Below are 72089 nucleotides of genomic sequence, written 5' to 3' on the forward strand. Positions count from 1 at the left end.
GAACTTTGCTGCTGTAATTACATACATATACATGCTACATTAATGCGAAGGATATTCATTTTTTTCAATTGTGCTTCTTTTCGGTAATTGTAAAAGATAGTGGGGATATGTGGTACTTGCAAAGTACTTTTAGAATGCACTGTTCATATTTATGAAGGAAGGAGGAGTGGTGGGGGAAAATATTTAATACAATTGGTGGATGTTTAAAAATGGTAGCTTTTCGGAGCAATTTCATAAAAGTTAAGAAATGCATATCTGTATTTGTAGAACCTCTGTAACGTTTTGAAAAGAGATAAAAATGTGTTGGAAAAGATTTGCATTGTACTTTTAAATGGGAGTTGGAGTGTGGAAGTTTAATATGTTAGGAGTATCATCTGTAGGTGTTTATGTAGTCCTTGATTTTCTGTTTGCCTTCTGTGACTTGCAATTGGAGTACAAGTCACAGAATGTAGAGAAAAAAGTATGACTGCATAAGCAGCTGCAGATTGGAATGGGTTATGTTAGGAAGTATATATGTACTGTCATTAAACTGGCACACACTGAGGGCCAATTACAAATTGTGTACAAATCTATTTTAACTGCTTTTTCTTTCTTTTATGAAAAAGTGACACAGTGATTGTGTAAATACAGGTACACATTTTTTAACTTTCTTCAAAAGGCTTCCAAATATAATATTTGAAATGCACAGCATGTTATATGTGTATTTGATATACATGTAACAGTCTTGAATCTTGAACTTAAGTTGTGTTTTTTTCTTTGTATTCTGGGACTTGTAGTTTGAGTTTATAATGGGAGAAGTTAATTGGAAGTGACAGAATGCAAAGGAAAAAATAACGACTTACTAAGAATGTATAGATTGGAATGGTGATTTTGGGATGTATTCTTGTGCTGCCAACATATTAAACTTGCAAAAATTAAGTGCCACTTAATAATGATCTAAAGAAATGTTTTTCTGTGTTTCCTTTATTTTATGAAACAGCAACACAGTGCTGCTACACATGCACATATGCATTTTCTAACTTTCTTCACAATGCTTGTAAATAGAAACATTTTGAAGTGCAGAGCATTGTAGTTGTTTGCTTTTTAATGTGAGCAGGTGATGAATGCTGCAATGCATGGCATTTGCTAAAGTAACGTCCCCTTGAATGCATTATGGACGAGGCATAGCAAGAGACAATGGTCCATTACTTACCTATAGCAGTCCCAGTTTGAGGCTCTGGAGAAGGCTCAGTGGTTCCTGGCGGGTTGTGATGCCTAAGGCAGCATCAAACCGAGGCTGCTAAAGTGAGTAGAAAACCTGAAATTCACGCATGTGTGACCGTGCGGTGATGTCACATGTAAACAAATGAAGTCACCATGCGCCACCACTCGGCAAGGCTCTGGACAGTAAATGTCCCATCGGTAACAGAGGGGGCCCTCTCTTGTGATGGTAACCATACGTGTATAACTTAAACAATGTCCAAGGGGCACCCAAGCTCACAATCTGTATAACCATTCATTGTAATTACATTGCATAAAATAAGGAAAATAACGCCTCTAGTCTAAATATACATCATTACATGTTTAGCCAACCAATACATTATTTGAGCACAGTTGTTGAGTAGTTTACCTACTCTAAGCATGTGTATACTGTATATACACTATGTAGCCGTACCCCATAAGTCATTCAAAGAGTCTTAGGTAGGCTGAGATTAAGGGGGAAATTCCACAATTGTTGAATGGTTATGCACTATGAACATGCATAAACTATATATAAACAGTAGATAGAAATGTCCCATGCAGCATTCCAAGGGTACTAGATCTTCTCAGTACACAGAAATGCACATGTCACCTTAGTGAATAATGTGAACTGTGCATTTCTTCAAAATACACCAGCATTTCCTTTAGTTTTTTAGTATTATTTTTTTTAAAGCAGCTACTCTGTGTGAAAAACGACTTTAAAATCTGCTACCTTGAACATTTCGAAAGATGCATATAAAACACATGTGGCCTTACATGAAATGCATGTATTGTGTATCAAAACAAATTCTGTCTTAATAATTAACATAATCGCCTAACTCGGCATAAGAAACGATTGCACCTTTCCGTCCTGGGTTTAGCTCTGGCTTTATTTTTACATTATATATATTATCCATTTTCCATTCTCGTGTGTTTAAAATGTGCACAGACAATAGTAATAATCTGTGAAAAGTGAAAACGGCTATTGATTTGCTATTGGCTATTTCTGAAAATATCTGGCTCTTACTACACACAGGAGTGAAGGGTTAGAAGTGTCTTAATGAGTGTGTGTTAAAATGCTAAAGGAAATGGTTTGGAAACTGTTCCACTAAACCGTATTGTACCAGGCACCTATTGGCATGCTAAAAGGAAAAGAAAGGGGCTGCGAAAAGAAGCAAATGTGTGAGTTTTATCGTGCAAAGCTTTTTGCTGATCCTACATTACAGTATATTTTCGAAGAAATTGGTATAAATTCATCTTTACCAAACATATAATTTCCATGATTTCTGAAATGCATACTATAGATCTTCATATGGGGACTTTATGTGCGTTAACACATCTTGCACAAAATACTCTATCAGTGATATTGTAATTGCAAATGTGTCTGTTTGTATTGAAATACTTAGCGTTCTGCTTGTCTGTTTTGGCCACACCTTTCTGCAGAACTGGTCAGTTCCAGTCAGATGTGCGCCTCTTAGGGCTGTTTAAGGTCCAGCAATTTCCCAATGGCTGGTCAATGTTTGCATGAAGCAAGGGTGTGGCCTCCATAATTGAGGCACATGCCTTATCATTACACTTGACTGATGCTGGTGTAAAATATGATCTGAATTGGGGTGGAAGTCAAGGAGGTCATCTTCTTTGGCACCATGATTACTTGTAACCTCCCATTTGACTTGCCATCATCCTTTGGCCACTCACCTGCGGAACAAACAAGTTACAAACCTCTGCGCTATCTGTGTCTCACACGGCTCCTTCTCGATACAGGCCAAAATGGCAGTGAAGAAAGCAAATCTCCAACTACCAATGTTAAATGCCATTCATCCCCTCTTCTGCTTACAATGTGATGTGACTCTCATCAGGGTCTTGATCCTCCCTTGCATAGAGTATGGCACTAGCATCTGGAGCACCAAAATGCTTAGTCAAAAATCTGCAGCTCATTCAACATCAAGCAGCCCCATTTGATAACAAACACAAAGAGGAGAGAACACATCTCCACCACACACAAGGGTGTGCATTGGCTCCTCTCTGAATGATTAGATAATCATGAAATTACTGTGTATCAGACTCAGGGTGTCATGGGACATTGGACTCAAACATCTGCCTACTATTACCATATCTTATATCTCTTTGGGAAACATCTACTTAACATCAACAATGCTCTTCCTTAATGCTGAACTCAGAAGAAGAGGGTTAAACGGAGACACCTTTCCTCTGTGGTCCAGAAACAGTGACATGTGCTCCCAGAATTCCAAAAGGGATATCTGCAGTGCAGATGAATAGGCAACTTTTTTTTTTCTTTCATTGATATGGCTAATACAATCAACCTTTCAAAAGGTAAAACAATACACTTAAAACTAAAACACATATAAAAATACAACCATGTAAAAATACAGATACATTATAAAATCAACAATTCTTACAAACATAATTTAACACTGGTCAGATGTAACATATCGAAAAAACAGAAGACCAATAACATGCTTTTTGTCTTATCTAGGTGATTGTTTTGCATTCCACATGTATAACAACATTTCTATTTATTTACACACACATAATACATCTTCTAAATTATGGATTGGAATCAATTTTTATAATTGTTTATCTGTAATGCTTCCAAAAATCTTATTGTGGCAAGTCTGACAGAGGTATTTGGGGTACTAAAAATGTACAACCACAGTGTCTCTTGGCACTGAACATTCAACAAACAAGTGTCTCAATGTTTTTATTTGGTCAACTTTTTTACAGAAGCGGCAGACATATTCAGATTTAGTGACCATCCTCCTTCTAGTTAAAACTTTGTGTCTTGGCCACAAGTTAAGTCTAAATCATAAATACTAATTTCTGTGCGCTGCCGAAGTGCCTTTTGTTAGATAACTAGCCATTACAAAATATTTTTTGTTTTCAAAGAGATTGTTTGTAAAGTCACTATAGTTTCGGCAAGTTTGTTGTGTTTTAATTTAATCCATTTCATACAGTTTTAATTTTGCACGTGTAGGATTACTCTGCAAAAGATCTAAGGTGATATTAGCACCTGATAGGATATTTAACGTTGTGTTCATTCACAGGTTTGCAAGAATGTGTTTTGACTTATTCAAGTATATAGGAGGTATTGGAGGAGGTATTTTCTTAACAAGGCACATAGCTTCCATGCATACATGCAATATAACAAAATCAATCCCATTTCAAAATGGATCAAGGGTGTTGGTACACAATGAGGTAAATTTAAAACTCAACGCCAAATCCTGCCCTCAATCTTTAACCAGAATACTTCTAGGAATTAATTTTTTGTTTCAGATCCATATAACAAAACCGGTGCTACTTTTTGATTGTACAACGTGAGAGCTGGTAAGCACAAGAATTTACCGTATTTTGCCAGTTTAATTTTATTTTGAGAAATCACTGTTTTTAATGTTGTGCCAATGATTTTGAAGTAGAGTATACTGGTAAACTACTTGAGGTGTTTTTTCTTGGAGCGCCAATTTATTAAAAATGTGTATGCCTCAGAGGGTAACCACAACACATGATCTTTGTTTTAGCATGATTGGTTTGTAAAGCATTGTGTTCAGTGTACAAGGTTGAGGCATCCAGTAGTCTGTGTAGACATTTGGGAGTTTTGGATATAAGCACTAGGTCATTGACAAGTGATCGAGAGATTGTTGACCTAGTTTTGGGGCATCAGCTACAATATTTGTTAGTTTCTTTTAGGTCAAGTAGAGAAAAGTTAAACAGAGTAGATGACAAAATACACCCCTGTTTTAATCCTCTGTGGGTTGTGATCAGAACAGATAACAACCCATCTAAGGCGAGTCTCACATGAATTGAGGCATTGGAATGCAAAAGGTTGATCCATGTCATAATGGCTGATGGACACTGTGCTTTATGTAGCTTTTTTAGTAGCATCTGTTGTGATATAGAGTCGAAAGCAGCTCGAAAGTCCACAAAAGCTAAATACAATGATTGTTTCTGTTCTTGACATTAGGATTTAAGGGCAGTTATTGTTATTACATTGATAGCCGTTCTCATCCCCACAACAAATCCTGTTTGATTAGGGTCTCGATTTTGAGTGTTGGTTAGCCATTCATTAAGATCTCTAGTATAAAACGTGCAAAGATATTCCCTGGAGCAACCAATAGGGCTATCAGCCTACAATTAGTAGGTGCCTGCCTGGTACCATTTCTAAAGATTTTAATAATGATTGAATGTTGCCAAGACACAGGTATGGTATTGGTCTGAATTATTCATGTGAAGATGCTTGATAAAATCATGGCCCACAGTTGCGAGTGTTCAATAAACATTTGGTTACCGAATCCGTCTGGTCCCAGAGGATGAGAATTGCTGGATTTGTGTATATAATATTCAATATCTTCTTCGGATTTTTGAATCTGCATAGGCAACACGTGTATGCTTACCTGGGATGACTTGGCTTGGTAGTGCCATTATTCATAGTACCCTTTTTCATCACACAAAATTGCCTATTCATCCGCACATATGATCACTAATTGAGGCCCAAATCATCCCTGATGCACGGCCAATACAGAAGCATGAGACACAATCTATCCTTTCACTGTTAGGAGTCTATGTAATTCAACAAGGCTGGGACATGCATTCAACTCTCCATTATGCACAAAAGTGTAACGGGCTGAATTTAGGGACATATGTGCTCAAGCACGTGTCATTGCTATATTGTGTTGGTGGGTATGAGGTCTACACATTCACCTTGTAAGAGAGGAGTTGTATGTTTGTGACCCCCCCAATAATCACATGTTTTAAATTTTGTGCACACCATTATTAATTTTAACAGTTCTTTGTGCAAAATAAACATTGGTTTCCAGTATGCCTTTTTTCCAGGAGCTCAAGGGCAACAAAAAACAGGATTCTACAGCAGCAAATAAATAAATAAATCGAGAACATGACTTAAATGACTTGTGTAGTGAAATCTGTGAGTAGGGTATTAGAGGAATCTGGTCGGGATATCAGTTCAAACATTTACTTGGTTTGATCCCTCCTGAGCGGACAGTGTTCATATGAAATCTGGTGAACTCTGTTGATGTTGTCCATTTGTTGATCAAATTAGTGCATCGGTCCGTTAAAAAGGATGGCACTATTCTCTTGATTCTGCGCTATTCTTCCCATTAACTGATTAGTCATATTAATTCATTGGGTTTGAGGCATAGTGGCATGGAATTGAATGGAAGTTGTAAGATGGTGGAGGGTTGCTTCGACTTGCTCCTGTGCAGTCAATTCACCAATGTCTCAATTGTATTGATGCCTATATCCTAGCTACATAATCTTCAGTGTCGCTGAGCAGAAGCATGACCAGATGCTGCTTTTCAGGCCCACTCCCACATTAGCCAACAAGGATACTTCGCAGTTGCGTTGCAGCCCAGATAGATACAAGTATCTGCGCTGGAAGGTGATTCAATTATGCCATGAATGAGTGCTGTGATATGCACTTTCAGGTGTCCTCCGAGAACAGGGTGAAACGTTTATTTTTGTACAAGTGAGTAGGTGTGCAAGCATCTCATAACACAAGCCAAAACAAGTTAAAGATTAAACCCAGCATTTGAGCACTTCAAGGCTTACCCATCCGTACCTGCAGCCATTAGTAAAATGGTGATTGAAGAATGAATGGTGACTTTATTAAAGTGCTCACCGAACCTCTTTGCTATCACGCTGTCCTGATAATAACACTGTGTTTTTTGTGTAATTTGAAGACATGGTGAGCACCAATTTGACATGTCAGTACCTCTTTATAAATATCCATCTGTCCAACATTGTATATGCCCATTATGTGTAACCTAGCTGCATTTATGTGATCTCTGGGGTTTCAGATTATGTAAACAACATTCTGTATGTAGCTACTCTTCATAAAACGGTGTCTCTGCATGGCCATCAAATGGGAAAATGCGTATATCCTGGAAGTCTAGCACTTTCAAGAGGCACCCAGAATTTTTGGAAGATTGTGTGTGTTTTGTTCCATCTTAAGGAATAACATAACTCGAATGTGATTACGATGATACAGCATTAAACAACAGAACAGGCATGTCTTGCAGTTCGTTATCTGGTTACTGTGCACACGATGTGTGCCTCATAAAAGATGGGAGCGTTGTTCGTTTTTTTTTTCCTGCAACAGGACTAAAGCCCAATGTTTATTCTGTGGCACTTTCTGTTTTAGAAATGGAACTCCACAAATAATGTCATATCCCTTCTGTGTATAATCAAACAAACATCCATGTATGGATGAGCTGTGTATTGACATAATTGGGAGGCTGTGATTCGGGGCATGCTGGGATCCAGAGGGGAAACTTGCTGACACAGCAGAAGTCCCAGGTTTGCCAGTCTGGAAATAATGTACCAGTAATAATGTTCACTGGCATGTTTCAGCATTGGCAAACTACAAGTTTGCCGGTGGGGGACCTAATGTACCTCCAGCCAAGAGTTGGTAATACCTGCAATACCCCCATTGAGTCCCATGGCACTTCATGAAATGGGGATTAACCACCGTTGCTGGCACTTGGAATCGGCTGGTAATTTTGGCAGACCAAGTGCCAGTAACGGTAATTATGTTGGGTGGTAATCTATCAGGTTTCCCTGCGAGATACAACCAAACTTGTAATGAGGGCCATTGCGTCAATATACCATGAGGCGCCTCAGGCACACCTACTCACGGCTGTCGGCTTCGAGTTTTAGTGATACCGAGCAACCAAATGCCTGAAGGATTACTGTTAGCACAAAGGATCTGATGAAGGCTGCATATCTTAGAGGATGCGTATTGGTTTGTGTCCACCTAATGCTCGACCTGCCTTGAGTACTGTCTATTACTACTAATGTTCTTATGCCAGCATCACTGTTATTGGGCATAATCTGTGACCTGTATACTACCCATATGCCCATTCTTCCCGTGATAAAGGCCATATTTGGAGCCATTTCCAGTCCTGCATTCAAGACTGAGGGAGAGACAGTATCTATGTGGAACGGGGTACAACAGAGACTGGTGCTGCCCTAACTAACAGGCTAGACCTTCTTAATGGAGATGTAGAGCACTCCATATTATGCTTTACTCTTCCGTTGGAAGCATATTATCAGCTCAATTAGACTTGTACTTCTGTCCACAATGGTTTCATTGCTTTATCTAGTTCTCGTAATAAATGTTGTCTTTGTGAGTCACCTGCCAGCACTCGCATTCCCAAATTGGGAGAATGCTGTACTCCCTTAAAAAGTCAAATCAAACCATCTCATCCATATGATCCATGGTGCACACATATGGTATTAGCAATAGATATGAAAATTTTTAATTTAGGCACATGCCTTATCATTACACTTGACTGATGCTGGTGTAAAATATGATCTGAATTGGGGTGGAAGTCAAGGAGGTCATCTTCTTTGGCACCATGATTACTTGTAACCTCCCATTTGACTTGCCATCATCCTTTGGCCACTCACCTGCGGAACAAACAAGTTACAAACCTCTGCGCTATCTGTGTCTCACACGGCTCCTTCTCGATACAGGCCAAAATGGCAGTGAAGAAAGCAAATCTCCAACTACCAATGTTAAATGCCATTCATCCCCTCTTCTGCTTACAATGTGATGTGACTCTCATCAGGGTCTTGATCCTCCCTTGCATAGAGTATGGCACTAGCATCTGGAGCACCAAAATGCTTAGTCAAAAATCTGCAGCTCATTCAACATCAAGCAGCCTCATTTGATAACAAACACAAAGAGGAGAGAACACATCTCCACCACACACAAGGGTGTGCATTGGCTCCTCTCTGAATGATTAGATAATCATGAAATTACTGTGTATCAGACTCAGGGTGTCATGGGACATTGGACTCAAACATCTGCCTACTATTACCATATCTTATATCTCTTTGGGAAACATCTACTTAACATCAACAATGCTCTTCCTTAATGCTGAACTCAGAAGAAGAGGGTTAAACGGAGACACCTTTCCTCTGTGGTCCAGAAACAGTGACATGTGCTCCCAGAATTCCAAAAGGGATATCTGCAGTGCAGATGAATAGGCAACTTTTTTTTTTCTTTCATTGATATGGCTAATACAATCAACCTTTCAAAAGGTAAAACAATACACTTACAACTAAAACACATATAAAAATACAACCATGTAAAAATACAGATACATGATAAAATCAACAATTCTTACAAACATAATTTAACACTGGTCAGATGTAACATATCGAAAAAACAGAAGACCAATAACATGCTTTTTGTCTTATCTAGGTGATTGTTTTGCATTCCACATGTATAACAACATTTCTATTTATTTACACACACATAATACATCTTCTAAATTATGGATTGGAATCAATTTTTATAATTGTTTATCTGTAATGCTTCCAAAAATCTTATTGTGGCAAGTCTGACAGAGGTATTTGGGGTACTAAAAATGTACAACCACAGTGTCTCTTGGCACTGAACATTCAACAAACAAGTGTCTCAATGTTTTTATTTGGTCAACTTTTTTACAGAAGCGGCAGACATATTCAGATTTAGTGACCATCCTCCTTCTAGTTAAAACTTTGTGTCTTGGCCACAAGTTAAGTCTAAATCATAAATACTAATTTCTGTGCGCTGCCGAAGTGCCTTTTGTTAGATAACTAGCCATTACAAAATATTTTTTGTTTTCAAAGAGATTGTTTGTAAAGTCACTATAGTTTCGGCAAGTTTGTTGTGTTTTAATTTAATCCATTTCATACAGTTTTAATTTTGCACGTGTAGGATTACTCTGCAAAAGATCTAAGGTGATATTAGCACCTGATAGGATATTTAACGTTGTGTTCATTCACAGGTTTGCAAGAATGTGTTTTGACTTATTCAAGTATATAGGAGGTATTGGAGGAGGTATTTTCTTAACAAGGCACATAGCTTCCATGCATACATGCAATATAACAAAATCAATCCCATTTCAAAATGGATCAAGGGTGTTGGTACACAATGAGGTAAATTTAAAACTCAACGCCAAATCCTGCCCTCAATCTTTAACCAGAATACTTCTAGGAATTAATTTTTTGTTTCAGATCCATATAACAAAACCGGTGCTACTTTTTGATTGTACAACGTGAGAGCTGGTAAGCACAAGAATTTACCGTATTTTGCCAGTTTAATTTTATTTTGAGAAATCACTGTTTTTAATGTTGTGCCAATGATTTTGAAGTAGAGTATACTGGTAAACTACTTGAGGTGTTTTTTCTTGGAGCGCCAATTTATTAAAAATGTGTATGCCTCAGAGGGTAACCACAACACATGATCTTTGTTTTAGCATGATTGGTTTGTAAAGCATTGTGTTCAGTGTACAAGGTTGAGGCATCCAGTAGTCTGTGTAGACATTTGGGAGTTTTGGATATAAGCACTAGGTCATTGACAAGTGATCGAGAGATTGTTGACCTAGTTTTGGGGCATCAGCTACAATATTTGTTAGTTTCTTTTAGGTCAAGTAGAGAAAAGTTAAACAGAGTAGATGACAAAATACACCCCTGTTTTAATCCTCTGTGGGTTGTGATCAGAACAGATAACAACCCATCTAAGGCGAGTCTCACATGAATTGAGGCATTGGAATGCAAAAGGTTGATCCATGTCATAATGGCTGATGGACACTGTGCTTTATGTAGCTTTTTTAGTAGCATCTGTTGTGATATAGAGTCGAAAGCAGCTCGAAAGTCCACAAAAGCTAAATACAATGATTGTTTCTGTTCTTGACATTAGGATTTAAGGGCAGTTATTGTTATTACATTGATAGCCGTTCTCATCCCCACAACAAATCCTGTTTGATTAGGGTCTCGATTTTGAGTGTTGGTTAGCCATTCATTAAGATCTCTAGTATAAAACGTGCAAAGATATTCCCTGGAGCAACCAATAGGGCTATCAGCCTACAATTAGTAGGTGCCTGCCTGGTACCATTTCTAAAGATTTTAATAATGATTGAATGTTGCCAAGACACAGGTATGGTATTGGTCTGAATTATTCATGTGAAGATGCTTGATAAAATCATGGCCCACAGTTGCGAGTGTTCAATAAACATTTGGTTACCGAATCCGTCTGGTCCCAGAGGATGAGAATTGCTGGATTTGTGTATATAATATTCAATATCTTCTTCGGATTTTTGAATCTGCATAGGCAACACGTGTATGTTTACCTGGGATGACTTGGCTTGGTAGTGCCATTATTCATAGTACCCTTTTTCATCACACAAAATTGCCTATTCATCCGCACATATGATCACTAATTGAGGCCCAAATCATCCCTGATGCACGGCCAATACAGAAGCATGAGACACAATCTATCCTTTCACTGTTAGGAGTCTATGTAATTCAACAAGGCTGGGACATGCATTCAACTCTCCATTATGCACAAAAGTGTAACGTGCTGAATTTAGGGACATATGTGCTCAAGCACGTGTCATTGCTATATTGTGTTGGTGGGTATGAGGTCTACACATTCACCTTGTAAGAGAGGAGTTGTATGTTTGTGACCCCCCAATAATCACATGTTTTAAATTTTGTGCACACCATTATTAATTTTAACAGTTCTTTGTGCAAAATAAACATTGGTTTCCAGTATGCCTTTTTTCCAGGAGCTCAAGGGCAACAAAAAACAGGATTCTACAGCAGCAAATAAATAAATAAATCGAGAACATGACTTAAATGACTTGTGTAGTGAAATCTGTGAGTAGGGTATTAGAGGAATCTGGTCGGGATATCAGTTCAAACATTTACTTGGTTTGATCCCTCCTGAGCGGACAGTGTTCATATGAAATCTGGTGAACTCTGTTGATGTTGTCCATTTGTTGATCAAATTAGTGCATCGGTCCGTTAAAAAGGATGGCACTATTCTCTTGATTCTGCGCTATTCTTCCCATTAACTGATTAGTCATATTAATTCATTGGGTTTGAGGCATAGTGGCATGGAATTGAATGGAAGTTGTAAGATGGTGGAGGGTTGCTTCGACTTGCTCCTGTGCAGTCAATTCACCAATGTCTCAATTGTATTGATGCCTATATCCTAGCTACATAATCTTCAGTGTCGCTGAGCAGAAGCATGACCAGATGCTGCTTTTCAGGCCCACTCCCACATTAGCCAACAAGGATACTTCGCAGTTGCGTTGCAGCCCAGATAGATACAAGTATCTGCGCTGGAAGGTGATTCAATTATGCCATGAATGAGTGCTGTGATATGCACTTTCAGGTGTCCTCCGAGAACAGGGTGAAACGTTTATTTTTGTACAAGTGAGTAGGTGTGCAAGCATCTCATAACACAAGCCAAAACAAGTTAAAGATTAAACCCAGCATTTGAGCACTTCAAGGCTTACCCATCCGTACCTGCAGCCATTAGTAAAATGGTGATTGAAGAATGAATGGTGACTTTATTAAAGTGCTCACCGAACCTCTTTGCTATCACGCTGTCCTGATAATAACACTGTGTTTTTTGTGTAATTTGAAGACATGGTGAGCACCAATTTGACATGTCAGTACCTCTTTATAAATATCCATCTGTCCAACATTGTATATGCCCATTATGTGTAACCTAGCTGCATTTATGTGATCTCTGGGGTTTCAGATTATGTAAACAACATTCTGTATGTAGCTACTCTTCATAAAACGGTGTCTCTGCATGGCCAGCAAATGGGAAAATGCGTATATCCTGGAAGTCTAGCACTTTCAAGAGGCACCCAGAATTTTTGGAAGATTGTGTGTGTTTTGTTCCATCTTAAGGAATAACATAACTCGAATGTGATTACGATGATACAGCATTAAACAACAGAACAGGCATGTCTTGCAGTTCGTTATCTGGTTACTGTGCACACGATGTGTGCCTCATAAAAGATGGGAGCGTTGTTCGTTTTTTTTTTCCTGCAACAGGACTAAAGCCCAATGTTTATTCTGTGGCACTTTCTGTTTTAGAAATGGAACTCCACAAATAATGTCATAGCCCTTCTGTGTATAATCAAACAAACATCCATGTATGGATGAGCTGTGTATTGACATAATTGGGAGGCTGTGATTCGGGGCATGCTGGGATCCAGAGGGGAAACTTGCTGACACAGCAGAAGTCCCAGGTTTGCCAGTCTGGAAATAATGTACCAGTAATAATGTTCACTGGCATGTTTCAGCATTGGCAAACTACAAGTTTGCCGGTGGGGGACCTAATGTACCTCCAGCCAAGAGTTGGTAATACCTGCAATACCCCCATTGAGTCCCATGGCACTTCATGAAATGGGGATTAACCACCGTTGCTGGCACTTGGAATCTGCTGGTAATTTTGGCAGACCAAGTGCCAGTAACGGTAATTATGTTTGGTGGTAATCTATCAGGTTTCCCTGCGAGATACAACCAAACTTGTAATGAGGGCCATTGCGTCAATATACCATGAGGCGCCTCAGGCACACCTACTCACGGCTGTCGGCTTCGAGTTTTAGTGATACCGAGCAACCAAATGCCTGAAGGATTACTGTTAGCACAAAGGATCTGATGAAGGCTGCATATCTTAGAGGATGCGTATTGGTTTGTGTCCACCTAATGCTCGACCTGCCTTGAGTACTGTCTATTACTACTAATGTTCTTATGCCAGCATCACTGTTATTGGGCATAATCTGTGACCTGTATACTACCCATATGCCCATTCTTCCCGTGATAAAGGCCATATTTGGAGCCATTTCCAGTCCTGCATTCAAGACTGAGGGAGAGACAGTATCTATGTGGAACGGGGTACAACAGAGACTGGTGCTGCCCTAACTAACAGGCTAGACCTTCTTAATGGAGATGTAGAGCACTCCATATTATGCTTTACTCTTCCGTTGGAAGCATATTATCAGCTCAATTAGACTTGTACTTCTGTCCACAATGGTTTCATTGCTTTATCTAGTTCTCGTAATAAATGTTGTCTTTGTGAGTCACCTGCCAGCACTTGCATTCCCAAATTGGGAGAATGCTGTACTCCCTTAAACAGTCAAATCAAACCATGTCATCCACATGATCCATGGTGCACACATATGGTATTAGCAATAGATATGAAAAAGGCCTTTGTGGTGAGATCATGTGTCAATTAAGTGAGCTTTACTACGAGAATTCATGGCTAATATCCACAGATGTTATAATATCGTATTTTTTCAAAATTATAGAGAATACATTTTGGTTAACTTGATGTTGTTCATTCCAGTACTTAAATCAAAAGGGGCATTATTAAGAAGCACTATTGAGCATTTTACCCAAGGTTGTGTGGATAAAATACAAACATGTTAACAAATTACACAGACATAGAGAAAATAAGCTATCTGTATACTTCTTCAGTTGTCACATTTAAGTGTGTTCAGGGAATTATTATAAAAGTAGCAGTAGTTCTTAGAATATGGTAACTAATCACTTTCTCTGTGAGGGAAACTGAGAATAAGGCAGTGAGCTCTAAAGGTCAATTATCTAACAACTGTCGTATGTGCAGTTTGCAAAGATGCAATTTGGATGTCCAGTATTAGACATGCGTGGTGCATGCCTCCTGCTTTTCTAGGTATAGTTCATTATGTTTTGAGACAGGCAGGTGTGTCTTAAGTGTATTTAATTGATTTTGGTTTAGGAATACCAGTTTTGTTTTTGTTTACTGTTTCAGTTTGTGTAAGGACACATTAATTGATGAATAATTTCAATAGGGATTTGTTGTATAGAAAGGCAGCTGCTTTCTCCTCTGTACCCTCCCACCAAGAGAACATATTAGGCCAACACTATTACTACACTGTGTCCCTATCCTCCGACGGGCTACCTTTAAAGTCATGTGCATCACTCACTGTGCCCTCCACAATACTGGACCAGAATTACTCCAGGACAACCTAACATGCTACCAACCCACCAGCAAACTCAAATCTGGATCAGCTCTTCTTCTTGCTATCCCAATTACAAATCTGCAAGAATGGGAGGAACCACGTTCTCTGTCCAAGCCCCTCCATCTGGAACTTCTTTCCACTCCACATCCACCACAAGTGCAACTATCTATCCTTCAGAAAGGCACTCAAAAACTGCCTATTCCCTATGGCAACCTGAATCTTCTTCCCTACCCTTATTTCTATCATCACAGCATCATTTGCATCCCTCAGCCGAACTCAGATCAGATTATTTCATACTGCAAGGTAAAACAAGACACAGAAAGAGTTTGGTTGCATCTCACCCAATTGGCAGCAACAAATTGACAAAATACTAACAAGGCATGTGGTCACCTGCAGTTGCCGGCCTTTGTCGCAGCGGCCAACCCCTGCAAACTCAAACCAAACATTACTCAGTTGCACCAATACACAGCACACAACTACTGTCAGACTGCGAATATAACTGATAACTAATTTCAGACCAGCAGGACACACAACAAAACCCTGGCACATAACATAGCTTGAGCCATATCAGAAGTAAGGCATGGATGCCACATGAAGAAACTCCTTCGCCCCTAACTCTGTATGCACAACCATCCAGGATTGTTTGGTTTTCAGGGGAGCCAGCCCATCTGATTCCCTTACTCAGCTTTGTGCACACTGGTATCCTGCATATAGCCCCTGACAGTTTGAGAGTAGCCGGTATTATAGGCATGTAAATTATCAGTATAGCCTGCTCAATGGCATGAAATCCCTTTTGAGGGACCCAGACCCGGTACATCCCCATCCTTAATGGCATGAAATCAGTACTGGGTTTTCCTGTCTATTAACCTCTGCCTTGACTCCACACCCAGAAGATCCATGTTGTCAGCCTGTCAACAATTGATAGACTTATGGGGATTTCTGATAATTGCACTCTGAAAATACTTCAAATTGTAATCATAAATCAGAGGATGACAGCCTGTCTATTGCACCTCGAATATGCATTAGGCTTGCATGTTCCATTGCACCTAGATATACCATAGCCTTTTACAGATGACCTTAGCATTGAACTACTTCAAAGACTCTGTCCAAGCCTCAAGGTACGCATACACACATCTCATCAGTGAACTCGGCCGTAGCAATGGCTACCCCCCCCATGCAGTAGAATAAAGTGATGACCTATGACATAGATACATTTGTAGCTGGACACTTAACACTCTTTCAGGCTTAAACACAGTGCACAACACCTCGTTCATCAGAATGCAGTGACAACCTATGACACATTTGATGAAGTTGGACACTTAATGAATCTCTCTAGCTAGAACAGAAATTCACCCATCCATATGCCTGACTTCACGGGTAGCTTTACGCTTCCTGACCAGCTGTCCTAACCCTGTATCTTGGTCAAATGCACACACATTCTAGCCTTCACACTACTCCCCACTCCTTGAACTTCCCCGAGGGCATTTCCACCCAAACATGTTGAGGCCATATTAATGGGATAAAGTAACACTTTAAATGACTACTACTAGTACTGGCAACAACCAGAAACAGCTCTAAGTCTTATCAGACAAGTTGTTGCAAAAAGTGTAACCTTCTTTACCCATCACACATCATTAGTGTATATTGCTCCGGCATGTTTGTTTCACTTTTAACACTATCGAGTTCTAATAATGTATCTTTGCAAACTATGTTGGTTGTACTTCATACAGAAAAGTAGAAGACCTGTTTTAAAAAAGAAATGTAGAGCACAATGTCAGTTCTCTGTGAAACTTGAAGGTGCTCTATTCATTGGCATTTTGTTCCCATTAAGGGATAGGAGGTTAAGCTGTTTTATTTTTGTTCAACCAGACATTTTTATAAACTCCTTTAATGCTACTATTACGATGCTCTTTGGCATTTGAAGGAGTGTCTATACTTTGCTGAAACACCTCTGACTCAAGTAAAATGAAGGACGTGTATTATAAAGTATCATATTTTCCATACATGGTACTCAAGGTGCCATTGACTGAGCTCTTGCCCGAGTGTTAGAGAATCAGAAATGTCATTACTCTATCAATGTTCAAATGACATGGCATCTGATCTGACCATAACCACTTCCATTTCAACTATTGTTGATTTGCTCTGGACTCATGTATGATCTGGAGTGACAGTGTCCCATATGCAATGATCAAGAAATGTAAAATGTGCTTATTCAAGCAACATTACTAATGACAATGCCTACATTATCCATAAGGTAACACTAGTATCTCAAGTTTAACAACAGCAATGATGGTAATGCATACATCCGTCTTACAGTAACATGAGTCATCTCATACGGATGTCCATATGTTTTTAATGCACCCAACAGCTTTTGCTGTACGCTATTAACGCCAGGTAAAAGAGGGCACAGGATGGCTTCTCTGATGTGGATGATGATGTCAAAGGTAGCTAGAATCATTCTTTCACTGTTCTGCTGCAAAGTCACAACTAACCTTGATAATTAGGCTATATCTGTTGCACATATGTTACTAGATATGTGTTCAGGAAGGACGTAAGTTCATAGGTTATGATACGCTTAATCCACATTCCGTTTTAGCTTGTCGCTTCTAGGTCACACCCTCAAACAAAATCTGAAAAAAATGTGCTACTGTTTGCAAATTCGTATGAGGATTAAAATAGAGTTATTGTGTGTCATAAATTCTAAATTGGCAGAAATGGCATTTTTTTAAACTGATTCTATAAAATTGTTCTTTATCTTTTTAAAAAAACACATAAGTCTCTACCATACCACTCCTACTTCCTCTCTCTTTTTTCCACTTTTTTATGCTATAATTCCTTTTAGATTTTTGTTTTTTTCCCCACCTTTTTATTGACATTTTTCTGACCCCTTTCTTTTCGTATTGGCATCAGGGAATTTGTCAGAAAAACACATTATTACTTGGGTTCAACACATTTTCTTTCTTAAAAGTGGAGTGTGAAGTTTAACAATGGGCTTACTGTATAGTCGTGTTAAGTTTCAGGAAATACGAGGAAGATCATGTATGCTCTTGCTAAGCCTTGTAACATTGGGGTAATATGCTCTGTAATGAACAACGCTGCCAAATGCCTCCAATCAGATAAAGTTCATACCCATTTAAATGAGGGTGTATTCCCTAGGTAGAATGTTCAAGATATAGTGGTAGACCACGTTTGACAAAGAACATGCACAGTTTTAATTGTATTGTTTTAATTAATCAAAATGAGTAGATAGATGCTAATGTTTGTATTGCCTTTATCCACAGAACATATTTTAGTTTTGAAGATTTGTTTTATGGAGAAACATCGCCTGAAATCACACCCTCGCTCCCCTTAACCCCGCACCCAATGCGATATGGGGAACAGGCTGTTTTTAATCTGAATATTGTTTTATTAAAATAACAAATAAAATAAAATGGTAATACATAAATAAAGGTGGTCCCCTACATTTGAATGCTGGGCAAGTCACTTGCAATATTCCCAAAAAATAAATGCACCTTGTCTGCAAAAAAGAAACACAACCTGCCTGCTATTATCTAACTTCTATTTACATTGAAAACGCACACTTTAATCCATGTCTGTAAACACAGGTCTGAATACATATCTATCTATCTATCTATCTATCTATCTATCTATCTATCTATCTATCTATCTATCTATCTATCTATCTATCTATCTATCTATCTTTATAAAGGTGGGTTTGTGGCTGGGTTTGTGGCGAAGCATTGTTACTTAAACAATTGTTTCACCAATCTCCACCAAATGTTGCATCGTTACCTGTTAGGACCCCCTGGACATTACTGGCTACATGACATTTGGGCACCCAATGGTGCTGATTTACTAAGCTAAACAAATTCACTAACAGGGTTTACACTTTCTTTAATGGGAGGCCAGCACTTATTCAGATGATCTTCCTCTGTGTAACTTAACTGATATGGGGGTTTCAAGTGTGTGTGGCCCAACTTTTGGGGGTGTGCCAAGTGTGTGTGTGGATGTGCATGGCAGACACATACCCAATGTGCAAGTTTGCTTGAATTCTATACACTTTTTAACAACAGTAAAAAAAATATCTCCTGTGCCATAAATTACACCTGGAAAATCATGGTGTTTATTTGTTGTTTGGAGTGAGAAAGTTAAGAGCTATGGGGAGAAGTGAGTGGGATTGATAGAGAAAGTATAGAAGTGTATGGTACAATGTTTGTTTGAGAAAAAAGAATTGAGAATGTTAGTACTATAATTTGACCTTCACATTCACTTGCAATAGTGTAACTTCTACCTAAGTTGTACAGGCTATTTTGTAGTGTAAGCATATTTCGTTAGTGAATCAGGTGTATTGGACACTGGATTTTGTGCACAATGTAAGTTCTGGCTGATTGTATTGTCTGGCTGAGTAAATACTGATTGTTTGCATAACTTTCACTGTACTTAGGCAAACAAATGTTGGGCGTAAGGTGCACACAAACAAAGTTTACTTAGTAAATTGGGCCCATTGAATGTATTATACGTTTCTTATTCTAGGGCTGATTCCACTTTAGATATAGGGCTTTGTTGGTTTCTAGTTTGAACATGTATATACACATATAGGATATGAGATGTTTGGCTACTTTGCCTAAAGGCTTAGGTTTCAGATAGAAGTGTATAATAATGAGAGCACAACATCCTGTTCATTTAAAAGTTGCACAAGCATGTATACATTTTGAGAAAGAAAAGGAATCAACACTTTATATTAAATGCCATCAAGCATCCACTTAAGGCAGAATCCTTCATTTTACGCACAATGCTATTTAGAAAATAAAATGTAATATTTAAAAGTACATTAAATGTGGTTAAACACCTTCCTATTCCATGTTTTTGCGGGCATCATTCAGGATTGCTCTTTTTACGTAAACTATCGTTTTTACAGATAACAATGTATATACATTGCTGTAAATCTGTGAAATGCGCTTTACACCATGTCACAAATCCAGGTATATAGCACCTGTGTAAAAACCTGGAAATTAATTAATATGTGTCTGCTACTGGAGATAAATATGATCTGCTCATGCAAACATTCTAGGGCCCAGTCCCCATTCAATTGCATAATTTGAAAAAGATTCCTCTAAAAGACAATGGGCCTCATTAGGACCCTGGCGGAGAGGGTATTACGCCAGCGTAGTGCATGGCGTACCTCTCCGCCATACTACGAGTTCCCGTAGCGCCATGGAGGTTTTCTCCGCCTGGTTTTACCAGCCGGAGAAAACCATGGCGCTACGGGACCTCGTTGTTAATTACGCCACCGTATTTTACGGTGGCGTAATTAACTCCTTCCCCACTCCCATTATACCCTATGGGGCAAAAATGGGAATGGGGAAGGGCAGAATGGGGATTGGGGATTTACCGCTCCGCCGAGGTCGGAATGGGGCGGTAAATCCGCCAACCCCCATGGCGCTATCGGCGGCTTTCCGCCATGCTTCGCGGTGCATTTAGCACCGCGAAGTCCGCCTGGGTCGTAATGAGGCCCAATCAGTTGAGATCAGGGCTTCAAATGATTATAAGTCAAGTGTATAAAATGCACTGGGGTCATCACACTAACTTTTTTTTTTTAAAGCCCCAGGATAAGTAGGTACATCAATAGATCCAAGCAGCTCAGCTCTGCAAGCTCTGCGCCCAGTCTGTCCCATGCTTTGAAACTCCATCTCAGGAAATCTAGTTCTGTCTTGGGGTAAATTGTATGCAACGGCTCCCTGTGAAAAAAGGCTTCCTAAGTGGAATAACCATCTGATACATCCATGTGAAACCCCAATCAGCACTTCCCCTTTCATATAAGGTCTCTTTTCTTGAAGTTTTCCCCACAACTCTCCCAATTTATTGTCTGTTTGTCCATAAATACTAGACAAATTCCATCTAATGCAACATTGGTTTATTGAATATTTTCTCATTGGACGGGTTTTGTGAAAGGTTATCTTCAGATCCTGACACTCCCAATCGTCCTCTCTTTTATTTTGATGGTCCCATGTATTTTTCCATGAGACAATGGAAGAATAGTGTCTCCTCACATCCAGCGATATGATCAAATTGGACTGAAATCTATTTTTGCCTTATAATTTCTATTGTTGACCTGTCTCAATATTGAGGTTTATATGTCCGGAATCACAAGTAACTTTTGAATTAGTAGACACCTTTCATGATCCAATTACTGGTAATATGAGAAAGGTATTGAAATATGTACATTCATGAATAGTTCAAACACATTAATATCTCATGCTTATGAGTGTGTGATGTATAGCACTTTGCTGAATTCAAGGCTGGTTTTAGATTTTTATTAGTCAAGCAAATGACTCCAATGTTACAGCCGATAATTTTATTTTATTTTCCTGTGCTCCCAACTAAGGGGGTAATTCATAGAATTCGGCGCACAAGTGGCGCACGCGGATGGCGCACAGTGTGCATGTGCGGCCGTCTGTGACAGCCGTGTGCGCCAAAACCCATTTCAGCGCACAGCATATTCATGGATTTCAACATCCATGAGCAGCTGTGGTGCAGAGTGGTGCAGCGACCCTGCAGCAGCCTCAGTTACGCCCCCAACCCCGCCCCGTGCGCCATGAGCAGCGCACAAATCCAGTACATGGCGCAAAGGCAGTGGACCAGCATACAGCCCCCCAACCACGAAAACACGTGTAAAAGTTCCTGCGCATGCCCCAGAATACACATACCCCTCCCACGGCAGCGAAAACATGTGTAAAACTCCCTTTGCACCCCTCAGAATACATGTACCCCTCCCGCGGCAGAGAAAATGTGTGTAGAACTCCCCGCGCACCCCTCTAAATACATGTACCCCGCTCGCGCCAGGTAAATAGCGTAGAAAAAGCACCCCCCTGTGGCGTGGGCTGCCTGTGGGGCATGCCCAGGGAGGATTGGGGTGCCTGCGTGTATTTGGGGGTGCACATGAAGTATCACACGCGATAGGCCTTGTGCGAGCGGGGTACGTGTATTCTGGGGTGCGCGTGATGTTTTACACGCGATAGGCCTTGGCCGAGTGGGGTACGTGTATTCAGAGGGGTGCGCAGGGAGTCTTACACGTGATAGGCCTTGGCCGAGCGGGGTACGTGTATTCAGAGGGGTGCGCGGGACGTTTTACATGCGATAGGCCTTGTCCGAGCGGGGTATTTGTATTCTGGGGGTGCGCAGGATGTTTTACACACTATAGGCCTTGGTCGAGCGGGGTACGTGTATTCAGAGGAGTGCGTGGGGAGTTTTACACGTGATAGGCCTTGACCGAGTGGGGTACGTGTATTCAGAGGGGTGCGTGGGACGTTTTACATGCGATAGGCCTTGTGCAAGCGGGGTATGTGTATTTCGGGGGTGCGCATGAAGAATCACACACGATAGGCCTTGGCCGAGCGGGGTACGTGTATTCAGAGGGGTGCACGGGACATTTTACACGTGATAGGCCTTGTGCGAGCGGGGTACGTGTATTTTGGTGTGCGCGGGAAGTTTTACACATGTTTTCGCTGCCGCGGGAGGGGTATGTGTATTCTGAGGGGTGCACGGGGAGTTTAACATGCATTTTCGCTGCCACGAGAGGGTTACGGATATTCTGAGGGGTGTGCAGGGAGTTTTATCCACGTTTTCGCTGCCGTGGGAAGGGTACATGTATTCTGATGGGTGCGCGGGGAGTTTTACATGTGTTTTTGCGGCCGAGCGGGGTACGTGCATTCAGAGGGGTGCGCGGGATGTTTTACACGTGATAGGCCTTGTGCGAGCGGGGTATGTGTATTCTGGGGGTGCGCAGGATGTTTTACACACTATAGGCCTTGGCCGAGTGGGGTACGTGTATTCAGAGCAGTGCGTGGGACGTTTTACACGCGATAGGCCTTGTGCAAGCGGGGTATGTGCATTTCGGGGGTGCGCATGAAGAATCACACGCGATAGGCCTTGGCCGAGCGGGGTACGTGTATTTCGGGGGTGCGCGGGAAGTTTTACACATGTTTTCGCTGCCACGGGAGGATTATGTGTATTCTGAGGGGTGCGCAGGGAGTTTAACACGCGTTTTCGCTGCCACGAGAGGGTTACATGTATTCTGAGGGGTGCACGGGGAGTTTTATGCACGTTTTCGCTGCCGCGGGAGGGGTACATGTATTCTGATGGGTGCGCAGGGAGTTTTACGTGTGTTTTTGCGGCCGAGCGGGGTACGTGTATTCTGAGGGCTGCGCGGGGAGTTTTATCCATGTTTTCGCTACCGCGGGAGGGGTACGTGTATTCCTAGGGTGCCTCAACGCGTATTGGCAGTGTGTGTCCTCCCAGATGTGCCCGTGCCCTCCCCCCCTGCCCAGGCCCTGCAGGCAGCCCACAACACAGGGGACTACCCTGCACCCCTGGCCATGCCCCGCAGGCAGCCCATCCACCCTGGCCATGCCCCCCAGCCAGCCCACATGTCACCATGAACAAGTGAGCACCAACACATGTCCCCCTGCACCCTTACCCACCCAGCAGTGACAGGCACCTACCAGCAGGCCCCGACTCATGTCCCCCCACTCACTCACCCACCTAGCAGTGACAGGCACCTGTCAGCAGGCCCCGACTCATGTCCCCCCACCCACTCACCCACACAGCAGTGACAGGCACCTGCCAGCAGGCCCCGACTCATGTCCCCCCACTCACTCACCCACCCAGCAGTGACAGGCACCTGCCAGCAGGCCCGACTCATGTCCCCCCCAACACGTCATCACGATCCACAATCATGGGCCTTATGGCCACCCAAATTACACCCCACGCCACCCCTGTCCAAACACACAACCAAGTATTACATCCACCCCACATTGAAATCCCCCTCACATGATACATCCCAAATGGCAAGCATGCACATCAACACATTTCTGTCACACACACACAATGGGTGCATGTGATTGAGAAAACACACATCGTGACATGCATGAAAACAAAGAGAGAATACCATACATTGAAGTATGAAATAAAAATGTATTAAACACAAAAGCAAGGGAATGAAATGAAACACACAATAATGGAAATAATTAAGAAAAAGCTGCATGTCGAAAATATAAAATAAAAATGTGTGAAAGCAGAATCCAAATGAATCCAAAAGCACAATGGTCCAAAGTGTCTGTCCGTCAAAACAAATCCAAAGTGCAAAAATAAGACAAAACCATTGATCCATGGAACAAAAAAAAAGAAGTCAAATCCAGTGTTGAACTATATACAAAGTACAAATCCAGGGTCCATGAGCCTAGAAAGGAAACCTACAAAAAACCCTACCTAACTATATACAAAAAGGTGCGGCATTGTCCAAGCACCCCAAAATAAATAAAAACAGAAAGAAAACCTAACACTAATTAACTATATACAATGTCGGCGGGCAAGTCCTACGGCTCACTCTGTGATGTCCCGGGCCAGGGCATCATCGAACTCCATGTCGATGTCCCGGAGGCAGGCCTCTCCTCTGGGATGCAGTCATGGCCTGTTCCAACTCGCTGCGAGTTGCCTCGAGGCAGTCAACCCACCTCAACGCCCTGCGCATGGAGAACTCCGCCCTGACCATAGTGAGCCGTGCCTCTTCCGGCCGCCGCCGCTCCGCATCTATCCGCTGGCCCAACCACTGCCACACAGAAGATACTCCCATTGCAGGGTCCTCCTGCCCTCCGGCCGATGCCTACCCCTCTGATGTTGATGGCCCCGAGCCATCATCGCTCCCATATTGAGCCTGCTGCTGCTGTCCATGTGCCCTGCCCGATGATGCCGGCACATCCTCTATCTGCTGGTCTCCAGTTGGTGGGGTGTCCACCCCTGCTGGACCTCCGACTCCCGACTGTGGCAGGGATGTGATCTCCACCAAGCTGGCTGCGTTGGTCGGGCCAGGTCCACAGGGGGCCCTGGTGGAATCTGGGCCGGAAGACCGCAGGTAGAATGACTGGCGCATAGGCTCCACAGAGGAGGAGAGGACCGCTAGAGTGCTCGACACATGTAGGAACCCTTCGACCAGGGCCCCTCCCAACTGAGCCACGTTGCCACACAGCTCTTCGTGGTGGCGTGCGTGGTCCCCCCAGGAAGCATGCACATCATCATTAATGTCACGCGTGCGCAACGCAACACCAGTCAGGATGGACCCCATACGGTCATGGGTCTCCTCGTCAGCAGGTCGTGGAGTGCCAGATGATGTGGGCCTCCCCCCTACCTGCGGATGGGCCTGGGAGGGGGCATCCCTGCTGGTGCATGGTGGTGCAGTCACAGGGTCAGGGACAGTGACATGAACAGGCCCCTCTGCGGCGACCTGTCCTGCCCCTGAACTGCACCACTTGATCCAGTGGTACCACCCCCACCAGGCCCCATGTGCGGCTCAGTAGCGGCCTCCTCCTCCTCTGTGTAGAAAACCAACCTGGATGGCTCTGCACCGTCTTCCGCCATTGCAAGCCTCTGTGGGGGCTCACCCAGCCATTCCGGTGCAGCCTTAGTGGCAGACGCGGCACCAGTCCCCTTGTTCCCGGGTGATGGTAATTCCTGGGAGGGTGGCTGGGCCCTGCGTCACCGGGCGGTGGAGGCATCCCCGCCGCTTTGCTCCACAGCGCTGTCTCTGCCCTCTTCTTCACTCGACGCTGTGTAGAGGGAGACATAGAACACAAGCATCAGGGTACTGTACAATAGTCCCATAGACAGGAAGCAATAGCACATGAGTGGCATTGTCAAACATCACTTCCATCCTGTCCCTCCACAACACATGGGTCAATGCAGGCAACACACATGCAGAAACAGGCACAGCGCATGAAATCAACATTAGCATCCATGTACAAGGGCCGCTATTGACATAAATGTTGTCTTCAAACTCACATGCATCATGGCTCATACTGATCCCATGCACATACATCACTGGAGGCTCATGCATCTGGCCTTGTACACCATAGACACAGTGGATACGAGGATGACTAGACTGCATCAGTGAATCAACACATCGTCACGGACACGCGTCATGCATCCATGTCCAAGAACAGAGACAGGCATGCATTCATGTGTGTACTCCGCAGGGGTAGGAGTTTAGGTGAAAAATGTTGCCACATGCTGGGTCCGGGCTGCCTCGCCACGTGCCCTTTCCCCTCCCATGTGCAGCGCCTGTGCCTGTGGTTGGGGATGTGGGGGCACCACCATATCCACCGGTATGTCCTGCCGTGTTGCAACATTGTGCAGGACACATGCTGCCACAATGATCCTGCATACTACTGGGGGTGCATATAGTAGCTGGCCGCCAGAGCGGTCAAGGGAGTGGAAGCGTGACTTGAGCACTCCGAATGTGCGCTCCACTTTCCCATATTCGATTCCATGAATACGTGTTGTTCGCGTGCGTGTGGGCGTTCCGTGTATTTCCCTGCAGTACTTCCCCAGTTACGCCTTCTTTTTCACGCGTTGTTCCCCATTCTGCGTGTTACGCCCCGTGTCCCGCCCCCTTTTTGGTGTGTGTGCCGATGTTGTGCTCTTTCCCTGTGCACAGCGTTCGGGATGTTGCAATCACGTGTGCGCCCGTGTGCCCCACGCACGGATTTGGCGCACATCCTTGGGTAAACACGCGCAGGCCCTTCCTTGAATCACACGCATGCAAGTGTGCTTGCTTTTTCACGCTTGCACTAGCTTGCTCCAGCTTGGGCTCTGATTTTCGGCGCACATTTGTTCCATGAATCGGCCCCTGAATCCATTTACTTGCTTTTTCGAACTTGTGAATTACATATTTTAAAGGTAGTCAATCATTCACAGAAGCTAGATAAATGCCTCTGAGAAGCCAGGCTCTGTTGTTGATGCACAATAAATAATGGTCTGTTGATCTGCCACGGATCAAAAGGTTAAGGTTTGCTTGGATGTATGGGGCATCATTATGACCCAGGCGGCCACGGAATGAATGGTGCCGGTAAGGGATCGGCACTGTTAATTCTGGGCCGCCCTATTACGAGGTCTTGAGCGGGTCCCGCTAAGGAATGCCTGGTCAGACCAGGTGTCCCTAGCGGGACCCGCTAGCACGCCAGGATGCTAACAACAGGCCCGTCATTAATGGGCCCGTTTTTAGCATCCTCCCCATCCCATTGAGCCCTGTGGGGGCTTAAATGGGAATGAGGATGTACCGGGTCTGGGTCCCTCGAAAGGGATTTACCAGGCCCTCCAAGGTCAGAATGGCCCGGTAAATCCCCTTTTGCGGGATCCGGACCTGGTACCCGTATGGGGGTAGCCATGCCGCTAAAAATGGCATGGCTACCTCCATACTCATAATGAGGCCCATGGTCTTTTAAAGCATTAATTTGCTAAAAGAGCAGGTTTTTGATGTTTGACCCAGCAGCTCTCATAAAATGTGCATCTTCACAAAAATGGAGAATAATGGAATATAAGGACTTTCGTTTCTCCTGTATTTAACGTGGACCATATACTTTGAATCCCCACAGGTGCACATTTTTGTCTCAGATGAAAGATTAGTTACTGATTGATGTTTTGACTGTTCTAACACAAAGCTGACCTTTGCGAAATTAACATTATAGGGATGAAAAGCCATGTACAATTCAAAATATTTACTGAGATGCTGCATACTTGGGTTAAATATACTTGACATTGTATGCATTATTTCTGAGGGTTAAAATTTAAACCTGTGTTTGATCTTCTGGCATCTTGGCCAATTGAAATAAACATGTATGGTATGATATAATGTGGCATGTATAACGCGTCTATAGAATACAATACATGTTGGTAAGAAACCATTGTCTTTATTTTTTTATTATTATTATTATTTGCATTAGAACACAACAGTATAAGCAATAAATAGCAACAATACATCACTTTAACTTTCTTATCTTGTTGCACAATTGACCTGCATTCCATTTAAACAATCGAAACTACAAATTGTAGAATATGTTCACCTATACAATCATTTTAAATGAAATATATATGTAATTGTATTCTTTGATTTCAATGTTTTACATTTGTATTTACATGTATTATACAGATTTTGCAGCAATTAGACTTTTTTACCATTAATGGACTTATTGAAACGTTATGGATTTTACCTATACAAATCTTTTTCCTGCAATCTCTCTCCCGCATGATAAAAGAACCTTCAAACCTTTATTATCTGACAAAATAAAATTCAAATTCAAATTCTTTAATGTGATATAGATTGAAAATAAATTCAAACTTTACACATATTTCATTTACAAACACAACATAAACATAAAACCATATATATCAACATCAAATACTAAAACCGTTTCAAAAATCATAAGTTCATCAGTATACAATACATGTTAAATTTGAAATAAAATAAGATAAACAGATGACTAGGCAGTTATTATTCAGATCTAATTAGAGACCTAAGCCTAATTCAGTCAGTTGCCAGACATTATAAAGTGCTATGAATAGGTGCATGTTGCAAGTGTTGGTACAGTAATGCCAGAACGACAGTTCATGGATGGCTAATAGATCATGCACAAATTCACCCAAAAAGTTTATAATCGGCTCCTTCATGGCCTGGCATTGCGTCAGAAGATGCCTAGCTGTTTCTGGACACGATAAAGATTTACAAAGCCGACATGTCCGCTCATTAGCAGGGATATTATTCCAAGCTCCTCTATTGGTTAGAATAGGCAACTGTTCCAACTGGAACAGAATGATAAATCGTCAGAGTCTTCTGGTAGGGCAGAGATATAAATAGGCCTGTGGTTTCATAAACTGATGTGTTCGGTATTTCACAAAATTATATGACTTGAGACTACTCAAGTGGGAGAAATGTTCTAACCAATCCCAAAGTTCTACTTTTTTCTCAAGTGCATTTAAAGTTTCATTAGATACACAAGCCCCTCTATGAGTCCAGCCAATGTCGGTAAAGAATGTACTCATATCTTTATAAAAAGGTGAGGTAGTATGTTTTTTAGTTAATTCCTGCTGAATAACCGACAATAAAGGATTAGAGGAACCACTTATCTTCAAATAAAACCCAGCTCTTTTTTTCAATATCAAAGCTTTCAATGAAGGAAGGAAAATAAAATGTCCCCTCAAACATGTTTCCTGGTTTGTTTTACACTAGTATCAAGTAGACCAGACATTGAAAAGAAGAGAATCCCACAGCTTAATGATTGTGCAACACTGGAGCATTAATGTATTGCCAGCATGTGTCATGCTTACTTCATTTCCTTCTTAAGACAATTGCAATTTTTAATCATGTTTATAGTTACGTTGCCAGCACTATAACTAGGGCTATTCAGTGACAGCTTTCTCACCTGGAACCTTTGTGTTAGATTCTGGGTGAGAGGCCCATAGCCCCAGCCTCCAGTTAACACACTGCTATTCCAAGCCAACACATTGTTAATATGTGGCAGTAAATTATAGAAGATACTGGAATAAGCACAACACCTGGGCAGCAATAATGCAATGCTGTATTCAAACTAGCTTATGAAAGCATTCAAGTGTAAAGTATCTTATTTTCAACAGCATGGGTGAAGTGTTTGCAATTCCCTACAGCACCCACATTTGACAAACAAAGCACATAACATTATCTGCCATATTACAGGGAACACAAATACAAGGATGAGGCATTTTGATACATATTTATTTTATTATTGTATTTGTTTGCATTTATAAAGCACGCAGAGCTGCCCTGAGGCATTGTGGCGCTGTTACAGCAGGCTTAAGCTTAGACATACATAGTTATGGAGCAGTCGGTTGCAATAGTACATTGAGTAGGTGGTATGAGGGTCAGAGAGTTCGGCTTTGCTATGGTTACAGTGCAAGCATAGCTGTACATGCGGTTTAACAATTAGCGGAATAGAAACGTTTTTAGGTTTTTGCGAAAGGTGGTGTATGATTTTTCATTCCTTAATGAGGTTGGTAGGGAGTTCCAGTTTTTGGGTGCGAGGTGTTGGAAGCTAGATCCTCAAGCTCTTGTTCTTTTGAACGTGGGGACATGGATCTGGTTGGCATGGTGGGCTCTGATGGGTCTGTTAGAGGCGTTGAGGGTGATTCTTTCTGCAAGATAGGGTGGGGCATCTAGTGTGAGGCATCTGTGTGTGATGGCCATGGCTTTAAAGAGTATGCGTTCCTTTACCGGTAGCCAGTGGGCATCTTTCCTAGCTTGAGAGATGTGTTCCCTTTTGGGAATGGTCAGTGCTGCTCGGAGCGCGTTGTTTTGCGGGATTTGGAGTTTTTTTTATGTTGTTGACAGAGGTACCTAGAAAAAGGGCATTGCAATAGTCCAGTTTGGACCCTATTGTGGCTCTGGCAATGCATAGGCAGTTTTTGGTGGAGAGAAAAGGTTTGACTGCATTGATCACCTTGGTGGTGAGCGCTGAGGAGGAGGCTATGGCGTTGACCTGGCGGGACATGGATAGTGAGGCATCTAGGTGAACACCTAGGGTTTTGACAGTCTTGGAGACTGTGATGGTGGAATTGTCGATGTTGAAAGATTTGTATTGTGGGGGGAGTTTGTTGAGAATTTCGCTCTTCCCTACTATGAGGATCTCAGTTTTGTCCCCGTTTAAGCACAGGCCGTTAGCAGCCATCCAGGTTTGGATGGCTGTGTAGATTTTGGTTAGGGCTGTCGCGTCGTCTTCATAGGTCCCAGTTAGTGGGAGTAGTGCATGCGTATCATCCGCGTAGCTGGTGTATGCTATGTTGCGACGGTCGAGATCATTGAAGAGTGGAAGGGAAAATATATTGTAGAGAGTATGGGCAGTACAGGAGCCCTGGGGGACGCCGCAGTCGATGATAGTAGGCGTGGCCGAGGCAGTGTCTGAGAAGACCTTCATAAGTCTACCATTTAGAAACGAGGCCACCCATTCAATGGCTTCTGGGTAGAAGTGCGCTTCATTTTTTAGGTGCATGCCTAGGATATCATGGTTGACAAGGTCAAAGGCAGCGGACAGATCCAGTAGTAGAAGGAGTGCCGGTTTGCCTTTGTCTATGATGTCTCCAATTTGTATTTTTAGGTTGAGTACGGCTGACTCTGTCCCGTGACCTGGTCGGAAACCTGACTGTCTTTTCCCTAGGATATGGTTGGTTTCAAGATATTCCTGGATTAGGTGTAGGCAATTTTATCCAAGATTTTGAGCAGGAAGGGCACGGTGGTGATGGGCCTATAGTTATTAGCCACTTCTGGGTCAAGAGTAGTTTGTTTTAGAAGAGGGCATACCCAAGCTTCTTTTAGGCTGTCTGGGACTGTGTTGGCATTGAAGGAGGCATTAATGAATGCTTTGAAGAAGGGGGCAAGTGTTTCAGTGCAGTCTTTAATCAGACTGGCTGGACATGGGTCTCCTTTACAGTTGGATGGTTTAATCTTGTTCATTATCTCAATAACTTCCTGTTCTGTTACTTCCCTGAATTTGAAAGGGGTTGTGGGGGCTTTGGCGGAGTAGGGCCCTGGGCTGGGCAGGTGGTTGTTGATGGAGGTAGGTTTGAGGTGCTGTGATAGGTTTTTGTGGTGCTCCTTAATTTTTGCTGGTAGGAGTTCAATTTTATGCAACAGGGCAGATTGTATGGAGTTACACCAGGTTTGGTCTTTAACAATATCTTGTGATTTGGTGGCTGCTGTGGTGAGTTCTTTGAAAATGGCGAAGAGTTCTTTGGATTCGGAGCTAGCATTTGCAATTCTTTCATTGTAGGAGGCTGACTTGGCTGTGATTATAGCTTTTTTGTATTGGGAGGTGATTTTTTTGTAGGAGAATAGGGTGGCTGAGGAGGGGGATTTCTGCCAGATGTTCAGTGCTTTTCTTTTCTGAGAGCGGAGTTCTTTAAATTCAGAGGAGAACCAGGTGTTTGAGTGTTTCACTGTTTTGGCTTTTTTATTCTGTAAAGGGGCGATGGCATCGATGGCAGAGCTTATGGTACTCTTGTAGATGTCTGCTAGCTCTGACGGGTCAGAGGACTTGAGATCTGTTGTGAGGATACTTAGGTATGGTATGATCTTATCTTTAGTAAGATTTTTGGCGCATCTTGCCAGGGCTGGGGGGATGGAGATGGCCTTTTTTTCGTGTTAGATGCAACAGGTATGAAGAAGTGAATGATGTGGTGGTCTGACCAAGGAGTCGGGGTGATGGAGCGAATGTCAATGTGACAGTTGTGGTCGGCTACCCAGTCAAGGATGCAACCTTTGTTGTGTGTGAGTGAGGTTATTTTTTGGTCGAAGCCTAATTCTAATTCCTAAGGCTAGTGAAAGAGATTTGGCTGGCTTATCTTTTTTGTCGTTGTATCCTAGGTTAAGGTCACCTAAGAGGATGCTTTTGGAGGTGAGTTCTAGGTTTTCTGTTAAGTGATGTAGGAGGTTCTCATGGAACTCCAATGGTGGGCCAGGTGGGCGATAGACAAGGTTGATGGTGATGGTGGAGTTGGGGGAGAGGGTGATTTTTATAGCTAGGGAGTCTATGGTGTCACCCAGGTTAGATGTGATTTGTCTACTGAGGAGAGGCGGTCTTGCCTGATGATGGAGTATCCCTGTGGGATGGCAAGGTTGAGGGCTGGCCCTGCAGCGCTATGAAGCCAGGTCTCGGTGATGGCTAGGATGTCGAGGTCTAGATTGATTAGGAGTTCGTGAATTTCAGTGCATGACCCGGAATGGATCTAGCATTGATAAGGGCACACTGTAGGTTGTGTGAGGGCTGGGATAAGGAGGGGTGGTGTTGTGTGGTGCAGGGGAGGCCGGGTTGGGGTGTGACAGGACTGGTGTGGGTGATGATGGTTTGACCGTAAGGGTGGGCGTTTCTGTGGTTTTGGGTGCATTGGGTGGGGGTTGGTGGGTGATGCTCGGATATCTTGAGTGGAGACCGAGGAGCTGGTTTCTGATGTTCGTGGGTCTGGTGTATGATGTTATGATAGGTGGAGGATGAGTTGCTGTGATGTTGGTTTTTGTGAAAAAGGAGGGTAGGAAGTATGTAGGGGGAATGTTGGAGTGGAAGGTGGGGGGGCAACTGGAGAGCTGGTTGATAGAGGGAGAGGCATGGTGTGTATAGGTAGAGAGCTGAGATTGGGTGGCAGTGCAGCTAGGTGCTAGGAGCGGCAGTCAGGGAGAGGAGCAGCTAGGTGCAGAGTGCAGCATCAATGGCAGTCAATCAAGGCAATACAGGCATGTGCAAAGTGCTGCGAGCAATGTCAATGTAGGCAGTCAGGGACGGGAGTAGCTAGGTACAGCCCGGTGCAAAATGCAGCAGTCAATAGCAATCAATGCAATATTATGGGAGGCAAAACTCAGGCACATTTAGAATCAATTTGCAATATGGGATACAAAATGCAGGCACATCTAGATTCGAAATGTAGTATGGAAGGCAAAACTGAGGCACATTTAGAGTCAATTTGCATTATGGGATACAAAATGCAGGCACATCTAGATTCGAAATGTAGTATGACAGGCAAAACTGAGGCACATTTAGAGTCAATTTGCATTATCGGATACAAAATGCAGGCACATCTAGATTCGAAATGTAGTATGGTAAGCAAAACTCAGGCACTTTTTAGAATCAGATTGTAATCAGATTGTAATAGTGGGGCTTGAGACACTGTGTCAGAAAACTGGTATAGCTTTTTGTGGGTGGATGAACAGGCCGAGTCAGGGAAGCTATGCAGGTGATATAGGGGGCTGGTGCAGGGTGGATTAGCAGTGGATAGTTAGTACTAGATCGCTAATAATCTGAGGGTGGCTTTACTGGTACTTTACTTAGCAAAGGTACCTCGTGTCCCGTAGAGGCAGCGTAAGTAACTATTCTTGATGCCAATCTGTTGCTCGTGTGTAAGCAGAAGATAAACAAATCAGGCAAGTGAGTTCAACAGAGTACATGGTGCTATGCCCAGTGCATTTGAAGATGGCGGAAGCAGAAGTGTTACCTTAGAAGAGGCCAAGGTGTGGGGGCCACGGGGTCTGGCAGATGGCAGCCTCGGCAGAAACAGGCAGCAAACAGGCGATGGCCTTATTCCTGTGGGCCTTGTCTGCAGTGGGCCGGCTACGCCTGCCGGTAGCCAATAGGGTAGAAGAGGGGTAGATCAACCAATTGGAGCGGGGCAAGGCTGTAGGCTGTTAGGGGCCTGGTTAGGCACTGGATGCAGCAGGGTAAAGGCGATCAGCCATCTTTGAATGGCTAGGTACCTCGTGTACCTGAATGGCGGTGGAGGATCGAATACAGCATTTACTGCTGTGTAAAGACGGCAGCAGGTGTTTTCCTCCATCTGGCATAGAGGAAACGGATTGTATGTGCTGGTAGGTGCTGGAAGGGCGAAAATCAGGGCCAGAGGGCAGCTGTTACCGCGCTCATCATTATTCAGGCAGATATCAGCTGAGCATCGAGCCGGACGCCAGCTGCTTTTGCAGTGGCAGGTCCATGACGGTGGAGCTCCTGCTCCCGACCTGGGTGCTGTGGGGAAGACCACAGGCAGCAAACAGGCGATGGCCTTATTCCTGTGGGCCTTGTCATACTTTCTAGTTATTCAGAGGCCACAGTAACAGAAGTCTAGAGAGCACAAATGAATTACTCACATCTGCACATGGTTTGTATGCATGATTGCAGTTCAATGATACAGTGAAATCTGAATTTTACCAATTTAGATTTGTAAAACCACTATTACCATTGATCTGACCTAACGATTGTACCATTTTGGTCAGCACCCTCGTTAATTTGAGGCTCAACTATCGTAATGCCATGCTAATAGGAGCACAGAAGAAGCAAATGCAGAGCTTGCAGGTTGCACAGAATTCAGCCGTGAGGTTGATTTTTTCACTGCCACACATTTTGCAACCTCAGAGGGATCTCCACTCGTTGACCGTACAACAGAGAGTGCTGTTTAAGACCCTCTGGTGGGTTTTTAAGTGCATTCAAGGAACTGCCCCAAGATACCTGATGTCAAAAATATCTGCTTTTCTCCCAGAACGCTGTTTGCATTCATCACAATGACAGCTTTTGGTGGTTCCCCACTCAAACTGTGTGACATGGGGCGACATACATTTCCCTTCTGCATGGCCAAGAGCATGGAATACTCTACCTCATGAACTTCGTAATCTTTTGTGCCCAGTTCATTTTAAGATATGTGCTATTTAAATCCTCAAATACATAAATGCATAATACATATATGCACAGTTGCATTAGCTCTAGTGCAAATCGTACAGGGACTAGTTTTAAATGTTTTAATTAAAGTGTTGTATGGTTAAATAAACCTTTTAACTCTAAAATTCATACAGTTTCACGGTTCAATACAATTGACCTTCATCAAAAATACAAATAATGACTGTTATCAAATATAAAACAGATATAAAATAATACACAAAATACAGAATTTATAATTTTTTTAAATCCATTGATCTATCATAAAAGTCATAAAAAACAAGGTAATCGCCTAATAAATTCAATAATATATTTCAGTCACCCAATCTTTTCTGTATCTTCAGCCACATATGATAAAGGGTAAAGTTTAATTGGCTGTAGGATTGGTCCGACTTTACATTTTCAAGTTTATATGTTAAATTTAGATAGGATTTATTTTAAAGGTTGTGTAACCCAGCAAAATCAGTAAGTAATTGGCTCTGTGTTTCCATTTTACAAATGCGGCATAATCTAGCATGATAAGGGATGTCTTTCCTTTCACCTATTTTTGCTAATGTGGAGAGAAGTTCTAATCTTAATTGAATAATTAATCCTTTCACCTTACCGTTGTACACATTCATAAGGTAGGTGTACAGTGTCTCAATCGGAAAACTCTACATAACCTAGAGGCGAAACATCTTATTGTTTGACAGAAAAGCTCCCTTGTTATTTCTGTCCCAAATTGTTCCCAGCTTGTTTATGTTTTTCTCCACTAAACACATATTTCTGTCCCATGAGCTATCAAAACCAATCAGTTAGAAGAATTAATCATTCTCTTTTTTTCCTTTCTTCTAAAGCTTTCGTCCAGGGGATTTCAGTAAAGTTAGCCAACAATGTTTGTTTGTCAGTTTGTAGTAAGATTTTCATATAAAATATTCCAGTGGCAAATATTTGTATTGCTTACATGGGGGCAAAGTTCTCCAGAACAAGTGTTCTACGCCACAATTTCTCTCGACATTTTTTAGCCATTTAGTTTCCTAATTAGTGAGCATTTCTAAGCTGTACAATACCTGGGGAACCAACCTTGTGTTATATAGTTTCAAGAAACCTTCTTTGGAAAAAACGTCTATGTATCTAATAAAGTTACATTTGGCGCTGGAGGTCGAATTAAAAATGTAAAAAATAAAATACATTGTACTACTGCATTCTGTACTTGTGGTTGTACTTGTGTTTTCTGTATCTGAGATTGCACCACCTGTTGCAGTTGTTGCATTTGGGCTATAGTGCTTGCTGTGCTTGCAGTGTTTGAGGAACCTGCATTTGCTGATACTGAGTGTAATGGAGGATGTTATAGACTGGTGGTCCTGGGCTATACTGTGATGGATATTCTGACACCCCTTCACGGCCAACTTGTTGCTTTTGTGTTGCATGCCTCCCCAAGACGGTGCTGGAGGTCCTCTAAACCGTGGTTGCCCTCCATTAAACCTTCCTGCTGTGGTGCTTGAAACCCAAACCCCCTGTGTCTGGATGCAAACCCCCCAGGGGAAATAATGATATTCCCCACTTCCTGCAAAGTTCCCATTTGAGCGTGGCTGTATTTGCAGTGCTTCCTGTCCGCTGTGGTTTTTTAATACTACTCCTTCTATTGTCAATTTTGAAAGCTTCTTTTGGACCAATTTCACGTCTTCCATTTTTTCTTTCCTCTACCTTCTTTCTCTCCTTCTCTTTTTTACTCTACAATGATGAGCAATAGTTAATTGCATCTCAGGCCATGGTTTTGTCTCAATCCCCACAATTGTCTTTAATTCTTGTTGCAATTCCTCTGGGATTCGCTGACATAAAATGTGAAATAAAAAATTATATTTTTGTCCCAACTTTCCATTGTCTCTAAACGCCATTTCTCCTGCATCTCCTGTATATGAACAGCAGGAATAACGTATGATGACTCTGGGAATTGTACTTTAAGTGCCCTCCCAACATCTGCTCAACAATTGTTAAAAAGGGGCACTGTCATATTTAGTATTTTGTGCTGACACCCCGGTATACCATGCCTGTGTTCAAATGTTGACTGATTGCTTAATATAGAAGCAAACAATCTTTTCATTTCTCCACTGACTGCTAGAGTCATGTCAGCAGCTTCTCTTTCTAACTCATGAATCCACTTCCCTGCCATTGCTGCGAGCAATGGTAATTTACAAATCAAATTATTTTTATCTGTCTGCATCCAACGTATATATTGTGCTACTCCCCTACCTTTCTGTAAAAATGGGAATTCAGTCAGTCCAGTTCTGGCATGGGTGAGGTCACAAATGTTGTCTTTTTTTGCAGGTCTGTCATACAACCTTTCTTGCGTCCTTGCAAATCTCTTAGCCTATTTATGTAACATGTGTTTTGTTCTGCGCTTCTCAAGTTCATCCCTGGCAGCCATGGGTATTGAATGGGCTCTGGCCTCATTGCTGGCTCCTCCAGACTGACCAAGCTACCTCTCTCTCTTCACTGGTGCCCATAGACAGTGCCTGTGTAGCTTCCTCTTCCCTGCTCTGCTCGTCATCTTCCTCTTCTGAAGGTGTTTCTTCTTCTTCCTCATCCTCCCTGTCCTCAAAGTCACATATTCTAAGGGGATCAATCCCACATGTCCCACTCATTACTTCTTCTAATACATCCCTGGCTTTCTCCAGTGGATGCTTTCCCCAACACTCTCTTATATTCATCCTGTCCTTTCTATTTCTGTATAAGTTGTCACAATACCTTCGTACAACATCTTCTCCTCCCTTGTCTAACAGCGTGTGTTTATTTATGATCATCAACATCCTTATGGCGTCTCTCTAAACTTCTCCCATTTTCCTTGCTTCATCTCCTCTTCTTTCTCTCTCCTTTTCTTCTTCTCTTTTCTTTTCTTTCTCTGACTCCTCCAATCTTTGTTCTCTTTCCATGTCTTCCTCTTGTCTGCTTTCTCTTTCCTTCTCTTATCTTTGTCTTTCTCTTTCTCTCTCTTCTTCCAACCTCTTCTTCTTTTCTGTCTCCTGTCTGTCTCTGTCTTCCTTGCCTTCTCTTTTCTTTCAACGATACCTTTCCATCAAGGTTCAATATTCTTTGCACTCCTATGCATTTGGCAAACACAATTGGTGTCTTGATTCTCTTGCCCTGGATGCCTTTTACATTCTGATACTTCTCATCCGCTTCTGTAAATTTCCCTTGTACCCTGATTGATGAATTCTGCTTGTAATAGCGCTGCTCACCTTCTCCCCTCTCAGACTGTCATGATCACTATATGCTGTGGGCACATATATGGGATTACAACGCCCTGCAGATACTTTTAATGGATATAATTCCTGTACAATCAGGACAGGTCACTGGTTTGGAGAAGAAGAGAGGGAAGAGCTGTGGGCTCTGTGCTCATTCTGTCATGCAAGCTAAGCATCCATTCTTTCTTACTTTTCTCCTCCTCCTCTATTTTGAACATTTTCCACAGCTCAAATATACTCAATCTGTTCAGTAATTGTTTTCCCTTATGTGTTGCATGTAAATATGTGCATATGTGTTGCTGCATCGTTTTCAAATGAGTGCAGTCTTGAGGCCATGGCATTAACATCTTGCCAGACATACATTTAACCCACTCAACATGGTACTTAAGGATTTTGATTTTATATCTGGGAAGTGTCTCACACAAATTAACAATGGGAGTATTTGCCATAGTAACAATATAGAACACAACTTACCAATGATATTTAACACAGCACCAACCCTTGCTTACCTTTTTTTACTCCCTTTCCAATAGTTGCTCCATATTAACACACCCAAGTCTCTCTCTCTGAGAACAAATCCTTTATAACACACAGTCCTTCTTTTGAGCTACATAAAAAAATACTGCTCACACTCCAGACCCCTTTTTCCTGGTCCACAACACCAATTCACTTTTCTACCAACAGAAAAGAACACCTCTACGATTCTACATTACCACACAACACAAGGCTGGTGTCAGCATACATTAACACAAATCAAAGTACAGCTGTCTTCCCGTATATTTGGGGGATTCATGGCTTTATCTCTGCCCTGTAATGAGGCTTACCACGTGGCCTTCTTCAACCCTTGTCAAAAGTATTCAATACTTTGTCATCTTTCCTTCCCATAACCCAATACACACAAAACCCCCAACTACTCTGTTTTGGCGTGCACCATTCATACTCACATCCATGGATCCCTGAGGGTCTTTGGTGTCGATTGACCTCTAGCTGCCTGCTCTCTTCCACCCTGCTCCCTTCCACGTTCAGCGGGGCAACCTATGGGACTGGCAGGGCTCTCCGTCAATGTAAGTATTTCCCAACCTTTCTTCGCAAGTGCAGATTATCTCTGCTCTTCACAGACCACCCGTGCTGTCTGAGGGGATGGAGTCAGGATTGTCCAGAAACAATTAGAGAACCATCCTCTGCTACCACTTGTAAAGGTGCACTCAGAATCACACAATTAGTCAAAATACTACTCAATGATGGAGGACTCAGATGAAAAAAACAGCTTTATTAAAAAAAAAACGAATCTAAACAGGGACAGCATACAATATTTTCATTCTCATATCTCTTATATTTTTAACGATTGCATGCAAGTTTTGTCCAAAACCTACATCAACAATGACATAATATTACACTATCAGTTTACAAAACCTACAGGGAAATGGGCTTGGTTAATGGTTCAAACTACATATGAGATACATAAGGGTTAATTACTCTATTGGTCTATACGTATCGGATGGCTCCTACTAAACTCATCTCCCTATTGACACTACTTCTACTACATCATTACAGGGACAGGGAATGGGTTGGCCCTATCGATCATAGGCACTGTGGCAAGTGGACTTCTCATTCGTTGGCATCTACCGTACCAACCTTGGAAACCTTGAAAAGGTGTCACGATATGAGCGAGACATGAGTGGGGGAAGAGACTTCCTTGGTCTGCCATACTTTCAATTAAAGAATACTCTTAGTGATCATATGTAGTTGGCCATGTGTGCCGCTGGTGTCTGTGTGCATGCTCAGGGAGTTCTGCATGAGTCTTCTCTATGTTTAGCACATAATAAATAGCCATTGGTTTCCCTATCAAGATCACGTGTTAGTGTATCGTGTTTGATAATTGAATTCCATCTATTGATTGAGAATTTTGCCAATTCTAATGAGCATGTTGTCTGCATTGTGGCCACTTATGGCGATAGTCAGTTGCTTTGGGTAAAGTATTGTGGCTTACTGATCTCAGGCTCCTGGACATCAATGGTTGTTTGTGCTTTTATTAAAATCTGTTAACTTGGAGCTTCTCGTCTTGGGAATTGGCACGTTCCTGCGTTATGTTCAACGATTACTCCCTTCCTTGTTCCTGACCTCTGGCTTTGAGACACTTCTTGGTTTCTGCACAAGTTTCTTCAAAACTTGTGTTTTTTGTAAATTCAGCATCTTGAGTTCTGATACCTTGTTAATTGTAAGACCTGATACAGCCTCTGCGTTAGAAAAAGGGCTAAACTCTTGTCTTATTTTTTCCATGTTGGTGGCCTATAGCCCCATCTATTCAAATGATATGGCTGCCATATGATGGTTTCTCAGCCTGTGTATTCAGCATCTTATCTACCTATAAATCAATTGCATTATCAGTGTAGGGAGTCACTTTCTCGGTAAACAGGAGCCTTCTATCCCTTTATACTATGTTGGACTAGTTATAATGCACACCATTTAGGCTTTCTACCAACTTCTTTTAGTCCTTACTTGTGTAACTAATGCCTTATGGCAGATTGCTTGTTCATTCACTCTCTTTAGGCATATTTTTTCATGGAGGTCGGTTTAGCTCATATTGTCAACCACTAGTAGGTTTATGGAGTGAGTGGTAAGGCTGTCTCAGTTTGTAATGTCTCTCGCCCTATCGGTAATTGGGCAGACGGTGGTACTGAGTTATGTATCTGCATCATCACACCCTCCTTTGGCAAAATTGTTGTACGAGAATCTGAAAAATCCAACAGGATCTTCACTTGGTTCTGGTTGAATAGGAATACATTCACCAACACAACAAGCACGTTGGAGAATTCCCATTTGAGTAATTAGCCAATAGACCTGAGATCTTTTATAGATATATTTTACATGTAAGTACTTCTGGAACGGAGCTCTGTGAATAGTTCCACAATCTGCCTCTTCTCAGCTGTCCAGCCCCCTGATATTTCAAACAGGCATCCTGAATGAAGAACCATGCCCATCTTTTCCTGCTCGAGGTAGTGCACAATTCCTTTCCTTTTCATTGTTCTGTTAACGAAGGTACCTTTACAGGATCATTTTTTTAGCATAACACTCATTATGATAAGTGGTGGACACTATCACTGATGTAAACTGTAAAGCAGAGAGAAAATAACACTATCTAAAGAACAAGAAAATAAATGTTACATGGCATAGGTGATACTAAAATAAGTGCTAAACCTCATGTCTCATAATTTCACATGCAATCAAACTAGTGTCATAGTTTTGTGTTACAAAACACTCAATTAGGATTATTTTACAAAACGTGGTAATTGCATGGTGGGGACCATCAACATCAGCACTAATATATTGGTTGGTTCCGTTCAGGCAATTTTCCACATTTGCAAAATGGAGGGCTAAAGCAACGTGTAAAAGCAGACACAATTGCCTGTGCATCTTTCTTTTACAGTTTGATTTGTAAGAACATGTACGTGCCATCTTCCATTAATGCATAAGGAGAGCATTTAAAATGGATCCCTGCAGGATACCCCTTCTTTTAGCAGGCCCTCAAAAAGGCAGAATCCATTCCTTTTATGTCTGTATGAAAATGTTATGCAGGCATACAAGAATGTGCCCTCTGAAGGTGGAGAAGGAATGGCTTTACGGAAATGTTAAATCCGTGTCATGACCCTCTCTGCCTATTTGATCCCCTATTTGATTAATCACTAATTGGGCCATGTTACACAAAGTGTCAATTTCGTGGGTGAGGCAAATAAAATATATGTTCTGGTGGATCTGTTTTATGCAGCTTTCCATGCTTGCAAAATAGAAGGAACAATCAAATATAAAAGCAGGCAAAATCACCTTTTACAATCAGCTTTGTAAGAAAATGTAAATGCTTCCTTCCGTCAATGCATGCAGACAACATTATAATGGATCCCCTTGGAAGCTGCCTGGTTCTAGCAGGTTAGAAAAACCTTCACATTCAAAGTCAATCCACTCATTTTACGCTTTATGTGGTGCAGGAATTCAATGCAGGAATGTTAAATCCATGTTGTGCCCTACTTTACCTTCAAATACTAGCAAAATTCCCTTGAGCGTGAAAGTAGGAGCAAATGACTAATGCCTTGTTTTTAACCTTTAATTTTACACTTCGGGGCTAAAAAAAGGACCAACTTTCAACTCTTAAACTCTCACTCATAAACTTCAATCAAACAGTTAGCCAGTGGATTGCTTAAACTTCATGACCTAATTATTAACAACACTGATTAGTCTCAGTGGATTATGCAGGACAGCCAGGATTCTACTAGGACCAATTAGCCTTTATAGACCCCCACCCTGAGAGCAATGAAGCAAAGGTGTTTAACGAGATTTACGGACAAATCACTCCAGCTGTGGCCTGAGGGGGTTCTATAAATCTTCTATGACCCGTGTTTCAAGGAAAAGGAGGCAATCCTTGGCGATTGCTGGAAACTGAATGGTTTCCCAGTGAGCATGTTCAAACGTGCAGGCGAAACATAGTGGTGGTCCGTGGAGCCATAGCGAAAGCTGCACCATATCTGCAACATGTGGCCCACTAAGATTGAGTGGTGTCTCTGGGAGTGGAGCCATTCACCCAGGTTGTGTATGACAGGAACGACCCAGAGTTGAGGTAAGGAGCAGGGTGAGAGTTTGGGGTGGCCTAGCTGCATTTGTCAGGTGCACCCTGGGCAAAAAGGGGGGCAGGGCTCCCTGCAGCACACCCATGATGAGATGGAGTTCCCTGCTCAGGCCTATCCATGGGGGTCAACAGGGGATGCCCCCTGCTTTGGCCAGTTATATAAATCTTCTATGACCCGTGTTTCAAGGAAAAGGAGGCAATCCTTGGCGATTGCTGGAAACTGAATGGTTTCCCAGTGAGCATGTTGATACGTGCAGGCGAAACATAGTGGTGGTCCGTGGAGTCATAGCGAAAGCTGCACCATATCTGCAACATGTGGCCCACTAAGATTGAGTGGTGTCTCTGGGAGTGGAGCCATTCACCCAGGTTGTGTATGACAGGAACGACCCAGAGTTGAGGTAAGGAGCAGTGTGAGAGTTTGGGGTGGCCTAGCTGCATTTGTCAGGTGCACCCTGGGCAAAAAGGGGGGCAGGGCTCCCTGCAGCACACCCATGATGAGATGGAGTTCCCTGCTCAGGCCTATCCATGGGGGTCAACAGGGGATGCCCCCTGCTTTGGCCAGTTCTATAAATCTTCTATGACCCGTGTTTCAAGGAAAAGGAGGCAATCCTTGGCGATTGCTGGAAACTGAATGGTTTCCCAGTGAGCATGTTGATACGTGCAGGCGAAACATAGTGGTGGTCCGTGGAGTCATAGCGAAAGCTGCACCATATCTGCAACATGTGGCCCACTAAGATTGAGTGGTGTCTCTGGGAGTGGAGCCTGAGTTGAGGTAAGGAGCAGGGTGAGAGTTTGGGGTGGCCTAGCTGCATTTGTCAGGTGCACCCTGGGCAAAAAGGGGGGCAGGGCTCCCTGCAGCACACCCATGATGAGATGGAGTGCCCTGCTCAGGCCTATCCATGGGGGTCAACAGGGGATGCACCCCGCTTTCGCCAGTTTGCAGGCTAGTTATTAGTTTTCTGAGCAAAACCAGTTCACTCACCCTGAAATTAGACATGGGGAGAGCCACGTCACTCCCCCACATCACAATCAATATTATGAATTTCCCTGTACTTGTTTACTCTTAGCAGTGATATAATAAATCACATCTTACACAATCTGTAATCTGTGCCCCTCCCCTTCATGATCCTGCTCCAATAATGTCCCTATTGTCCCGGTAACATCTGCTAGGGCTGACTGCAAGTCCTCCTTTCCATTTTCAACAGGTTACTGTCATACGTCTTGCAAGTGATCCATTAATGTCAAGGCCTTTGTATTCCAAATGTTTTCTTAAAGAGTTTTTTTTTTAAGGATTTAAATTGATTCACCATGATTTCTAAACAATGAAACGTATTCTACATCAATGGAAAGTGAGGGAGGGACATGAATCAAATATCCTCTGTCAGTCGTAATGTACTAGGATTCAATCTTATTCTATTGAATCCCATTGGGGCTCCTTTTATGTATGTTTCAAAGCAACAAAAAACAACAGAGATGAAGTATGGGAAATAGATTTAAGATCAAATGTGTAAAACACAGAAGCATTGGACCTGTAGCCTGAATTGAGAATATCCTCTTATTTCACTAAGCACACACTGGGCCTCATTACGACCCTTGCGGAAATGGAAAAATGATGGCGGAAATGCAATACCGCCATCGAACACCGCTCGTTGCGATCATGACCCGTCACCGTAAAGTACGATGCCATTAGCGACACCGCAGTGAACGGCAACGCTAACTGCACCAAGTACGCGCACGCGCGCCTTGCAAAACCGGAATCACCGCCATGGCGCAACGGTACGCGAATTCTGACCCTAGCGGACATGTACTGAACGCCATCAAGCACGTCGTAAAGTACCATTCCGCCATGGCGAGAAATACGGCAACGCGAACCAACCGTAAATGGCCCACTGAGTGCCTGTACTCCACTCCCTGGCCTCATTGCACAACTCCTGGCAGGCGCAATGTACTCACACTATGCAACCAGTGAAATCCACTATTCACCCATGCATGCCAACGTAGAAAAGCATGCAGGGGCTCAAAGCGCCCCGTGAGTGGGCATCCATGTACGGCATGTCACCATAGCCGTACTGACGCAGCACAGGCATGTGAAGGTACAACACATCAAAATGAAAATCAAGAACACATGACACAAAACAACAGTAGTCCCCCATCGCTTGCCACCAGCGCAAGGCAACATCCACAACAGCATCCTGAGGGGGATTGCACCAGCCCTGTACTCATGCCAGTAAACAAACCAACCATCAGCAGAAGCATGTACCACACAAGTCGGCAGAGTGACTGAGCAGCCAGGCCCATCCCAAGAGGGGCCGATGGGAGCTGCAGGGCACAGATGGCATCAATACAGAAGCTATTCCAATGGACATGACCCCAGTCCCCCTCCAACAAACGCACGCAAACACAGTCACCTGTGACCAGCCACATTCTGAACAACCCATCATTCCACCAATCGACCTGGCTGACAGGCACCAGTCGGCAAAAAGCCAATCCCCCGCCCCTGAACAGCACATCATGTAAACAGACACAATGGCAGCCTCTATCCGTGACCATACTGTGCTACGTAGGCAAACGCGGCCAGTACTGTACCACACAACTCAACTCAGAAGGCGGAACACAAAGCAGATCATCACGCAATACATACCGCCACAAAGCGAAAATCGCCACATCACCTGCAAAGAACAACGCAACACGACAAATATCGGAATACAATTTAAATGCACATCCAAATGACAAAGGCCCCACATCAATTTGCAAAATCCCACCAAAACAACCATCATCACCGAGGGCTGCATCTGCAATAATTGACCGGCTTCCACTTGTGTGACGCCCTGTACCATCATGGCACACAGGGCTTACATCAACGTTCCAAAAGGCAACATGGAAGCGGCAAGAACCGCAGGTCCGTCCCATGAGGCAGGCACTAGTCGAGCTGAAAGGCCGAAATGTTGCACCTAGCCACCAGTACAGCGTAAGGGCATGTGGCCCATTGGCGATCGTCCCATATGATCGAAATGGTGCTCCACTGATTCACCCGAAGCTGCAGGAGTCGAGAGTAAAAACCATCTGGAGGAGTGGCGTAGAGATGGCATCTGCAATAGGGCAGGAGATACCTGTCACCCAAAAGAAACACAAATCAACCGATTGCATTACGGGACTCATGATGCATTACAATCTTCATTCAACACACCAAATCCACACCCATATGCATGCTAGCCCACTCCAAAGGAATATACACACCCCTAATCCAGTATCGAATCACAACGAAACCAATCGAGCTAAATACACCATTGGCAACGTCGGTTACTGTGCATGCGTCCGTCAAGATAGAACCCATGACATGGGATTAGTAACGTGCCTAGACACAAGTGTATGAAGGCGCGTCGAGACAGGGAGGATCCGACAAGGGCAGAGAGACGTATGTCCCACTATGGCAGCCTTGCATCACATAACGCAGGGGAAGGGGAGTGAACCAAGAAACCCATGTACATGGCAGACCCTAAACGGATTCATCAGTCCATGCATCCACACATCATTCCCTCATCCCGCAATGAAAACGCATGAATATTCACTCACATAATATGTGAAACTTCCATCGCGTCTGTGCGTAATGCAGTCCGCAAAAACCACTGTGCCCCTGGCCGGATCTGTAGTGTTGTGAAGCAAGATGGATTTGGGAACGTCCTGCCTCATCGTCCACTACGCTATTGCGCATCCCAATCAATTCATATCATTCATTGCCTGCTCGTTATGGGCCATGTCCCAAGGACATTCTACAATAGAACGTTACATTTCCAGCCAGACCTGTGGGCGTATCCTCGCCGCTACTTCAAAACCAAAAATGCTGGCCTTCGAATTCCTCACTTGCAACATTACGTCGAAAAGGCTTCTGTGAACGCTTGCATTCACAATTACATCAATGTAGTGCGGCTGTGTGTCATGATGCTAACTGGCTGCAATCACAAATGGGACGCCACGCCCGTCGGTGAAGTACGTTACTGTGCTGCATGAGGGTCGGCCATCGATCGAGCCCTACATACCACTGACTCTTCACAGGTATGTAAGCGGCTGCAATCATAGCATGTGTAACAATGGGAGCATAGCATGAAAATCAGTCAAAGTACATCACACTGCCATCGGGATTTGATACATGATTCCAATCCCAAGATGCCATGCGGCCAAATGCAGCCTTACGTGCGGGCCGTGCTCGACCAGAAGGGATTGCATCTGCCACAGATTCATTCAATCAGCACAGGTGGAGGCCATACAGGCCGACAGCACATATATTGCAGACCCAAACCCCTCCCACAACCACTCCCACTCCAAAATGCTACCGGCAGGACTAGCGATGTTGGGCCTGGGGTACCAGATAGCACTGCAAGTGCTACAACTACAAGAAGACGACGAACAACAACAGGTACAACAACCGGGCGCACAGGGGAGACGGAGGAGGAGGAGGAGGAGGAGGGCAAGGCAGGGTCAGCAAGGCCCACAAGCACTGCCACCACCACCACGCAGGCGGCCCGCAATCCCACGCCTCCGAGCCGATCCGTTCAACCTCACTGCTGAGCAGATCCACACCCTCTACCGTTTGGACCGGGACACCATAATCGCCATTGTGGACATGACACATGCTGACCTCGTGAGCATGATAGATAGCCCAACCGCCATCCCACCCCTACTGAAGGTGGTGTCTGCACTCCACTTCCTGGCCACAGGCACCTACCAGCACACAGTGGGACAGTTGCATGGCATTTCACAGCCACTGTTCTCACGGACACTCTTCCAAGTGCACGATGCCCTCCTGAAGCACGCCGACGACCACATCACACTACCACGCACGTACCAGGAGATTACCAACGCTAAAGTGGGATTCCATGCACTTGGCGGCATCCCGGGTTGCATTGGTGCCATCGACTGCACCCATGTTGAATTGGTTGTCCCACATGCCATGGAGGTCCAGTACCGCAACCGGAAACAATTTCATTCAATCAATGTGCAAATGGTGTGTGACTCCAACAAGATCTTTACGCATTGTTGTGCCAGATTTCCAGGATCTACCCATGATTCTATGGTCCTGAGGAACACAAGAATACCACGCTACATGGAGCGACACGCAGGGCACAGATCCTGGCTACTCGGTGAGTCTCATTTCATGCATGACATCGTGGCCCATTTGATGCGTCAATGACCTTGCGGGGGGGGGGGGCTACTTAGCACTATCATTCCACTGACACCCTTCATTCGTCTCATACAGGTGATGCCGGGTATCCACTGAAGAGATGGCTCCTTACACCAATCCGGAACCCACAGAACGAGCATGAGGAGGACTACAACCATGCCCACTCACGTACCCGTGTGGTCATTGAACAGGCATTCGGCCTACTGAAGGCTCGTTTCCGCAGCCTCAGCAGGTCTGGCGGGGCACTCATATACAGCCATGAGAAGGTTTCTAAGATGGTCATGGCATGTGTCATGCTGCACAACATGTGCATACGTAGGAATGTGCCCATGCCCCCTGACGCTGTACTGCATGCACCTGGAGATGATGATGATGATGAGGGTGGGGATGTGGAGGCACCTCAAGGAGTCCATGAGGCACAGGATGCACGTGCAATCCGACAGAGCATCATAGATGCATGCTTCTAGCAACCACGCATGGTGCCTATTACACGGAAAGGGGACCTGTGGCACTGTGTGTGTGTAGTACAGGCACATTGTGGACTGTACGCCTATGAAGGCCTCGTACGCAAATATCAATGTCCACACATGTCATTGGATGATAATGAGGTGCTGTATTGTTAATGTGATTTGATTTATACACCCTATGGACCCGCCACCCAGTGAAGCCCAACACACCCCCTCCACCCTACTACCTCCCCCCCCAACACCAGTGTCCAAATATGCATGCTGTCCGTGGGTAGACGCTATTGCAAGCCCCCTCTACGGGTATCAGGGGCACCCCTGCCCGTGGAGCGCAGGTTCCTGCCAGATCTGCGTTGGGGGCTGCCCTGGACGGAACTTGCCACGGATGAGGTCTCTGCCTGCTCGCGTCCATGCATGTCTCTGAGGGTTTGTGAGAGCTCCGAGAGCACACGGCGCACAGCAGCAAGTTCAGCACAGACGTCTTTGGACGTCGCATGCAGTTCCCCCCTCAGGCTCTCGGTGCTTTTCTCCATTTGTGCTCTCAGGCTCTCGGTGCTTCTCTCCATTTCTCCCCTGAGGCTCTCACTACTTTTCTCTATTTGTGCCCTGAGTGTCTCGGTGGATGTTTCCATGGCTGCCCTGGAACCCCCGCATTCATTTGCATGGTCCTTGAGTAGCGTGGACGCTTCCTGCTGTTGCTCGATCAGCAGGTCGAGGGACTGTTGCCTCTGCTGGGCCATGGACATTTGCGGTGGTGTGACAGGGGGGCTGCTCAACACATGTTGCCTTGGCACAGGACTTGTGGGGGTTGGCCAGTCGTCGTCTTCAGGGTGCCCCTGCGTGGTTTCGTCATGGTGTAGGGGATGGAACATGCAGGGGGATTGGGAAAGGTCATGGATGGTACCTACGTCGCCAGCACTGTTTTCCGTGTCGGAGCATGCTGGCATGACAGCTGTGTCACCTATGGTGCTGCTACCACCAGAGGCGGTGCCATCAGATACGTTCTTTGGGGGGACCTGTGGTGCTGGGGTTGTGGACTTGCTGGCTGCTGGGGTGCCTGTTGCAGTCCCCTCCAGTGTGCTGCCACTTGATTCCTGCTGCTGCCGTGTCTTGATCCTTGCACCTGAGGTGGAGGCTCTTGGGACGTTGGTCCTGGCCCTCTTTGCAGGCGTGCTGGTAGGGGTGTCCTGCAGCTCGTCGTTGGTATCGGACCCTGTGGTGGAGTAAAGAGGGGCGAGCGTTAGTTATGGGTCTGTCGGATTTGGAATGGCAACGTATCAAATGCATTGGGGTGGTACATGAGGCTGATTTGGGACTGGGCCTTGGAGGTGGTCTCATTTTCGTGTGGATTGAGGATGCATTCATTTGGCTGCCTGCAGTTAGGGGGTGCATGCTGCACATGTAGGGGTTGTTTATGGCTTCTTGATTGATTTGTTTGTTCATTCTGACTTTTAGAGGGCGCTGTCAGGGCTAAGTATGTATTGCACTATGGGGTCACATGGTACTGCACATGTTCGTGGTTTGTGGATTTCGCATTGTTTCTCTTGGCCAACCTACCTGATTCTCAGGATGTCGGCACTCCTTTCTCCATCCCTCCGACTCCCTCTATGCTCTCCATTCCTATGGTGGAGGCGCAGATTTCCTCCCAGGGGGTCAACTTGATGGGCGACTCTGAACCCCCCCCGGTAGCTGTGGCGATGTTCCTGTTCGCAGAAAGTATGCTGCGTACGCGGATCCGCAGGTCGTCCCACCGCTTGCGACATTGCTGTGGCGTGCGGGGTGTTGTCCCCACCGCACTTACGCGCTGTGCCACCAGGACCCATATGGCCTTCTTGTTGGCAAGGGCCGTCCTGGTCATTTGACTGGAGAAGACGACGGCGGAATTTTCCTGTAGGGTCTCGGTGAGCACGGTCAGTTCCTCTCGGGAGAAGTGTACCTGCCGCTTGCGGTCACACGCTTTCTTGGCTACCTTTCCCATATTTATTTTTTTAACTGGGGTTGCTAACGGGTTGGGATGTGTGTCAGGGTCGGATTTTTTATGGTTGTGTTGGGATTCGGATTTTATAGTTGTGCGGCGTGCTGTTTCCCGTTCCGGCCACATGCTTTTACTTCCGTTTCCGTATATTTACGGTGGCCGTAATTTGCGGTGCACGCTCGTTACGGTGACCGCTCATTACGGTGACCGCTAAGATGGGTGGCGGTATTGCACCTGGTGCAGCGTACGGCGGCGGTAAGGGCCGTTTTGGGGTCATTTCCGCCATCGCAGCCTTTCGGATTCCGCCATGGCGTAATGCTCGTGCCCGATGGGTCGTGATTGGCCGCACTTTGCTCCTTCGTGCAATGGCGGAAACGCTATTTACGCTGTTGCGGTCCGGTCAGTCAATTTCCGCCAGGGTCGTAATGAGGGCCACTGTGTTTAATGTTATATCACCACTTGAGGAATGAGCTCCAAATATTGAGATATTTAAGTCTGCTTCCTTCATCCTCCACTTGACCCATCTCACCAAAGTAGGGAAGGACCTGGTCTGAAATTTCCGAGTCAATTGAGCAACATCCTGTTACCTATCTTGAAGCCTAATATCAGGGTGATGGTCCATGGTGATTTAAATGTATGACTGGGCAACAGTAATGACCATATGATCAAAAGGCTTGAGGATTCCATAGGTGTTCTAAGATTCGAGCAACATGTGCGGATTCCAACACATGAAAAGGGGAATACCTTGGATTGCATAAAACTGAGATCGAGGACCTGCTTGTTTTACCTTGCCCATGGTCAGACAATTTTTCTGTAAATTGTAATGTAGTTTTTCGGAAAATGCTTTTTACCCAAGGCAGAGGGAAAGAAAAGAATAATGGCCAGAAACCTGAAAAACCTCACTAGAGAGACATTGACACCATGGTTAACTTCTCTGACCCAGAAAGTCACAGGTCTGGTTACAGTCAAAGAGATTATGCGGGCATACCAGAAGTCTATGCAAGAAGTCACTGATCTCCTAGTGTCTTTAAAATCAGAAAGGTATCAGGTCATATTATCGCCCTCAATAATATCGCCATATGTATGGTCGTCACGAACGGCCATAAGCGATATTATTGGTTGGGATAATTTATGGGGTAAATGGAAGCAGAGGTTGCAGGGGTGTCCCCATCTCCCTTAAAAAAAATATGGGCGTTTACGGGGTGTCCCCCGCAGGTTCCATTGGTTAATATAGCCACAAAAAAACTGCACCTTTTTTAGATGGCAATATTTTTTTGGGGATATTCACACATGGAACCTTCAAAGCTGGTTGTAAAGAAGAAAGCAACTCATGGTTCTCAACTGAACTTGAACCGTTAAAGGCTAAAAAAAAGTAAATGCTTTTATGCATGTTGATCTTCACAATATTCCCATGAGAAAGAAGTGTATAGGATTGCAACCAAATATTATAAACTGGAAGTGTTGGCAGCTAAGAAAAGTACCTAAGATGTTACTATTAGTAATGTGTAATCCAACTCTAAGGAACTTTTTATAATACTAAGGGAGCTGGAATATCCCTGTAAGACTAAAATGGACACTATTGTAAATGATGCTGTGTGGTGTACCATGATCCAGGAAGCTGTATTGGGGAAACTGGATACAATAAAAAGGAACATAGAGAATAATCAGATAACTTGCATTCTGTCAGTTAAACTTCTTGTGGGCTGTAATCAGCCTACTGATATTCAGGACACTCAATTTAATTTTAGACCTATTTCGGAAAGTGAGATCGCATCATTGCTAATTTAAAACCCACAATTGCAAAGGAGACCCTTGTCCAGCCTTGGTAATAAAGGAATGTGCTCCCTTATTGATGGGTACACTCTGTAAATTTGTGAACACATCATTGGCGGAGAAGCATGTTCCAGTAGAACTTAAGGATTACACCTTTACTGAAAAAAACAGGTCTTTGTCCAGCCATTCCAGCTAATTGCAGGCCAGTAACTAATACATTGTTCCTCTTGAAGATCTTGGACTGGGTGCCTTACTTGCACTTATCGGCTTTCCCGAATTAGCATGATATGCTGAATAAAAGGCAATCAGGTTTCAGGCAGGGTCATGGAACTGAGATGTCTCTGCTTGATCCTAACTCGAGGTTTCTACAGTGTATCGACAAAGGACAGACAGTGAAGCTGATGCTGGGCCTTGGAAATTTGGTCACCTGGTTAAGGAAGGCAGTATTTCTTTCAGACACCGCGGTACTCCTGATTCAAACCTAACCGAGAAGATAGATACTGAACTTCAATTATGCAAAAAATAAATATTATACCAAAGGAGATAGAGGCAGAAACACCTTATTTGAATAGCAGTGTTCTGATCTTCTTTCTGAAACTGGCAGTAAATTCTATCTCTCTGAGATCTGGTGCGATGGCAATCCATGCCTTGAGCGCAGCCATGAAAAATGCAAATCTCATCACCTGAGTAAGTTGACATATAGGAATTTTGAGCTTATTGCTATTATTAGACCTTAATGTTCTAACATTGGACTAAGCAGACAGTTCTTCAGTCTGATAGCACGACCCAGAACCCTTGACACACCTATATCTTGCTCAGACATTTTATTTATCATACAATGAACAATTTAGGATCTGGAAATGCAGGCAATTTATTCATAATTAAGGCTGTTTTGATTGGTGAATTATATAAAATAAAACCCCTGATGGTGTAAAAACTCCACGAGCCCCGTAATTCATTTGGCTGATGCTACTTTTAAGGGGAAATATCTTATTCCTCTGCCAAACCTAACTATTATTTGACACATGATCAGCAGCAACTCGTTGATCAGGTGATAGTGCAGTACTGGTAGCAACAGGCAAAATAATATGGGAAAATATCAGGTAAAAAATAGTTTCAACAATATATTCTGAGTACAGAAAAAGGACATGGAATTTCAACCAGCATTCCATTTGAAGACTCTCAACCAATACATAATATAGCAACATTTCAAGATGACTACAATTGAATTGTTGAAATTCATGTTGAGACTAGGAGATTGTTTATGTCAACATGGACACCTATCTAAGTATCACAATATGTATTATTCTTACTTTGGCAAAACCAAATCCTTTGGTTTGTGGCCTTACAATTAAGGCTTACTGCAACTTTTTTCATGTTTAACAAAATGGTGGCACTCATTGATAGGTATTTTAAGGCAACACATATACAACTAGTAATTTACTTTGACTACATTCTGCTTTTGGCTTAACACCTATTCTTGATCCCGAGTCAAGCACGTACCAAAATACATCTCTTTTTAGAGTTGGGTTTTCAAGTGAATAAAGGCCAAGCAGAAGATCTGATTCTTAGGATGTGAGATACACTGTGTCTCTCCCACATTGCAACACTCCAGATACAGTATTATGACAATAAAAAAAGTATCAGATTCTAAGATCCCAAGTAGGCACAGGATACATGTTTCCACATTGTTAGGCCTCAGCTTTTGTTCATGGAATATTTCCAGGACCATTGCAATACAGGGCACACACGTGTTACACATTCAATCTCTACAAAATGGGTGTGAAAAATGTATTGATACCGGGTTAAAGGAGGACATGGATCACTAACACCTTCCAGAAATGTACACAGCAAGGGGCTTTCCTCCACTGGCCTACCTGCAGTAAGGTCATGATTGGTGGAAATAAATTATCTGTACCAGATGGCTGTATGATGGGATATTCGAGATGCCAATTTTGGCAGAAAAGTAACCACTAGCATCATACCTGATTGAAGGGCATTCTTACCCCTAGCTAGACCAGGATTTCCTGGTAGGCCTGTGCTGAGAGCCACAGATTGCTTAAAGACAGACACAGCTGATTGTGTACAGACTGAAGGTGCCCTTCTATTCCCAAGAAAAAGCTATGTTCAACAGTGTCAGGGAAGATTTCTGACTAATTTACCTCTACATTTGTGGACCTGCCAGACTTATTGCTTTTGTTTCTGCGTCCTGACCTGAATTATGCCATTGAAGCACAGCCTTCAGCTGTGCTCCACTGTGCTTTTTTTCATCATTATGGGGAATCTGACATGTTCTTCAGGCTGTCAGTACTGAGAAACTGGCTTTTTTGGTAACATTTTATAATTGTGCAACATATGTTACTGTACGGCATAATGGGGTCCTTAGGTTTTCTGGCCCTAGTCATTCACTAACGATTTTTTGGTGACTGGGCAATATGCCTAAGAGTGGACTGATGGCAGCAGAAGCATGTTCATATAACTTTATAACTTTTTACCAAGCCATACCACGTTTACCACGTTTGGCTCATGACTGTGGCTAGTGTCTTTCATGGCCGTGCCACAAGATCTTTTGTTCACTATGCTGGTCATTTTGTGCATTGGTTTCCCCCTGGTCTTTGTGACCCAGGAATTCCTTATTTGGGCATACAGATGCAAGTGAATGCCGATTCTTTCACCAGGGCTACTTCAGGTCACCTGTGGGGGTACCCAGGAAGTGGACTGGGACAGTCTGGTCACAATCCACAATAATGGCGGCAATATGTTTGGTGTGCACAAGGGCATGAGAGCCATTGTGTTCCCTGGTTGGATCACTGCTGGCATGCATGAGTGGGGCAGATATCCACATTGGCCGACTTGGTGCGAGCACTCACTGGACTTGTGGATATGAGGAGGGGTTCTAAATGCAACAGTTCCTTATTCACCTTTAGATGGCGCAAAGTAGCCAGAAGAGCCTAGCAGACCCAACGACTATCCAGAACCACGCAGAAGAAGGTTGGCACCTGAACCTGCTGTTGTTCATGTAGAGTCCTACTTTGCCTTCAATCTACGAAGACCTGTGAAGGGGGTTGAACCCGTTGGAGAAGTGGGACCAATCATGCTTAACGCCTCCTGGTTGCCTTGCAGAAGAGTCTGTTCTGAAGTGTCCTTGGACCATCCTGTGGATTGTCCAGCTCAAACCTTGGCACCCACAAAGGAGCTTTGTTGCATCGAGTTCTGCCTCGAAACTCTAGGAAATCCTAGCGTGCACTGCAAAGCATCTTTTGCTGAATATTGTTATCCCAGGTGCTTTGGGCTGTGAGAGAGAGGTGTGCCTCATATCACAAGAATTGGGTGGTGCTCCAGCATCACTGTGCGACAGTGACAGTTGCTGAAGGCAGTTTTTATCTGTTCCTTTATGTGCCCAGATACCAGCTGCATTCGTTTTTTCTTTGTTCTTCAACCAAGACGCAAGCTACAGCTACTGCTTTAAACCAAACCTGCATCTGCACCTGTAGCATGTGTGCACTTTGTAGCTGAAATAAGGGAAGGAAGGTGTACCGCTGGTGACCCCATCCACGTCTGCCAAGTTTGGATCCAAACCGAGCTAAGGGCAGTGAGTACTGAAACCACCTACCGGTGGCACCTTGTTCATTGTATTTTACACACAGGGGATCCCTTCTGGTCCTCTCTTTGGCGTGGGTAGCGTCCGCATCCTAAAGTCCTCCAAAAGTTGGGAATAGCTTTGTTCATCACAGCAGATGCCCTCTGAGTCTTGGAACCTGGTTCACCCTGCAGAATCATGTTTATGACTTTACCAGCTCCTTAGAAATTATACTTTGTGACTTAATGCACAATCAAATGCTTTTACGCGTGCATCGAACCTTGAGCACAAGTCTCCATTCATCATAGGACGTGACTTTTAAAGTTAGTGTTATCCAACTCTGAAGACTGTCAATGCCAGAAAGTTTGCTGGCCCTTTTCCCTTACAGGTTTCGGCGGTGCTCTCCACTTTACCGCATTGAAATAAGAGATTGTATATTTTTTACAAAGTGGGAGTTTGAGTGGCGATTTAACTGTGCATTTCATTATTCACTTGTGTTTATTCTTGGGCCTAATAGATTGTATATTTTTGTATACTTCTGTCTAGAGGTAATTCTTGGTGTCTTAGTTTGTGTGCTCATTCAAAACCTTAGATCACCCCCACTTCTCATGTGACTTAGCTATGGCTGCTCTCCAAGCTACTGTGAATTGGTTTGGCTATCTTCCCAGAAATGTTTCTCTTTCACTAACAAGGGTGGACCCCTAAACCTCTATTCACCAGAGCAGAGTTTAGAAATCCATCCCAACAAGTAGACATTATCAAAGCATGTTGTGCCCCCTGAGAATTTAATTCATCACCGCGTTTGGAGAAGATAGTAGTAATATTGGGTAAAAAATGTCCAGAATCAAAGGCACTGCGACTGTGTTTGCCAAAAGGGAGCTTTAGGGATTGCCTACCATTTTGTGTGTGTATTAGCAGACTGTTAATCATGTCAAACTGTGGAAATGCAATGTGTATGTTTATGGGCGAGGAAGTGAGGGTTAAGAGCTAGGTGTAACAAAGAGGGAAGTGCTAGGGATTAAGCAGCTGTTAGTGGCTTTGTGAGAGTGGTCAGCTGCCAATAAATAAGTAAGTGCAGGCCTGTGGTGGCATAGGTCAGAGGGTGCCAAGGCAAGGGCTAGGAGCGGCAAGTGATGGGAGTGGGTGGAGGCTGAAGGCAATTGGGTGTGTGATGCCAGTACCCAGGAGGACACATAAGGGCCCTGGCCACCAATCTCAGCAACTGTATGGTTTAGCAGAGGAGGGATGAAGGGAAGGAGGAGGTGAAAAGGAAGGGAAGGAGGAGCTTCCGGAATTTGAGGAGATCGGACTCAAGATGGAGAGGAAGGGGAAGGAAGAGGAAGGAGCCAGCTGAGGTAAGAGATCAGGCATCAGCAAGCTGTTTAGCGAAGCACTTAACACACAGAGAGTTGATCCCGAATGACCGTAAAGATCTGGAGAGAGAGTATTTAGAGAAAGCCAGTTGTAGATAGTGTAGTTTCCGGCCCTAGACAGCCTTATGGATGATGCAGAGGGATCTGAATTTGATCCTTGCAGCAACTGGGAGCCAGTGGAGAGATTCTTGCACAGGATAGATGCGGTCCCTGAGCTTGAGGCCAAGGATAACTCTTGCAGCCCCATTCTGTATTAGAAAGAGGAGTCATTGAGAGGGGAGGGTGGATTGAGGAAGAGGCTATCACAGTAGTCTAGCTTAGAGAGAAGAACCAGAGCTCTAGATACATCAAGCTTCTGGGGGAAGGTGAGGAAAGAAAGAATTCCTTTGAGGATATGGAGTTGAATGTGAGCCTTTTTGGCAAGGTCTTGAATTTGAGGGAGGAAAGAAACACAGGAGTTGAAGATGACTCCAAGGTTTCTGGCTTCAGATGAAGGAGGCGGGGGGAGAGCCCATAGCCCATAGTAGATAGCCTAGAGTGAGGACAAGAAAGAGTGAACACAAGTCCCAATAGGAAGGATCTCAGTCTTGCTGGTGTTGAGGCACAGATCATTGGAAGTACACCAGGAATGGATGGCAGATAGGCAGTCAGGATTACAGAAGAGTGAATACGAGGGAGGTATGAAGAAAAGTTGTGCGTCATCTGTATAACACCGGAAGTTGTGAGAGAAAGTGGAAATGAGGTGTCCAAGTGGAGCAATATAGGTGTTAAAGAGTCAGGGAGAACATTTGGAGCCCTGGAGGATGCTGCAGGTGGAGATAGAGGGGGGGGGAGAAGTAAGAACCTGGAATAACCTGGTACTGACAGTCGTTGAGGAAGGAGGTCAGCCAGTCCACTGCCTGCTATGAGATACCAAGGGTATCATGGAGCCGTTTTATTAGGATGGTGTGGTTGACTGTATCAAATGCAGAGGAAAGATCAAGGAGAATGAGAACAAATGGAGAGTTTGAGTCAAGTGATGCAAGCAGTTCCTCACAGGTGTTCAGAAGTGCAGTTTCCATGCCTCTGGAGGCTCGGAATCCAGAGTAATGGTTGGGTAGGCAACCAACAAGTTAAGTGTGCTGAGTCAGTTGGGGGAAGACCAGTTCCTCCAAGAGTTTCCCAACGAAGGGGGTGATAGATATGGGGCGGTAGTTGGCCGGACAAGACGGACTGCAGAAGGTTTTTTCAGGAGGTGGCACACAAGGGAGTACTTGAGAGAGCAGAGGAAAGACCCAGTAGCAAAAGAGTGGTTGCAGAAATCAGCAAGTGCAGGGGCAAGAGGGCCGATATTGTCCTTGATGGCTCTGGAGGAACAAGGGGAGACGTGTTTGCAGGAGACCTTCATGGAACAGACAACTCTGGAGACCACATCTAGTGTAATAGGATCAAAGGAGAAGAGAGAGAGTCAGAGGGGGGATGAAGGCCATAGACGCAATGCTACTAAGGATGTCCTGAGTTTTTGCTGTCAAGTGTGTGGCCAGTGCATTGCAGAGGGTCTCCGAGGGAAAAGGTGAGGAAAGGACTGCGGAAGGGTTGGCTAGTTCCTTGCAGATTTTCAAGAGTTCAACCATGTTGTTGCATGCACCAAAGTCTCATGCCTGGATGTGGGCCCTTTTCTTAAAGTGAATGGAGAGTCAGTACTGCTTTTGGAGCAGGTGACAGGCCAGTTTGTCATAGGGTGAGCCTGAGGTCTGCCACTTCCATTCCACAGCTCTGCACTTGCATTTCAGGGCTGCAACTTTGGAGTCGTACCAGGTGTTATGCTTGGAGGCATGTTTCAGGTGAATTCTCATAAATGGGGCTACAATGTCAAGGGTATTAGTGATATCAAGATGGAGGTTGCTGAGAGCAGAGTCAGAGGAAGAATCTATAGTGGGGAGGAGGGATGGAGGTAGATTCAAAGTCAGCAGCTGAAACTCATTTCATCAGATGGATATTCATGAATGAGGTTGGCAGGGCTGGGTAGGTGCGGTCTGAAGGCTGAGAGAACCGAGGTGAGAGGAGAGAGTGGTGTAACCAGGAGAGTGAGTTGATTGGTGGGGTGAGAGTGACAGATCAGAGTGGATGAAGACATCAAGAATATGTCCAGTCAAGTGGGTAGGACCAGAGGGGAGAATGGAGAGTGAGAGTGAGGTGCAGAGGTCACTCAAGAGAGTGGATTTCTCATAATAGAGGAGTTAAGGTGGATGTTGAAGTCACCCAGGAGAAGTTTAAAGGTGGTTGTGAGGAGAGAGGAGGAGAAAACAGCCCATTCAGAGAGGATGTGTAGTAGAGCCCAGTGTCCTGTAGATTGTGGCAATGGTCAAAGGGGAGGTTGAAAAGATAACCATATTGCAAACCATGCTCTCGAAGGAAGAGTAAGGTTGGGTGGGTATGAGGAAAGAAGGGACCAACTCAGGGAAGATCAGAGCAACCGTACAGCCAGCACGGTTAGGGCAAGGCTTGGGAATTATCTTACAGCCATCAGGGAGAAGGGAGACCAAAGCAGTGACTGAGCTGGCATTGAACCACACCTCGGAAAGTGTGAGGATATCGAGGTCAAGGTCTTCAAGGAGGAGACAGATGTCTGCAAAGTGTTTGATGTCAAAACAAGCATTAATTATGGCTATATGCAAGAGGTCACCAACATTTGAAGGAATTCCTAAGAGGGGTACACGGGTGTGGTACACCAGTCAGAGGGGGGGAGAGAGTGGAAGAAGGAGTGGCAGGTGTGGGAAGGAAGTTGATGAGGAATGGCAGGCGCTGGTCAAAGAGGAGAAGGTTGGGTTGGGAGCACTGAACCAAGATCGCAGCAGTGTGATAGACTGTCAAGTTCTTTTATTTTGTACCTTCCATCATGTGAATGTATTTGACTGTTGATATGTTGTCATTCAGTAACCACATTGTTCATGAATAGCTGAATTTTGTGAATCTCTGTAAAGCAAATAATGGGCAAGAACCTTTAAACATATTATGTGCAATTGTGACTCCGGGTTTGACCATCTCTCCTCCAGTGTACGGTTATATGCACCCAAGCCTAACACATTGTCATATGATGATAAGAGAAGATTTGCAGACGAATTGAAAGAGGCTCTGCAGTCCATTCAACCGTGTGTCTTTCGAACAATTGCAATTCTTTCTTTACATTGGAAGAAAGTTGGACCCAACAGAATAATCTGCACCATTGTGTAGAGATGGAATTTGCATCACTTGTGTTCCCTGTATTTCATTGATGTGGAAAATATTGCATGAACGAAAGATGATAGGAACCATAACAACGTGGACAATTGTATCCTGTGCCTACATTGGATGTTAGAATCTGATACATTTCTTTATTGTCATAATACTGCATCTGGGGTGTTGTGTGGGAGAGACACAGTTTATCACACATCATAAGAATTGGATCTTCTGTGTGGGCTTTATTCACTTGAGAACCCAACTCTAAAAGAGATTTATTTTGGTACGTGCTTGACTCTGGACCAATAATAGGTATTATGCTATAAGCAGAATGTTTGTCTAAGTAAATGAGTCGTTGTATATGATTTGCCTTAAAATCCCTATGAATGGGTGTAATCATTTTGTTAAACATCAAAAGTTGACGTAATCCTTAATTGTAGGGAACAAAACCGAAAGAATTGGTGTTGCCAAAGTAAGTATAAAAAATATTGAAATAATTAGATAGGTGTCCAGGTTGAAATAAACAATCTCCTACTCTCCTCATGAATTTCAACAATGCAATTGTCTCCATCTTGAAATGTCTCTATATTATGTATTGGTTGAGAGTCTTCAAACTGAACACTGGTTGAAATTCCATGTCCTTTTTCTATACTCAAAATATATTGCTGAAACAATTTGTACCTGATTATTCCCATATTCTTTTGTATTTTGGGGCCAGTACTGCTCTATTGCCTGATAACTGAGTTGCTGCTGATCATGTGTCAACTGGTAGTTGTGCATCCTCTTCTTTTAGACCATCGTTGTCCAACTCCAGGCCTCGTGGGCCAGAATTATGATGGGTTTTAAGGATATCCCTCATTAATATTTTTGTAAAATAATGTGCATATATTTAGAATCATTGAGTATTGCCCGAAAATAGTGAGAACAAAAAGGCGAATGCGCATTTCCTGCACATTCAGCTTGCACGTAAAAAATCGGATTCCATAATAATGCTGAACATGGAGAACGAGGGTTGAATGCATGTCCCTTGCTCTCCATGTTCTGCATTACGGGCTTTAGGGGATGAGGGTGTGTTTCTGCTTCCATGCCATTGGAAGGAAGTGAAAATAAAGAAAAAAAAAGATTGAAAAGAAAGAAAAAAACTGAAAAAGGGATACTGCACAGCCAGTCCTGAGCCGCTAACGTGGGGCAGATCTGGCGCTGCAGGGATACAGAAGAGTCAGTTGCATAATTCTCAGTGTGCCACCGGAAAGGTAAGTAGGAAGGGGCGGGATAGGGTAACTTGATCTATGTGATCACTGCGCAGCTGGACTTTGCGACTCGATATTTTCAGATTCACAATTTCGCGCTTTACAGTAGTCACATAGATCCAATCATTGCATGCAAATTTATCATATGAATATTAATGAGGGGTATCCTGAAAATCTGACATGTTTCTGACCCTCGATGCCTGGAGTTGGAAAGCCCCGGTTTAGACCAACGTTCTTTCTGAATTCGCTGTGAAACCCCTAAACAGTATAGACTATCCATGGGACACTTGACATATGTATCCAGTTTGCCAAAACAAATGTTTAGTATGTCCCCCTAGCAGCAGAACTGGAAAGAACATTTCCAAAATCGGTTGTATATTCCCCTCAACTGCCATGCCTATCCATGTGAGACAAATCTCTTCTTAGAGAGAGATGCAAGTTATTTCGGGGGTAGCAGTATTGGCCTTGTGTATTCTGTCTGAAGAGGCATTTATTTGCCTAGGATCTTCATTGCTGTACTCAAATAGACATCCCCTGTAATGTCCAGTACTCTCAGAGACCTAATTCTGTAAAGTACCTGGGCAAACCTTGCATCTTATCCAGGCCTGTAAATGTGTATAAAAATGTTTCTTCACTCTACTGTCTCCAAACAGTAGATAAGTAGTGTTTTCTTTAGTCTCTGATTAAGAAAATGGCCCTAACTTGGGTCTAATGTTTTTCCCTAATCTGCACTTACTTTCTTGCATCTTGTATGTGGCAGTGCAGACCCTGATGAAGCATAAACCTTTTTTCCCAGCCACTGATTGAATCTGGAGCTTACAGTGACTCGTTTGCTCTGGTCTGTTATGCTAGGTAGAGAATTCTTAACAAGGGATCTGTGGTATTTTAGATTATGTCATGTTACGTTGACCCCGCCTGTCTGTTCCTTTAGAGACATTGTTTACAGATCATGAAAAAGAAAAAATGTTGGATATGCCGTTGCTGAAATATGCTGTTTTCCCTGGGACTGTGCCTTCATTATTTTTATTTTTATTTTATGGGATATATTGTCCAGTTTCCTCTTTGTGAATTTTACAGCACATCCTTTCACATGGGAAAGTGAAAGCCATTCTGATGAAATTGAATGAGCCAGGCAGAAGGGGTTGAACATGGGCTACCCACTGCGGTGTATCAATTCTGGTGTACCGGGCATATTTTCATCATCTGTGTCAATCTGAGAAGCATCAGGGACAAATATCAATGGGGGTGTGCTTGTGGTTGTTTCACCGGTGTGCACCTCCCACCTCTTGCCCTCTGGAAATGAGATCAAGGCTTAATTATGTCATTGTCTCTTGAAGGAGTGTTTTCTTCCCCTTCATCCAGGGGGATCAGGGTTAAATCAATGTCATCTGCCATGAACACTCCCTTAGGTGGTCCAGTCATGGAGTAGTGGGACTGATTTTACAAAGGCATACATTGTTGGGAACATTTGGACAGTTTTGTTACAACATCTGAAAATAAAGCTCCAAAACTGTCCTAAATTTGCTGCAAGGGTGCTCATTAAGGAATTATTGGCTTTAGTTGCTGGGGGTTTACAGAAGAGGTCAAAGTATGAGACACAGTGTCCCCAGATAAATGTGCAAGATTTATTTTGCCAGGAATCCTCATACTGTTCATTCTCCACATTGACTTGTTTTAAATATGTGCCTGCCTGCGATGTTGGCTTCATTGTCTTTTTAAAATGCTCATTGGGCCTCATTACAAGGTTGCAGGTAAAACCCACCGGTAGTTGGCAGGTTAACGGCGACCCGTAACATTGATACCTCCTCCTGACATCCCGGTGCTACCGAGATATCATAGGCGGAGGCGGTATGGTTATTTCCCATTCCCTTGGATCCATGGGAATGGGAAACCTGAAGCACAAGCACTGTTGTTAACCATGCCGGTGCTTCACTGAATCATGCAGATAGGGGCATGAACCCCCGGCAGGTCAGGCCTGCAATTAGTTTAGTGCCCCTTCTGGCATACCTATATTTTGGTGGTACGGAAAGGGTGCCAGTAGGTTGCTACCGGCACCTTTATTTCCGAGACGCCAACCTTGTAATGATGCCCATTGTGTCCATTCAACAAAGTTACAACATTGCCCTTTCAGGTTCTGGCAGCAAGCATAAGATCATTTTATTTAAGGACCCATGCACGTCAGCGAACACCCAGAACTCAAGTCACTTTTTCGGACCCAAACACTGAAGCTAACTCTGAACCTGTGATTGGTGTCCAAATGAAAGATTCACCGAATTTAGAAACGTTCTGACGATGAGCGTAATTTTAGGGAGGGAGAGGGGTGTTTGCCCCCCCCAACTTTCACGGCACACCATTTTGTCCCCATTCACTTGGCTGGGGCACCTTTTATTCAGATGTCATGCCCCCCAGCCCCATATTTACATACATACATTATCACACATGGAAAAGAATATATGCAATATAGTTATACTGCATTGTTAACAATTGATGAAACAGGTACGTTTGCACTGTTAGACAGCTAAACATAAAAAGAGGCAACATAAAATATAGCACCATGCCCAACTATAAAGTGGAGAAATGTATCACCCAACCTGCTCAATACCCAACGTTTGATAAGACCTCGAATGGGGCCGCATCATCACTTAAATGCAAATACATACAACGGTCTAAGACACACTTAAAATGTGTATGAGGTACATTTGTATAGCAATGACACTCTTATGGTTAGAATTTCCATTACATTTGGGGTACAACAAGAATGTGTTTTGCCTCCATTGATTTCTAATCTATGCATCAATGCTCTGGCCCATGTTTTGGAAGACATTACTGCAGATGCCACTTGCATAATTGGGCATCATCTGCCTATGTTGTTATACACAGTCAAGACTTGTTAATGTGCAGGGCCCAGCCTTCTTTCCAGATATTGATACATAGATATGTAAGAATCTTTAAATGGAAAATGTTAATGGCCATTCTAAGTTGGGGATGATGCATTTTAACTGCAAATGAAAATGTATAAGAAACCCATTCACATAAACGCGTCGCATACATATACATGAGCACTATGAATATCTAGGCCTTACATTTACTACAAATGCTCCACTGAATTATCACATATCAATGGACAAGCAGTAAAACTCACCCATGCTTTGGCAGCTGCTTTTAGATGTGTTTCTGGTTCCAATTTCCGACCTGATGTACTTAGCGTGGAGTTTCGAGGTTCCTCTTTACAGCTTTGCACAGTGGTTTATGCTGGTGGTGTTTGGGAGTCGCTTCATCAACATCCATCATACATCATACATGTGGGCACTAATGTGACGCACCTTAATAATCTATGTATAACTATACCCTCAGATCTATTGGCTTCAATTTGATTACAAAATATACACTTTAACCCATATATATGAAGAATTCTTCTGGACAATAAAACTTCAAATTCCTTGCCCTATGGCCCCTCTATTCTGTTTGGTGGGATAATCCTGCGTTAATAGTGAAGACAACATAGACCTAATTGAGATCTAATGTGTTGATGGCTCTACAATTGGAAAGGAAAGATTTGGAGCTGCTGTACTGTTGGCCGGAGCTGAGAATCGATGTTATTATCTAACTCTGATCGCTCACTATGATTGACAGCCTCTTCTTGCAGAATTGCACCTGGGCTGCTTTCTCCTTTGCTCTGTGACAGCAAGATGAGATCAGGATAAAGAAGGGATAGGATGTGCGTCTTTTCCAATATTGCGCCAGTCACAGTGACATATTTCATGTTTTTCTTCCCCTTATATGATAGACCCAGGATGCACATTTGAAAACCTTTTCTTACAGGGAAACGTGTTGCTTACGGTATCATCTGTCTTTATTAAATCAATTTAATTGCATTTTTATGGGAGTCTATATTTGAGCAGCATTTTCTATGGTGTGGTGTGTATGGTGTGTGCGTTTTATGCAAGATTTGTCACACAGAATGTTCTAATCTCTTTTATCATTGTGTGTTATCAAAAATGTTATCTTGGTTGAAGATGTTTTAATTTTGTGTATTTTGAATTCTGTCACATTTTTTATTTTTGAAATAAAATTTAATGAATTGAGTAAATCAACAGTTTACAACCCCAAGTCGGATCTATGTGAACATATTTCATTTTTTACTGCGGGGTCGAACAACTTGTTTTTAAAGCAACACATTTGAGCTATTTTAAATGTGGGGGGAGACCTCCAACAGCCACTACCACATCCTTCCATTATAATAAAAAGCCCAACTCAAACGCCTATCTATGTCTTCATTTCAATTCTTTGTTTTCAATTGAAGGTTTTCTAACTCACAGTAATGGTCTGCAATATTTTGTAGTGATACCCCCAAGGCCATCTCATCAATAGTTTGAAATTCAGGGGAAGCCTAGATGATGAATGGCCAGAGAAATCCCTGGCAGGAGAGGAGCATAGAGTTGGGAACCCCAAAGCAAAATGCAATGGCAATAACAGGCAATAACAGGTTTAGAAAGCTTGATCCTGAATTCCAGAAGACGTTGAGAGTGTGAAATCGAATAATGAAATGTCTAGTTTAAAGTCTTTCATTATTTTGCCCTATGCTCTAGCACTTTTCAATGCCAAAGGGTGTATGATGGGCCAAGGACATAATTATGCAATGAAGTAACACGTGCAAGGTATTTGATCCCATCTTTTTTAACCACTTTTCCCCGCCCACATAGTTTAGGATTATTACATTTGTATGCAACATCGGGCATTGTTGTTTTGAAGATTAATCTGTCATTTTCCACCCTGAAATCACTGCACACGCAACCACTATTTTGAATTCTTCATTCAAAACCCTATGAATGTTTCCTCAGTGAATCAAAGTATCATTTCTTTTCTACCAATATTAGAAAATATGTAACATCACCCATGTAAGGCATAAGTCACTTTTGCGTGTCAGAAATAGCAGATAAACTGGATTAGTTAAAGGGACATCCAGGTGGCTTTCTTTCAAAATGTGTTGTTTTTTTGTTGTTGTTGGAAGCAATACAATTGTATGAAGACAAACCTTAAAATATGATAACTCTATTCAGTCTTGGTTAGCCAGTTGGGAAGCCAATGTCATTTTTGGAGGTTGAAGAAGCTCCAGGATTGCTTGTCAAAACATATATTGATTGGAGAGTTAGTGTAGTAGTGCGTCTGTGCAACTTCTTCCAGAATGCTCCGACTATCAGGTGTCATGCTTTTGGGTCTTCTCTCTGTTGTACAAGTAGTCTGACATATCGCTCCACTGGTCTGAAAGTTATGGGATTCCAATCCTCCCATCCAGAGTTATTTTGGGATTGGGACTGCAATCAGCAGTTTTCCTTGTGTTTGTAAGGGTGTTGAACGATTACCCTAAGTGTTATCCAAATTAGATGCCTGAGTGTTGTGATAGCATTTGATTGCACCTACGTCTGTTGTGCATTATTCAGCCTAAGGTTGCTTTATTTCAGCTCTGCTCATGGATGCAGTGATTGTGTTGTGGCTGGCCCAGTTGTTCATAGTTCCAGATTCCTATTTCCACATCTTTATATATATTTGGGAAAGTGTGTATGTTGGGGGTTGACTCCAGCCCAACAACAGATGATGGGATGAAGTTTTGACCTGAGGTCGGCATACCAGTATGGGGTGTAGTGATGATAGTGAAACCTTAACAACCTCACCCCTTCGACCTGCACAGGGTGGGGTCCCTCTGCTATCTGTATAGGCATTGCCTCCAGCCCCATAACAGTTGGTGTGCTGAAAATGTGGCCAAAGGTTAGCATACCAGACTGTGGTGTACTGCCGATAGTCATATTTTACAAACCCCACCCATTTGCCCTGCACAGGGCGGGGTCTCACCCTGTGCTATCAGTATGGGTGATTTTGGGAGATTGAAAAATGTGTGATTGTTGGCTTCAGCCCCACAACAGTTGGTGGGCTGAATTTTTGGACCGAGGTCAGTATACCAGTCTGGGGTCTACTGGCGATAGTGATGAGGGACGTCTTGGGAGTCAGGTAAGTGTTTGTTTTGCGGTGTGCATGTGTGTGGTGTGTGTACATGTATTTGAGGGAGAGGAGGGTGAATGTTTGTTGTGGGAAAGAGAGGGGCGGTGTGCGGGTAAAAATGTCTTTTTTGGTTTTCGAGAATGAGGGGAATGTGTGGTCTGGGGCAGGTGAAGGGGAATGAAAGTGAATGAAAAGGGAGATTGGGGGATAAATCCCTGTATTTTATAAATAAAAAAACACCAGGACACCAGGGGGTGAGGATCAGGGGACTTTTAGGACATATTTCAGCATTTTGAAGGCTACACCAAAACAACCAAAATAAATTGTTCTTTTTGGTGTTCGCCCTTCAAAATGCAGAAATATGACATAGAACCAATACCATCCTCACCATGGGAAATTCCTCTGGTATTATATTGTGGGAGAAAAACAGGTGGGTAGAAACATCTCACTGATTATCACATTTTCCTGAAATCCTCCTGGGTTTCTCAACAAAAGATTAGGGGAAGATGTATGTTTCCAACATTATATCTAGGCTACCATCAAGCAGTCGTTGTCAACTTGTACACTGTTACAATTCATCTGATTTGTGAAATTTACTTCCATGCATGCTCAAATACTTGTATGACAATCTGAATTGCTGGAGTAGTAAGGATAGGTATTTATGTCCAAAGATATGAAATAACTCATTTAAGTTCAGTGTGATCAGGTTATGGCATGGTGGCTGTGTGATAATATGTCTAGAGATTCATATCTGTGCATGGTGCAACATCATATGGCACAATAAATATGTGGAACTGAAGTTGGTCCGCTCCTTTCCTTGACACATCATTTTCCGGCAGAGTGTAAAGGCCGCCATATTCAGTTGCCAATTGTTCTGTCCGAATAACTGCCATACTTTTCATTATGGTTGTAATCTAACAGTACGCAGACTGGGCTAAAATGAGTGTGATAGTAGTGGAAAATGTGGAGGCGGTGCTCCAACTAATATTTGATGGTGTTTTGCACTTTCTGATATGTTACAAGAAGGCTGTTCCTGCAACAAAGTGTTCACAAGTGGAGACACACTTCTACTATGACTTCCTATCTCTGTTGTTGTTTTATCCTCATCCTTAGGACCAGTGCTTTCCACAAGCAAAGCACCATCCTACTGGGACTCTAATGGATTGTAATCATTATCAACATCATTATTGCTTGATTTATCAGAGGATGGGGTCCAGGAGATAGGGTCCCCAATAGGGACAGGGACCCCAATTCCCCTGAAATATATCTACATTGTGTGCTTTCCCCGATCTTCAATATACAACAATTACACCTCTCCCCATCTGACCCTGAGATAGTGCACAGAACTGAAAGTGAAACCTCCTTGCTCCCAGTGGATTTTCATGGTTCTGAAATACCTGTGCGTGTGCAAATAGTGGTACATGCACTCTAGATCGACCTGTGATGGTATTTAGCTTCAACTGGCTAGGTGTCAGTCTGGCATCACAAAATTGCATTCGGGAGAGAAGAACCTCCCATTACCACATGGTCATTGCGCCGGTGGATCAGTAATGAAACAGGCATAGTTAAGGGAATCTGGGACTAAGAGATTAGTTTACATAAAGAGGATATGAACCTTACTTATGGGAGTGAATTGTAAAAGGGACAGTTTGCAGCAGTCATTAATATTCTGGAAATAAATGTGATTTTAGAAAGTGTAATAAATGTTAAAACAGAAATGCACACATTAATATAAGGAAGGTTACATCGGAATCCATATGTACACAAACTCTTCTTCGTGGAACATGTTTTCGTAATGTTTTTTGTAGTAACGACAAGAAGAATAGTATTGTAACCCATTAGGATTATAGCAACAATAGGCAAGAAAAGAAAAGTGAGAGCAAAGAATACGAACATTTAAGAATTGTGAAAGGCAGGTATGTTTTAAGTAATGATAGGAAGAATTGACGGAATAATGGAAAACCATAATTGATAAATAGAATTCCGTAGTACTAAAAGGTAATCACAAACATATATTTATTTGTTCTCTCATATATTTTGATGAACTAAATAGTGAGCATGACATGACCTTACAAAATCACAATGTACAGGTTGGAGTTGTAGAATATGTATATCATGAAGTTAATGCATTTTTGTTATGCAAACATGGTATGCGGAGTTATATTTTGAAGAGGGAAATCGGATATGCTGTGCAATATAGTGTTTAAATTACAGGCATTAAATCCTTGTTTATTTTTTTATGTGTGTGGGATGTATATGTATGCAGCCCTGAAGAAGCTTGCTGTGGGTAGCAGTTGGATATAAAGATACACACAAAGCAAAACACGTGTAGGCAGAGTGAGACATTTCATTGAAATACTTTGCTTGGAATCTAAAAGAGAAAAAAAAAGTGTCCATTCATTTCTGAACAACAGAAGAAGGAAAACCAAAAGGAAGTCATGAAAATGGGTTCTAATATTTACTAAGCTCAAAATAGCATATGTTTGTAATGCACACTTCTTTAGACACAGTGTTTCCTTCTAGAGGGATTTTGTTCGACCAGTTTGTATCATTTCATGAACTAGATATATTTTATTCAAGATAGTGTGGAATAAAGGCAAATGATTTTGAGTGCAGACATTAAGAGTGCCTGTTTGTTAGTAAATTGCAATTCTGTAGTAAGCAGTGCACACAGGGCTACTGTTGATGTGAGAAGAACATGTAAAGCACATCTCCCTTGCCCAATGCCCTAGCTCCTTTGAATTCTCTGGTCATGTTGTTAGGCTGTGTAATTCACTCACTGAAAAAAATGTCCCACCTCTGAATCTCAGCTACTTCCTCAAACAAAAGTTGCTTAAGCGTGTGTCTTGCATATGCTTCCCCTTGGATTCTCTGTTCGTTCTCCTCCACCCAAGAGTCACCTGATTGCCTGTGTGTCATTCATTACCTTCAAGAGTTTCACGCTGGATATCATTTGCTGCCTCACTGATTCACACCTATGCTCTCCCGCAAATATCCCCTGAACAAGCACAAGCAACACCAAGTGTCCTCTGCTCCTTCTCCACCCAAAAGTAGCCTGATGGCCACTTGTCTTTTAATTACTTTAAGAAACGCACACGGTATTGTGTCATGTTTCACCTTGAATCCCAGCTATGTGTTGCTAACGAACTGCCACCAAGGATTCTTTGTTCCTCCTCTTTAGTGTAAAGTGGAAACCAGACCTACTTTTCGTGTCCTTCCTTTATCCAGTTTTGAAGGCCACCCTGCACCCTGTTGGGAGGGGGAGGCATGAATCATTGATATCCTGCTGCCAACGCTAAGGGTATGGAGGCAGTTGAGGCAGGGAGAGTGTCTCCCCAGGCGAGTATTGACATTCTGGTGCCTAATTTGGGCCAGAGGACTGAGAGTCTTTTTGAGCTGGCCATATTCAAGTCAGGGTATGATGTGAAGCATGGGGCTGTGTTCTGAGTGTGAGGTCGCTGTTGATTGGGTAGAACCATACAACTTCATGGTTGGGATGATGGAGAGCTGGGGATACCATTATTATGGGGTTCCTCGAAATGAAGTTGCGAGGTAAAGAGAGGGTGCTGGGGTCAAACTCAGTAGAAGCTCCCAGTCACATGTACATGTAATCAATATTTCTTGTAGACTGTGTCTTTTCATGGTTATTAGGAGGCACTAGATTTGTGTCCCATGACGCAGAGCACACCATTGATCGATGCTGTTATTCCTGCACCTGCAGTTCACAGATGGGCAAGCACACGGAAAAGAGTACTGTGAGGAGATAATTTCCTTCTCAGACTACTCGTTCTCCCCCTTGCAAGAAGGACATGGCAGGAAGAGCCAGGTTAAATGACCAAATGCAGTCATCATTTTAATAGGAGCGCTAACATCAATAGAAATTCCTTGTTGGTAAGTCTGTCTGTAGCTTCAGTGTTAGCCCATGTATCCAAATGCATTATTTTCAAGGTGCAAGGGTCCCAACCCTCAGAGGACTGAACTGTACCCTGCAGAGCAACAGTTTGAGAAAGTAGAGAGAAAGGTGTTTTCTCTGATATTTCTCAGATCCCTGGCATTCACAGGAAGCTGCTTAAGGTATGGAAAGTCACTGAAAGAATGATTGTACCCTGCTTCGTTAACCAACTGTATCCATTGGAAGCAGAAATTCCCTATCACTGTGGATGTTGCCTCAGTAATATCTAGTCTCACATGGAGGCGTGTAATGTCCAGTGCTGAGGCTGCCATCCAATATCGCATTGGACCACAAGGTTCACCCAGCATTACAGAAAATCTTTGTGGTACACCCCTGTTGCTGTACAGCAAAATTGCTCCATTAGGACAGGATGAAGGAGGGGTCTGACTATTCATATGGGATCCTGGCTATGCA

Source organism: Ambystoma mexicanum, chromosome 6p (genome assembly GCF_040938575.1).
Source record: "Ambystoma mexicanum isolate Mex_15411 chromosome 6p, UKY_AmexF1_1, whole genome shotgun sequence".
NCBI lineage: Eukaryota > Metazoa > Chordata > Amphibia > Caudata > Ambystomatidae > Ambystoma > Ambystoma mexicanum.